The following is a 71,159-nucleotide window of genomic DNA, read 5'->3' on the forward strand; positions in this document are numbered from 1 at the left end:
TCCACAAATGAGAAAGTTGCTAATAGTTCTCAGCAAGACCTCTAAGCATGTAAAACCTCTAAACTCTGTTACCTGTTACTGTCAGTACTTTTTTCAAGTGGGGGGAAAAAAGGTAGCAAGACTTTCTAGAGATAAAGCAAAAAGCTGACAAGTCTAGATCAGAACCAGCTATGTCGGTAATGGGATTCTTCTTGGGTTTTGCTGCCTTTTTAAAAAATTTATTCTATTGAATATATACAGTTGATTTCCAGTGTTGTGTTCATTTCTGCTGTACCGCAAAGGGATTCAGTTTGATATATAGATATACATATATACACACATTCTTTTTCATATTCTTTTCCATTATGGTTTATCATAAGAGATTGAATATAGTCCCCTGTGTTATACAGTAGGTCCTGTTGTTTATCCGTTCAATATGTAATAGTTTGCAGTTGCTAATCCCAAACTCCCCATCTACCCCTTTTAGGGGGCTGCGTTTTCACTCAATTTTTAGCATCTAGTCAGAATCACTATATTGCCTGCATCATGAGGACAAACCCAGCTTCACCTTCCCCACCCCTCCCCCATCCCCCTTTTTCTTTCTTTTTCACTCCAGATACAAGAGAACATGATCGGTAGTTTGAGACTTGATCCATCTGATTCTCAAATAGTTAATTATTTTTCTCTGGCTTTCTTTCTGCTCATTCTTATTCTGGAGAAACTCTGCCTCTAGTAAAAATGCTGCAGTGTGACTGAGGTGCGAGTGTTTGGACTATAAATTACGCATTAGGAAAGCTTTTGCTGCACTCCAGCCTGGAAGCAGAGGTTGATTTCTATTGAGTCCACACCTTTGCTTGCCAATGAGAAATACATGGATGCCTCTGGCTGTCTGCTTTGTAAACACTCCAAGTCAATTCATATGATTCTAGTCACTCAGAAAATGTGTCAGAATTTAACACATAGCAAGTATTAATACTACAAATAAATATGAAACAGAGTGTCTTCCTTTAAGGACCTTTGAACTTACACTTTATATATATAAAGTTGTTGATTATATGTCAAGAAGTACAGATAGATGAAGACTTACCTTAGAAAATGGAAATCATTATGGGCAGAAATGTTTGGAGACGACTTCTCAGAACAGATAGACCTCAAGCTGAGTATGACAGTCAGAGGTAGAGTTTTTAAAGCCAGAAAGAAGAGCTTGTCCTTGATGTGATATCCAGTAAGGAGCAACTGAATGTTCTTCAACAGAAAAAGCAATTTTTTTGAGACGATGTGTTTGACAGCAGTAACCAAGGCACAAATAGGGAGAGACCATAGATGAAGCTCATCTATAAATGCACAGAACATTTAAAGAAACTGGAACAGAGTTTGTTAGGAGCCTTCATTTTCCCCGGGTGGTAGAGATGTCTAATCAGTTTTGAGAGTGGGGTCTTGCATTTGGGTGGCACCATGATGCTAGGGCAAGATGTGTTTGGCAGGGGGCAGAACCCCTGGTCCTTGGTGATCTCTCTTTTGAATCTTCTCGAACCTACTGGGTTCTTTCTGCACTATCCCATTCCTTCAGCGTGTAGCCTGGGAGGAAACGAAGATGAACGCCCCCTTCACAAACACTCCAACTGCCCTCTGGCTTTCTTTCCAGTTCTCCCTCTTACTTCCTGGGCAGAGGCCTTGCTCCTACATTACCAGGGATTTGCTATGACTCAGGAGCACGCCCTGAGTTTCCTGAGATCCTAGGTTCCTGGAGCCCAAAAGTTTTCTCAGTCCTGCTCTGCAATATCATTTCTTCTCTGAGCCAGCATCATCAACTGAATGGTGATGGAAGGGGTTCAGAAGGAAATGCAGTGCAGAGCTGTGTATGATCTTTGGCTGCCTACTGCTATTGTAATAATCCAGCAATAAAGCCATCAGCAAGGAGTGGCATAAGAATAGAAATGAAGTGAGATTAAATAAGAAATAGTGGAAAGGAAGAAATAACAAGATCTTGTTTGTGGCATACTCACAGAATGTAAATGAACTTGAGGGACTGAACGCAACTGATGTCAGCTGTCATCAGACAGATTTTTCCATGGCTCAAATTCCCCTTTCACCTTTCCCTTCATGCACTATTATCACCAGGTCCTGTTAATTAAAGGTTCTCCAAACCCATATCCCTTCTTTCCGTTACTGCCCTTGCTCATGCCAGCGACATCTTCCTCTGGGCTATCGACTGCATTACACTTCTTATTTCTCGCTCTGTCCTTGCCCTCTGTAATGTATCCTTGATTCAGCTGTGAAAATGACCTTAAGCAACAATTGAATCATGCTTGCCAAACTTCTTTGGCTCCGTAGTACCATACAGGGCATCTAGCTCTTAGGCACACAGCTTTATAGAACCTTTATAGAACCTTTCATCATTGGGCCACTCCTGCTGGTCCCACTTTACCTAGGGTCTCCTTCCTAAGGCTGCAGCTTGGGCCAAGCAGGAAGGCAGCGAGGTGCAGTGGTCCAGGGCACGGACTCATTACACACAGCCTGCTTTGAGTCCTCACCCTGCTGTTCACTTGAACAAGTTATTTATAGTGATCCTTCATCTATAAAAGGTTGTTAGGAGGATTAGATGAGACTTTATTTTAAAAGTGCACTTAGTACATAGTCAGAACTAAGCAAGTGTCTGCTAAGTAAGACAAAAATACCTCCCCAGATTGTCAAGGTCTCTCTTACCCCAGTGAATTTACACCTTCAGTTTCTTAATCCCATTTGTGGGGCCCCCTCTTTCCCTTGGTCAGTTTTTAGTCTTCCTTCTGAAAGTCAAAGTGTTAGCTGATCAGTCGTGTCTGACTCTGCAACCTCATGAACTACAGCCCACCAGGTTCCTCTGTCCATGAGATTCTCCAAGGAAGAATACTTGAATGGGTTGCCATTCCCTTCTCCAGGGGTTCTTCCCAACCCAGGGCTCAAATCCAGGTCTCCTGCATTGCAGGCAGATTCTTTACCATCTGAGCTACCAGGGAAGCCCAGTCTTCTAGGAGGAGTTAAAATGTCAGGTCCTCTGTGACGTTTTCCCACTTCACTTTGTTCATCCCCCTGTGAACACTTTCATTGTATTAAAATTTGTTTTAGTTTTCTATGGCTGCTGTGACAAATTATTGCAGTCTGGGTGGCTTGAAACAACAGAAATGTATTCTCACGGTTCTGAAGCCTAGAAGCCTGAAATTGGTGTCCCGGGGCTGAAGTCAAGGTCTTAGCAAGACCACAGTCCTTCTGGAGTCTCCAAGGGGAAAATCTGCTCCTTGCCTCTTCCAGCTTCTGGTGGAGGTCCCAAATGCCCGGGTTTATGGCCACATCCCTCCCATCTCTGGGTCGGTCTGTGTCAAATCCCCTCTGGAGATGTGCGAAGAGTCTTGTGATGGCATTGAGGGCCCACCTGGACAATCCAGAATAATCGCACAGCTCAAGATCCTCAGTTTAACACATATGCAAGACCCTTTCAAACCGTATGAGGTGACATGTTCAGGCTCTGGGGATCAAGGCCTAATATCTTTGGATGCCATTATTCAGCTACTACCAATCTGCTTGCACGTGTGTTGGTCTTTTCACCACGGGACAACAAGGATTTAGCACCGGGTAAGTACATGTAATCAATAAGTGAAATACATGAAATACAGAGGTAGGGTGGTATGGGCTGGGGGCCACTGTCAGTGTTCATTGGTATTCCTTCTTTGCTAAAGCTTTATATCCCCAGGCCAGAGCTGTTGCTTTCATGTGCTAATCTGTGGCCGGAAGGATATTTTAGTCATAAATTATTCAGTAGAGCACCTTCTAGGTTAGAGAAGTTAAGTGAACTTACCACTTCTTATTGCTTCTCCTGAGCTATGGTGAGGCAAAGTTCCCAAAAATCTCCATTCAAGTTCCATTCTTTCCAAGCTGTGGGGTGGCAGGCAGTGAAAAAGGTGGATGGAGACTCTCCCGGAATGCGAGAATGCGTGGCGGCTGGCTGACAAGCATGAGCTGCATTAAGAGTGCTGTCATCCGTCTGCTGCACTGGTGAGCTGCCATTCCTTGGCAGTTTATTTTAAACAGTTTTCTTCATAAGCTAAGCTCCTAAATTAATGGCTATTACTTAACTGACCATCTTTCCATCTTGAGTCATTTGGGTTCAGCACAGGCATTTTTCTGAAATGAGGCTGTGTCTTTTCCAGTGTTCTTAAATTAGACCCATCCTCACCATAAGGCTGTTCCGGCCACCACTCACCTGGAACTCAGCAGTTAACATGATGGTTTTGCTCAGCTGTTGGAAATCCTTCTCAGTGAAAGAGGAAAAGATGACTCGCAATAAAAAGTTATCAAGCAGATTACTTTGCATAAGGAATCCTTAAAAGGCAAGTTGTTGACTGTATTGTAATTGTTTGTTCATTTCTATGTCAGTCTTTTCATCTTTGTGCTGGTTAGAGCTGCCAGAAATCAGAAAGTTAAAAAACTATGTAGAATCACCAAATTTATCCAAGATTTGCCTATGTAGGTGTTTATCTGAAAGCTTCTGAGGTTTAAGAAAATTCTTTCATTAACATACAACATCCATGTGTAGTAAAACACAGCAATAAGAATTGATTCAGGTGTATGTGTGTGCTCAGCTGTGTCCGATTGTTTGCAATGCTATAGATTACAGCCTGCTAGGCTCCTCTGTCCATGGAATTTTCCAGGCAAGAATTCTGGATTGGGCTGCAATTTCCTCCTCCAGGGGATCTTCCTGACCCAGGGATCGAACCTGCGTCTCCTGTGTCTCCTACACTGGCAGGCAGATTCTTAACCACTGCACTACTTGGGAATACGATTTAGGTATGGTAACTGGCATAAAGGTCATCTAACAGAATCTGGCATCTGTCAGAGGCTTTTTCAATAGGAGGAGACTCCTATGGGTTGTCCAACAAGACCTACTTAGCTCCTAAAATCGTCTAGAACAACACTCTTCCTCTAGCCTTGCTCTAGTCACCCCTTCATGGTACTCACACTTCTTCCAACCAATGACACTTTGCACGCGTGTTACCAAACCAAGCTGGGGTCTGCTCACCACGCGCAGTAAAGGCAATCTACTGATGCAAGGTTGTGGTGAGGAAAGTGCAGCGTTTATTGCAGGATGCCAAGCAAGAAGTCCACATAACTAGGGCCGGGAAGGTTTGAACTCCCCAACAGCTTTCAGGGAAGGGTTTTTCAAAGATGGTGATGGGGTTGTGGGGTGCATGACCAACTTGCAGACATTCTTCTGATCAGTTGGTAGGGAGGTAATCTGGAGTCTACATCATCAACCTTCTGTTTCCAACCTGTCTGGGGTCTGTGATATGTTGATGGTCACCACGCAGTTAACTTCTTCCACCTGACGGGGATTTCAGTATCTGTAAAGCAGCCCAGAGGATGGCTCAGAATATTACCTATAACCCTGAGAAGGAACTAAATGATTTTGGCTTGATTTAATGGATAAACTATTATTTTGTCTTGCTTGACTGTTTCCCCTTTTTTGTACATTCTCTCACTTCTCAGATTAAACTTACTCTTTGGAACCTGGGGAAGGCCTGGGAGGCTAAAGTTTTTCTACAGACAAGAGGCAGCTAGGGGACATGGTAGGGACTGGGGTCTGTTCCCAGAAGGCCCCAAGGGGTCCTGCGGGGTTACACATGCTGTTCCCCCTGTTTACAATGCTTGTCCCTCTTCTTCTCTTGATTAAGTTCTGTTCATCCTTCAGATATTAGTTCAGTCATTACTCTCTCTGAAAAACGTTCCTAGACTAGGTCATGTCCTCTAAGCACTGCGCCAGCACTTGAGACTGTTGACAGTTTATATTTGTTTATGTGATTATCTGATTAATGTCTGCTTCCTCTGCCAGACAGACTGTACAAAGCTCTGTGAGGACAGTGAATAAGTCAGTTTTTTTGGAGTTTTTGCCATTACCATTGTATCACAGCCTTTATCACTGTTGCTGGAACACAGTAAGCACATCATAAATATTTAAATATTGAATGAATATGTCATGGAATCTCTTGCTAGCTCTGCCTCATTTTCCTCCTTAGTAAGAAAATGCCTCTTCCATTCTCCAAATTCTAAGATATTTATGGTTCCTGTTTGTTTGTTTTTTCATTAAAAAAAAACCCAATATCTCTTTATTTGGCTGTGCTGGGTCTTAGTTGCAGCATATGGGATCTTTAGTTTCAACACACGAGATTTAATTCCCCCCCAAAAGGGATCCAACCTGGGCCCCCTGCATTGGGAGCTTGAAGTCTTAGCCACTGGACCACCAGGGAAGTCTCTGATTCCTGTCTTGAGCCTACAAGATTGACTGTTATCTGCCTGCCATATCCAGTGCTCTCTTTAACAGGTGGTACTGGTCAATCTTCTCCCTTCCAGTCTATCGGCAAAGCTGCAACAGAACTGCTTATAACACTAGACTGATCACAGCACCCCTCTGCTTAACCATTTTCAGTGACTCCCACACCTCCCCTGGGAGGAAACTCATCTCCTGAGAAGATGCCCTCCCAATGCTCCTGCCTCACCTCCTGCCCTCTCCCTGAGATCTCAGGCTCCACTCAACACCTCAGCGGGTTGCAACTACACACCATTCTTCCTTTCAAGTCCCTGTTTTCACATGCAATTCTTTCAGCCCAGCAAACTGTCCTCTTCTTTTGTACTTAAGTCTCATCCATCATTCAGGCCCAGCTCAAAGGTTGCTTGAATGTGGCACTTGCCTTGACCAAACCTTCATTCTCCAAGCTGTGTGTCCTCCCCTGCCTGTTTTCTCACAGACCACTTTGTAGAAGCCACCATAACCACACTTGTCTGAGAGAGCTGCCTTCGTTTGCAGACGGCCATTTCACCTAAGAGCACGGGCCTCATATTCAGACTGACTGGAGGTTGAAACCAAATTCTGCAACCTAGTTGTGTAGCCTTGGAAAGTATTCTGAGTTTTAGTGTCCTAGTTTTGGAAATGGGAAACATATAACACCTAACTCACTGGGCAGTCAGAATTACATATTTATGGCTGTAATGTGTGTAAGCCACTTGGCCCAGTGTTTGACCCCATAACATCCAATGAGGATTGTGAATGTATGGAATGCAAAGGCCCAGGCCTACATTTTGCCCCTCTTTCTACCCCACTGACTGGCCACAGTGGGTGCTCAGTGAATGCTTCTTAAACTGTCTAAATGGGAGAGTATCCATGATGTATTCTTCTCTTCAGGAAGGCCAGAGGCTTATTCATTTTAGGAGTTTTATTGAAGGGTCAAAAATTCTGATTACATACTCAGATCACATTGATCTTACCCTTTGCTGAACTACTCCTAAACTTACACAGGCAGCCTAGTTTGAGATCACACTTTAAGTATTAGTGCTTTTACTAAATCCTCTCTTCACACACGGAGTCCTTACAGCCGCACATCAACTGCAGCCTTTCAGCACTCCTATGCGGAACAGATTAAACCCTTCTTTCTCATACAGAAAATCCTCTCTGTGACTCATAACCTAATTGACTTTTTTAAGATGACAGTGAGTGGTCAGGCCGGTTCGATCCCTAGCCCTGTGCTCTGGCCACAGCCCGGCACTGCCCCCGGGCAAGTCTTAAGTTCTTGACTGCAAGGTTATCTCCTGCCTCCTCCGCATCGTTGCCTGTACGCAGAGAGTCTGAGTGAGCAAGCCTGACCCAGTGCACTTCCTTTTTCCGTCCACGTAATTAACTTCCACCGGAGGGGCAGAGGAAAAAAAGAGTAGGTTCACAATCAATACTTGAGATTCCCTGGGAGTCACACAGGGCTCTAAAAACCTTTGACCTTGGGGAAGCACCTTTTAACCTTCGGCTCCCCTCGGCACATCAGTTTCCTACTGCGGTTTCCTTTCGTTGTTCCCCGAGGACTCCTTTTAGGGTTCTCGACAAGGACAGAGGAACCGAACTGAAGGTTGAGAAGCATCTTGCCCCCCCAACCCCGCCAACTTCTATTAACCCAGCGCGGGCCATCCTACTGGCTGGTCCAGGGGAGGCGCTGGGTACCTGCCCCACCGCAACCCCATCCCGCCCACCGGAACGCGGCCGCGGCCCGCGCCCTCCGCCGGGACGCACACGCCTCCGCCCTCCTGCCCGGAGCCGCCCCGGGGGGACCCAGCTCCGAGCTGCGGCCACGGCGGCCGACGGTCGGCCGAGTGCGGGGCCGCGGGCGAGGGTCCCGCGCGCGGGGCGGGGCCGCGGGGCTGGGTCCCCCGCCTCCCGGGGGCGCGCGAGCGCCGGGCGGGGCCGCCGTCCCTTCCGGGGAAGCGGTGGCCGCCGCGTCCGCGGGCGGCTTCCCGCCCCCGCGACTCCGGGTGACGCTGCTCCAATAACAGCGCGCGGGGAGCCGCAGCCGCGGGGGGCCCCCCTCCGCGCCAGCCCGGCCGCCGAGATGAGGGCCGAGGGCGACGGCGGGCTGGAGCGCTTCTGCAGCCCGGGCAAGGGCCGGGGGCTGCGGGCCCTGCAGCCCTTCCAGGTGGGGGACCTGCTCTTCTCCTGCCCGGCCTACGCCTACGTGCTCACGGTCAGCGAGCGCGGCAACCACTGCGAGTTCTGCTTCGCCAGGTAGGGCGGCGCCGGCGGGCGCGCGGGGACTCCGGGGGCGCCGCGCGCGCGGGCGGGCGGGAGTGCGCGCGCCTCGCGGGGTCCTAGCGCCCGCGGCTCCGGGGGCTGGGGGCGGGGGGGCAGCCCTGGAACCCGGGACTGGCCGGGCCACGTGCGCTCGGCAAGACCCGCCAAGTTCCCGCCGCACGCCCTGCACCACGCCACGTTTCCCTGCTGGCCCCGGCGGGCGGTGCGAACCCGCCAGGGCAGGGTCGTGCCTGCAACACGTGGGCTCGGAGCCAGGCTTGCTCCCCAGCCCTGGCCACTCGGCGCTTGGCCGCCGGGGCCCCAGGTTTTGCGCAGCGGCCACATCCACAAGTCACCTTTCACTTGTGCTTCCTGTGAGGTGATCTGCGCCCCGCCCCAGCCCCGCGCTGCCGCAGACTTGCCGTGTTTCCGCCGAGGAACTTAAAATTAATGACACTTCGTATTTCATGTGAAGTACGTGGCCCCTCGTCTTTCCTGTCACCCTCTGCACTTGTCTTTGGGGAGAAGCCAGGGGGACACCGACCCGGGGCTCAGAGGGACTGCAATGGTGGGACGAGATCTAGCCCTGGTTTGGGGTTGGGAAAACCTGGTTGCTTGGCGGATTAGGCAAAACGTCCCGTTGGAATTGGTATTTAAATGGAGCCGATCATGTATGTGTGTACATGTGTATATATTCACATACACCAACGCATAATTATATCTTCAAGCCTTATGACAGTTTCAGACCTGAAAGGCACCGTTAGAAATCATGAATGTAATCCTTTCCATTTGAAGGGGGAGAGAACTACTGCCCAGAGAGGAAGTATATATATTCACCTTTATAGTTAAGAAAATGAAATCTGATGTCCTCAGTTCTGCCCATTGCCTACCCAGCTAAGTCTTCAATAAAAGGACTGAGGCAGGAAGCATGACATTGGAGTTTATGCCATGGGACCTTCCCGGACCCTGCTTTACTTTCTTTGAACCTCAGTTTCTTCATCTTCGAAGTGGAGATTCCTGGGCTAGATTAAGCCCACCTGAGGTTTGCAGGTAGCTTTTGAATACAGGTCTCCAGTCCAGCACATGCCGAAGAACTCAGTGCCTGAGATATGTTCATCTTATTCCATGGTTAAGACAGAGCAAAAGAAGGGACAAAAGCTAAATACTATAGTCATCTTGCCCAGACTCCCTGCCAGAGCTGTCTTCCGCTTTGGGGGGACCTGGAAAGGAACTAGACACAGAATCATGCCGTGGGCAGCTTAAGGGCTGTATGTGATGTGTCTCTTTGAATTGGTGAGCCAAGAGCTAAAGGGTCATGGCACCACTTTGCGACGTTTGAGTGAAGTGAGCATTGGGTTTTCCCAAAGTTAAAAAGGCTGCTGAGTCTGGTCCCTTGATCTTCTGAGCCTTGCTGTGGCTCAGAGTCTGAAGCAGCCTGGGTGTCTGGAGTGGCAGGAGCAAAGCGGGTCACCCTGCACGGAGGGGCCTCCCTCCTCCGTCAGGGATCCTGGTGATTCCTGGGATCCGTCGTGGCGGACAAGACTGCGGGACCAGGCTCCTAGTAGGTGCTCAGATGTCTGTTACCAGACCACTCCTCCGGTGAATTATAGATCAAATCCAGCTGGGTTCGCAGTGGAGCCGCAGAGCGGAGAGGTGGTTCTCTTTCGCCTCGGAACTGTACCTACTACACACGCCCTCACCTCCAGACAGGAAGGTGCAGTCAGGTGCGGAGTGGCCAATCACCCCGCCCTATGGGACAGCATTTGCCTTAGTTTCCCTTTTTCTGAATGACATTCATTAGTGTCACTGTTGCCTTAGACCCCTCTCCGGCACTGCCCCCTACACTGGGGAGGGACCACTGCATCTTCCCCCGCTTTTCTCTGGCTTAGGTGAACTTCTGTCAACACCCACAGTTCCTTTCCTCTCTCTCTCCCTGAGTATTCATTTGAAATCAGCTAAAATAAAACACAAGATATGATGACATCATGATACCTGTGAAATCAGAAATATCTTTGTACTCACTCTGTGGTTTCTATTAAATCCAGTTCACTTAGAATTAGTGGCGAGATCAAATCTCAAAGATTTAGCACTGTTTCTTCTGTCAGCTGTTTGTATAGACCGAGGACAGATTGTTCTGTCCAACTATACTAGAGGTACACGTATATGTTCCCATGTTTCCCCCAGGGGTAAGAGCAGAATTCTCAAATACTGATCCGTGACTTCCCCTCCCCTGCCATAAAAAGAAAACTGCACGTATTGTTTCTTGTGCCAGAAGTAGAAGGTAAATAATATTGCTTAAGACAAATGAGCCTGCAGAGATCCTCCCTATCATATTAATTGTATCAGGGTTTGACTTATTTTGAAGGAAAAGAAGTAATGTTTTTCAGAAATAAGTATGTTCTGTACATGGATGGAAAAATAATAGGAAATCTCTTAAGTCACAACGAAGTGGAATTCTTACTGTCAGGGAAACACAAGCAAAGGTTTGCATCTGTATCACATTTTCTCAGGGTGACACTTGGGAAGATGTGTATCTTGCCTCAGCTGCTAAGAGGCAGCTCCTAAAAATATAAATGTCTTCAAGTTGGGAGCTGTCCTCATCAGACCTCTCAGATTTTTTTTTTTTTTTTTTTGGTATACACACACACATACACACGTGTACACACATGCACATACATTGGCCTGGTCAATATTTAGTGGCACACTTTTCCACTTGATATTTAATGTATTTTAACACTTGCTAGTATTTGTCTCAGAAAGGGAAAAATCTGTAACTCTGCGTTCCATCTGAGAGGGCTTCCTGGGTAGCTCAGTGATAAAGAATCTGCCTGCCAGTACAGAAAACCCAGGTTTGATTTCTGGGTCAGGAAAATCCCTGAAGAAGGGAATGGCAACCCACTCCAGTATTCTTGCCTGGAGAATTCCATGGACAGAGGAGCCTGGCGGGCTACAGTCCATGGGGTCACAAAGAGTTGAACATGATTGAGTGACTTTCACTTTCTATGGGCACATGCTCCAATAATCAATTCCCTGCATCTTTTTACATGTGTCTTAAAGAGATGGGTGGGAAGATTAAAATAGCCAACAAGGACTTTCCTCGTGGTCCAGTGGTTAAGAATCCACACTTCTGTTGCAGGGATCATAGGTTTCCATCCCTGGTCCAGGAACTAAGACCCCTTATGCTGCATGGTGTTCCCCCAAAAAAGGTATATGTATGTACACACACCCACACACACACACACAACAGATTTCCTCTAAAAAGTGACACTAAAGAATATTAAGTTCAGCCATTTGTATAGTAGATAATGAAATATTGGGTTGCCATTTTCAACATTTCAGTATTTCAAGTTTTTCTTTTACTTAGAGACTGCAGAGGAGGGACTTTGGGGCCAGATTGACCGGGTTGGAATTCTGGTTTCATCCCTTCCTGATGGATTGTCTTGAGCCAAATTATTTAGCCCCTCTGGGCTTTCTAGGTGGTCCTAGTGGTAAAGAGCCCACCTGTCAGTTCAGGAGACATAAGAGATGCGGGTTTGATCCCTGGGTGGGGAAGATCCCCTGGAGGAGGGCATGGCAACCCACTCTAGTATTCTTGCCTGGAAATCCCATGGACAGAGAAGCCTGGCAGTCTGCAACCCATAGGGTCACACCGAGTCAGACATGGCTGAAGCAGCTTAGCATGCACACACGGACTCCCAGCTTCCTTTATCTGTAAGCAGTGCGCGTTAACACCTACCTACTGAGCTGGTCCCGAGTCAGGGAAGTCAAGTGCCCAATACAACCCAGACCACTCGGGAGGTGTCACAATTGGCTCGGTGTCTCGCTTCTATGGACTTGTTTGATGAGCTCTGTTGGCTAAATGTTAAGTAGTTTGAGAACATATTCTCATTTCAGGGACATTTTCATGGCGGTCAGGTTGAGCTGGGGAATACTGGAAAGAAAATATTGTACCTTGTTGGCCAGTGGAATCATCATTCAGATGGCAAGTTGACCCAGAGTTGAAAGCAGCAGTTCTCAACCTTCCATTCAACAGCATAAATAATGGGTGTCTGAGACCAGTTTTCAGTATTTCCCAAAACCTGATGAAAATGATATGATGCGCCTACACAGGTAAAGCTTTATTTAGTTATTTTTTTAAAGAGCCTTGTGTAGCTCCAAAATGATTAATGACTTTAATACTCTCTTTACCCTGGAATTAAACAAATGTTTGAAGTAAGAGACGAGGCAAAACAGAATGTTCCACCTAGCAAGGATACCATGGCTCTTCTCTGCTGTCTGCCTTCAGCATGATTCAGCTGTGGCAAAGAGCAGTCCTGCAAGACTTCAGGTGTGTGCAGTGCCAGGACACGCACATTTTTCACATGCAGGGAGCATCATTTCTGTCCTAGCGTATCAGGGCCCAATGACCAAGCTGCACGATTAGGAGCGATTTGAGATGAAAGAGACAGACTGGCAGCAGGATAGATATCCTAAGTGAAATTCAAACACTGGTGAGTTAAAACCACCATCTAACCCCTTTCCTCCAAAAAGCAATTGCACAATATCCTCTCAATCACAAAAATTTTAAGATCCCATATAAAATGATATTCCTTTAAATCGTGTTGCTCTTCGCAGCTCATAAAGTGTTTCCAGGTACATTTGTATTTTGATCCTCCCAAGGATGGCTTGTGTAGAGAAGACCTTGTCCCGTGTTATGTAGGAAGTAACTGAGTGTTGGAAAAGTTGTTTCCTTGAATTTCACATTTTTGGGGGCAGATATTGAGTGCCTCCCAAGGGCCAGCCTCTTCATGGAGGGGAACTGTGTCTTTCTGAGTGTGGTTTTCCTTCACTGTCCTTTTTTTTTTTTTTTAAATTTAAAATTTTTTATTGGATGATAATTGCTTTACAATATTGTGCTGGTCTCTGCCATATATCAACATGAATCAACCACGTGTATCTCTGTCCCTTTTGACCTGAAACTACCGTGTGGTTCACACCTGGACATGAGGACTTAAGTCACTTCTGCTTTCTCAAATGAATGCAATTTTTATCACCTCTTCTCTTTTGCTTCCCCCTGCCCCTGTGGATAATTCAACAGATTAATGCATTGTTTCTAAAAGTTCAGAAAAATCAATTGATTCATCTATCTTGGATTTATATCTTACGCTGCTGTGGTTTCAGAGAATTTTTTTTTATTCTAATGCTTTGGAATTTGCCTAACAACTGCATATGTTCTTCTGTATCATCCACTATTAACCTGATAAAATGTAAAAAGAAATATGAGGCTTTGGTCCTTTTGTGAGTTTGCAATATTTTTATTTTTTAATTTCATTTTTGTTTGTTTATTTTGGCTGCGCTGGGTCTTCGTTGCTGCGTGCGGGCTTTCTCTAGTTGCGGTGGTGGGGGGCCTGCTCTTTGCCGAGGTGCACAGGCTTCTCATTGCGGTGCCTTTTCTCGTTGCAGAGCGCAGTCTCTAGGCACGTGGGCTTCAGTAGTTGCAGTCGTCACACTCAGTCACTGTGGCACATGGGCTTAGTTGCCCCGTGGCATGTGGGATCTTCCCAGGCCAGGGATCGAACCCAGGTCCCTTGCATTGGCAGATGGACACTTTACTACTGGACCACCAGGGAAGCCTGGGATATTTTTAAATATGCTCATATTATTTAAAAGGAGTTTGTCGTCTTCATCTTTATAGGTACACACAGAGAGATTGTTTCTGTGTGCTCTGGTAGGGCAGCATGAGGATATTAACCACACCCGCCTAATTTTTTTTTTTTCTTCTTAAACAGGCCCATTCTTCAGAACTTTGCTCTGTGCAAAGTTAAACAGGCATGGTTTGGGAATAGAATTCATGATGCAGCTGTGCTGAAAGGCCCCTTATGGTGTTCCTGTAGGACAAGCATATGGCACGCTGTCTGTCTGAAGATTCTTTAAAAGATGCTCAGAAATGTCTTAAATTTCTTTGGGAAGATTCAGGGCTCAGGGCTGCAGTTTGCCAGCACCTGGTTTTCAACAGAACTCAGAATTGGTAGGAACCTGGGACAGCAGAGTTATCTTACAGAACTTGAAATAGAAAACTGCAAAGAAAGTTTCTACTTGATTTTGGTGTTTGAGACTTAACTCTTTTGCTTGAGGGTCATATCCTCTTTCTTTTTCTCGTCAATATCAAGAAAACATGAAATCACTGTCATTTTAAGCCGCTGTATTTCTGCATCCTGAGGAGGCAGTCAGTAATTACAAATATCCCTTCTGTAACTGGAGTCATCAATAACTAAGGTCATTCCCACCATACGCACATCTTGCTTTTTGTACTTCAGACGTGAAGGGAAGTGATCACATTTCTCGGTTTGAGGAATGCTTTCATTTGACCTGTGCCAGGACAATTGGATTGAAATTTCTCCTCTCTTACTGATTCTGCATTCCCATGTCCTGTTCCTCTCAAAGGCAGCCCGGCTCTGCTTTGCCTGCTTGCCTTTGAGTCCGTGAGTATATAGTCCTGATCACCACCAGGGAACTAGGCAGACCTGGAGCAGGTCTGATTGTATTTGACCAGATGCAGGCTTTGAGCCCTCTTCTGGAGGGGCTTCCCTGGTAGCTCAGCTTGTAAAGAATCTGCCTGCAATGCAGGAGACCCCGGTTCGATTCCTGGGTCAGGAAGATCCCTTGGAGAAGGGATAGGCTACCTACTCCAGTATTCTTGGGCTTCCCTAGTGGCTCAGATGGTAAAGAATCTGCCTGGAATGTGGGAGACCTGGGTTCAATCCCTGGGTTGGGAAGATCCCCTGGAGGAGGGCATGGCAACCCCCTCCAGTACTCTTGCCTGGAGAATCCCATGGACAGAGGAGCCTGGCGGGCTACAGTCCATAGGATCACAAAGAGTCGGACACGACTGAGTGAGCACAACAGAGCGCTGGTCAGCCTGGAGGTTAGTCGCTTCTGGAGCTGTCCCCTTGCCCCTGGAGAGGGGCCCACTCTGGGACTAGAGGGCTCTGTCCTCTCTCAAGGGATTTGTATTAATGTGATCAGTCTCTGTACACCACCATCAGTCTCCCATTCTCATCCCAACCCTCGCATCTCTGGATTTCTAGTGAATCTGTGGGAGTTTAGGGGTGCAGTCCTCCAGCAGGGAATTGACTGAAGTAACTGCCTTTTCAGGGGCTGAACCCACGACCTTGGCCTCATTAGCACGGGCGCTCTAACCAGTCACAAAGCCACACACCTCACTTTGTGCAACTTCTGCTGACTCTGTTCCTACCACCCTCGGAGGCCTCCTTTTCAATTGCAAAGGCGTTCACGCCGGCACAATAGAACAGAAGGAAATCCGATCTCTTCTAGACTTCTCTGAAGGCCAGAGATATGCAATTTAGCAGGAAAATAAGACCAAAGTGTCTTGAGGGTTCAGGAAACAACTTATCTTTCTAGTCCATGCATTTGTTGAGAATCCAGCTGCGTGTCTCAGATTTGCCTTCCATCAAAAATTTAAAAATACTGTGGGACTCCTTGTGCCAATGTATTAACATAAAACCTAGGGGCTAAGTGGAAGGTTTCTGATGACTGAGTGGAAATATGGCATGTGCATTATTCAAGTGGATTGGGTTCGCTTCTTAAAGAAGGAGTGCATCCAAGAATCCATAAGTGCTTCTGTTTCACAAGTTTATAGTCCCTAGAAACCAAAATAAATGCTTGCTGTGAGAGCCGAGACACCACTGTGTATCCTCAAGTGCACTGTGATGAACAGGACATCTCATCGCCCAGGGAATCTGCAGTCACCATTGGGGGAGAGGAAGAATAAGGCTGACTCCCTCAGGAGAAGCGAATTTCACACCAAGGCCTGAAGACATAGGCATATCCTGGGGGAGGGAGGTGCAAAGGAAGTCTGGCTGACAACAGGATGCACTTTTTCATCTGAGCCAAATAAAAATCTCAAGATTTTATATCCTGGCACTTAAAAGGAGTTATGTTGCCATCTGTGACAAAATGAAAAGATGTTGGACCGGAGGAGCTTTTTGTCTTGAGTCTGTGAGGACCAGGAAAGGCTCTTCAAGGGATGTGGGCCCTGGGCTCAGATCCTGTTGATTTTCCTCACTTGTGCCACCTGAAAAAAGAGACATTTAATGATGGGCAGATGGTAAGCTGTCTGAGAGCAGGGATTCTGTTTTTAATATATTCAGCAAATACTTATATTTATGGGGCATTCACTGTGGTTCTGGGCTTCCCAAGTGGTGCAGTGATAAAAGAATCTGCCTGCCACTGCAGGAGATGCAGGTTCGATCCCTGAATCGGGAAGATCCTTTGGAGCAGGAGATGACAACCCACTCCAGTATTCCTGCTGGAGACTCCCATGGACAGAGGAGCCTGGTGGGCTACAGTCCGTGGGGTCGCACAGAGTCGGACACGACCGAGCGACTGAGCACACACTAGGTTCTGAATCCCATGGAAAAAAGGAACAGAAGTCCCTCCCACCATGAAGCTTATGTTCCAGTCGGTTTTATTCATCTTTATTTTACGCACTGCAGACTGAAGAGAAAAGGCAGAACATGAGAGTCGTGAATTAAGTTTTATTTGGGGCAGAATGAGGACTTACTGCCCAAGAGACAGCTTCTCAGATAGCTCTGAGGCCCTGCTCGGAAGAGGTGGGTAGGGGAGGTCAGCATAAGTTTGATTTTGGTGAAACGCACAGCGGAAGGTTACTGCCAGTCCCAAGATGGGGCTTCCCTGGTGGCTCAGTCGGTAAAGCATCCGCCTGTAATGCAAGAGACCCAGATTCCTTCCCTGGGTCGGGAAGATCCCCTGGAGGAGAGAATAGCAACCCTCTCCAGTATTCTTGCCTGGAGAATCCCATGGACAGAGGAACCCGGTGTGCTACCGTCCGTGGGGTTGCAGAGTTTCAAGAAGGTTGCGACTAGTCACGAGGAGCAAATGCCTCCGCTAATGATTTTAGTGCTTTTCTACATACGAGGAGATGTCAGAAGTTGGGCTCATAAAATTGTCTGAAAATTTCTAGCTATCTGAAGGCCTGTTCTGCTGGTTCTTCCCAGAGCACAGAGTGCCTCACTCCTTGTCTCTGCCCGGGACTCCTTTCAGACAATGGTTGAAGGCCAGTGACTGCAGTGGCTAGTGATGTCATCCTTGTAGAAGCAGATAGCAAGTGGCAATTTTTAGTTGATGCTGTTGGACACGACTGAAGTGACTTAGCAGCAGCAGCAGTAGTACCTTGAACTTTGTCATTTTAGCAGAGTTTTTGTTAAAGGCAGTAAGGTTTTGAGTTCAGTGCTTTCTTTCATCAAACACTGATAATCCACATATGTCATAAAGGAAACTGTTAACTGAGAAATTTCAGTACACACTATAGTTCGTGACTTATGCAAACTAAGGGAGAACTCTGATCAGATAATACGGGGTCAAATGAAACTGTAGCATCCCTGCGTTGTGTTAAAATAGCAGCACTTTGCGTAGACATTTTTTTGAAATTTGATGAAATTTGGTCTACTCATACACTTGAATCAGTTCGGTTCTGTCGCTCAGTTGTGTCTGACTTTGTGACCTCACGGACTGCAGCACGCCAGGCTTGCTTGTCCATCACCAACTCCCGGAGCCTACTCAAACTCATGTCCATAAAGCTTTTTAAGTTGTATTTAGACATGTTTCTAAATACAACTTAAAAAGCTTTAGGGTTTTTTTTCACCTTAAAAACTTACAGGGTCACAAAGTAGCAGAGATTGAGAAACTTAACAGTTGACTTATTTCAATCAATAGTAAATTGATTTCAGCATGTGTTCAGGCCTTCCGGGGCACCTACCTGCTAAATATTTTCTAGGCACAGAGTGGGCAAAGCAGCCCACCGCCAACTCCTGTTTCAGTGCATCTTCAGAGAGTGGCCCAGTGGAAGGCCACTGGAGGGTCCAGGCTACCTGCTGGCATGCCCTCAAGGCTGGGCGTAGCGCTGTTCGGGTCCAGTTTGCTCAGCAGCGTCCATTTCACTCCGCATCTCCGAAGTGCTCATGGTGGTACATGCATACATGCGTGTGTTTGCACCAGCACCTTCTGCATACTTCCTTCATCACACTTGCTCCCTGACTACAGGAACTAGGTCTTCTTCAACCTTGTAGCTCCAGCACTTAGCCTGAGGCCTGATACTCTGTGACCTCAGCAAATATTTATCAAATGAATAGTCTCATTTCTGCAGTCTTATTTTACTAACAGCTCTGTGGGCAGGCCTCATTACCTTCTCTGTTCGTTCTTGGAAATGGATCCTTATAGATACTTACAGAACACTTCATCGATCCCTGGCTTCAGGGCAGAATCTTGACTGCTCAAGTCCTCCATATTCAGTGCTCTTTCCACTCTGCCTGTCATTATCCCTTTCTGCTTTTTTAACTTAAAACCTAAACAAAATATAAGTGGTGTTTCCAGTTCCCCCATAATGGTGCTGCGTCATTCCCCATTCTTCTAATGGTGGCTCTTACTTATGGTCAGTTCTTTTAGGAGAGAACTAAGTTAAAAACGAGTGTGTTGTTTCTTTCACTTTGACTTCCTCATTGGTAAGCATCAGAGAAGTCAAAGACAAATTGCAAGGAAGCGTCATTGTGATCTCCCACAAAAGTTCATATACAGAATTTCGGAGGAGAATGTTCAATTTAAAAGCGTACACATCTGTTCTTCGCACAGGCTTCAGCTGTTGGGGATTTTGCAGGGCCTGCAAGATGAGGTTTGGTCGTAGGTGCTGTCCAGTGGCTGAAAAGAGTCATCGCTGCTGTTCTATAGGCTGAGTAGTTCTCTGCTCTATCCATGAGCCTCATGAATTTTTTTCCTTCTAAGGCAGAGGAAGATTTCATCTCAACTAGAGCCTTTGCTGTTGCTCAGTTGTGTCTGACTCTTTGCGACCCCATGGACTGCAGCATGCCAGGCTTCCCTGGAGCCTTCATTGAAACAAATCTTAAATCAGCATCCTCTCTGTTTTTTTATTGCTGAGTTTGATTTTCATGAGTCAGTGATGTGGAGAGTCATGTCTACAGTATTTTTTTTAGCTTTATTGAGGGAGAATTGACAGGTATGATTGTCTCTATTTAAAGTGTGCAGCATGATGATCTGGTGTACATAGAGGCTGTGGAATGATTACTAAGATCAAGATAATCTGCACATCCATCCCCTCATGTAGGTAACTTCCTTTTGTGTGACAAGAATGCTTAAGCTCAAGTCTCAGCAACTTTCAAGCATCCTCTACTGTATTATTATCTGTAGTCACCATGCCATCCAGTAGATTCGCAGACCTTTTTCTTCTTTCAACCAAAACTTTCTACCCTTTGACCCGTGTCACTCCGTTTCCCCCAGGGTCATCATTTTTATGACAAGGTCAACTCTTCAGTGCTGACCACCAAGCCCCCTCTTTCTCCTTGTAAATCACAGCTTCTGTTCCAATATTTGGGAAAACCTATTAGTTGCTACCTTACTGCCCTAAATATTTCCCGCTTCCCTGGAGGCCCTGGGCTCTAACTTTTAACAAGCCTCAGAACAAAGCCGGATGCCTGGGGGGAAGGTTCAGCCCTGCTCTGGGAAGAAGCTCCCGCAGCACGTCCTGTTTCACTGTTACATTGTGGATTAAAGTGCTACATGGAGCATCCTTCAGGGTTACACAAAAACCCGTACCCTGAGTATTATCCTTGTCCCCTGACCAGGGTTATAATAGGGTTCTGCCACAATTCCTCCAATTTTTATTTCTCTCCAGTAAAAATTTGCTAGTGGAACCACTCACTCTGGGTGGGAGGCTAACTTTGTTTCTGACTGTCTTATTTCAACCCCTGGTGAAGTTATATTGTGCCGCTGGGGCTTTTTTCCTTTTCTCTTTTTTCATTTGGCCGGGGCTGCCTCTCTTCAGCAGAGCCTCCTTGTCACTTCTTCTATCACTGTTAGTTAAAAGTAATTGTTATTGCAAACCCACTCCATGCCAGTATCCTTCTCTTTCATGGGGAAAACCCACAAAGCATTCATTTCAGTAGCAGAAAGGAGGGAGCTTACAGGATCAAATCCTTTTTATCTGGACCCACAGCACCTGCGGCAATGCATTAACTAGCAGGAGTTGTTAATTACAATCCTAACTTGTTGATCTTCCCGGCTTCCGAATTTTAAAAGCAAGAAAATTAATCACTGCGCGTGTCTCCTCCTGTCGAAAATGACAGGAGCCTGTCTTCTGAGTTCTGTTTCAGCCACTGATAATCACACACTTGCATTTTCCTGTCACATTTCTTTCCTCCTTTTGTGGATGGAACCATTTCTTAAGTTCAAAGAGCCCTTCCATTCACAGCAGAGTAGATATTTGCCTGTAAAACAAAGGCTTTAGAAGCATAAATCCTCTAAATATGAGTCTGAGCAAGATGGTACTGAAGATATTTCAGGAGTTGACATCACTTAAGAAAAAAACCACAAAAGAATGAAGACTAATTAAAAGTGTAGTGGTGGGCTTCGCTTATATTTTTTCATGTAATTTACATAACAGACCTTTGAGATAGAAACTGTGTCTTTATAGTGGAGGAAACAGGTTCAGAAAGGATGAATAACTTGCCCAAGATCGCATAGCACCTCAAGCATGAGAAGGAAAAAGGATTTGAGACAGGGAAGTAGGAAAAGGAGCCCAGCACCGTCATCTTGCATTGTGAAGCAGGAATCAGGAAGAGGTAGAAAGCAAGCTGAGCCTGGCTTCCAGAACACTTGCTTGTCATAGTAAGAAAATACAGTGTCTGCCACTTTATTCTGACCTATCCATCCATCATCAAGGTGGCTAAACCACCTAATCCATCCTGTGTGTGAGTCATTCTTAAGAAGAGTTACATTGTAAGCAGTCTGGACTGCAAGAGTTGAAGAATGCTTCAACACTCTTGGTCAAATTCTGACCTCAAAAACACTCAACCCAAATGGATGACCATAGGCCTAGACCAGCGGTTGTATATTATGGAGGCACATTCAATCTGGGTAGCTTTCTAAAACTCCCAGCACAGACCAGTCTGATAAGACCAGCTGTACCCAACCCCAGACAGACACAGGCAGCCAAGGCTGAGAACCACTCTGAGAGGCTGTGAGTGATTTCACCATTAGTGTTCCTTTAGTTCCCTTCCTTTTCAGTTATTTTGCCTCATTCCTCCAAATGACCTTTATTCCTCGGTCATGGAGGGCAGTTTTCTGTTCCTTGTTTTGCAGTCTTTCTCCAAACCTCCTGGACAATTCAGATCGGGTTACATCGCAAATGAAAGCTTTATAGCCGGGTCTTCTGCAGGCACAGAGTTTATTCTAAAAGCCTTGTGTATTCCGACAGTGAAAATGGATATCCCATATGAAGTTTCTCTCTGGCTGAACTTTGCAGTCAGCAGTCTCAGGAGCTCTACTTTTTGCTCTCTGAAGCACGCACGCACGCACACACACACACACACACACACACACGAGCCAGCTCAGCACTTTGTAATCGGGGTTTCCACCGTTAGACCTACAGACCGTGTGTGTCTCACCCGGTGGTAAGCTATGGGAAGAACTGAAGCACGTATCTGGGTAGTTTAAACAGAGTTCCCATCCCTACCCCATTTCCCCGAGAACTGCTGTTACCAAATAGACCAAAGGAGATTCTTAAACTGTTTGCTGTCAGTAACTGGCTTAGCTTTTCTCCCCCTCTCCGCTGAGGGCAGTCTGGCTGGGAGAATCTTTGCGAAGGATGTTCACACAGGTAAGCCGGGTAGATGACTCCATAAGCACATATACAGTGACATCTGCATCGGAGCCAGGCAAGGCTTTTCTGTCCTTTGTGAGAGCTGCGGTGTTTTATCACCCAGTTCCCAGAGGACGCAGTGCCATGTGGATTGGCCCAGTGTCTGTGAACACACCTGGATTTACTGCCTGAATTTACTGCCTGAATGAGACAGAGGGACCTTCTTTACACAGGCTGAATACAAAATCAGTCCTTATTCTAGTTCCAGTCCACTTCAAGTGACATTGATTCCTCTGGCATAGTTGGTCAAGAGACCTTCTGTGGGGATGTTCCCCTTCCTAGATATCATTTTCAGAAATGACTGGATTCTTCCCATTGTATCTTTGAAGCCAAGTAACATTAACAGGAGGAGGGATAGGCTACCCACTCTGTTATCCTTGGGCTTGCCTGGTGACTCAGACGGTAAAGATTCTGCCTGCAATGTGGGATACCTGGGTTCAATCCCTGGGTTGGGAAGACCCCCTGGAGGAGGGCATGGCAACCCACTGCAGTGTTTTTGCCTGGAGAATCCCATGGACAGGGGAGCCTTGCGGACTACAGTCATGAGGTCACAAAGAGTCGGACACGATCGAGCGACCAAGTACAGCACGGTGCAGCATTAACAGGATTCCACTGGAGCGGGACATTATGCAGACCAGAGTAAAGAATGCCTTTATTTACTCATTAGTGCTAGTCCAGGTTCAGTCCCTTGGTCGGGAAGACCCCCTTGGAGAAGGGAGGGCTTCCCACTCCAATATTCTTGCCTGGAGAATTCCATGCATGGAGGAGCCTGGCAGGCTACAGTCCATGGGGTCACAAAGAGTCTGATACGACTGAGCAACTAACACTTATTTACTTACCGCTATTACCTTATCTAGGCACATAGATTATTTTTGTTTGCTGTAGTATATGCTCCTTGATCATGTCACCATACTCAAGGAAGGATATTTTTGCATGATGGAGACAAAATATGTCCCTTGATGTGTGAATTCTGACTCTGCTACCAACTTGCTGAATGGCCATGTTGGGTTAGATATTTCACCTCTAGGATCTTCAGTATCTTCATTCGAAAAGCAGGAATAATAACTTCTTCATGGAGCTGATGGAATTATTATAAGAGATCAGCAGTTTTCAAACTTTTTGTTCTTAAGATCCCTCTCTCTCTACCCATAAAAATTGAGAACTCCAAAGAGCTTTTTTCTGTTCACCTAAGTATTTATCAATATTTACCATATTTATAATTAAAAATAGAAAATATTATAAAGCACTTGTTTTTTAAAACGAGGACTCTTCTTCAAAACAAAAGAATTAATGAGAATAGTGGTGTTTTACAGTTTTGCAAATCTCTTTAATGAGAGACTAAAGAATACAAGTGGATTCTCAGATATGCTTTTGAATTCAGTCTGGCTTATGTACTTTTGGTTGACGTATGCGAAGGAAATCTGGCCTCAAATAGGTGTGTAATTGGAAGGGAAGGAGTATTTTAATAGCCTTTTCAGTTCATTGTGGGTATTCTTTGATTCACCACTAGAACTCAGTGAAGTGGCTTTTGTCTTAAAGATTAGTTGTAACGTGCACTCTGAAGCCATGTGTGTGCATTTTATGTACTCTGTTACCCTTAGTCTGTCTTGTACTTTGAATGACTTTTTTAGCCATGTGTAATTTTTAAAACATCATATTCTAGTCATTTGGAAAACATTGGTTCACTCAGTTATATAGACCTCCTAAAACTTTATTTCATCAAACCATGAAATCAAACAAACAAACAAAAAACCCCACAATTATTAAAACCATCACCAATCTTTCAGATGAGAGACTGTCAAACTCTGGGCAGCAGATACATGTGTTCCAAAATTCTAATTTTTGCTTAAGAGCCCACATTTTATCATTGGCAACAAATATTGCCAATTATCTTCCTTGATGTGATGGACTCACTTCATTTATGTCCATAATATATCTGCCAAATACGCAAGTCTGAACAGCCAATTTGTCTAAAGTTGTTCTTCCTAGTAAAACTGACATTTGAAGAAAATAGTGGCACGTTCAGTTTATAGCTCCAGGGATGGCCAAGAGTTCATCCTTGAGATAACCCTCATTCTTCAGTAGGAACAGAAACACCTCTTGCCTTCTTCCCCCTTCATCTCAGGGTGCCAAGAAGATACATGCCAAAGACTTAAGATTCAAGGACATTAATATTTGTGACTGCTTTATTGGGCTTCCCGAGTGGCTCAGTGGTAGAAAGTCTACGTGTAATGCAGGAACTGCAGGAGACTTAGGTTTGATCCCTAGGTCGGGAAGATCCCCTGGAGGAGGGCATGCAGCCCACTCCAGTGTTCTTGCCTGGAGAGTTCCATGGACAGAGGTGGGCTACAGTCTGTGGGATCGCAAAGAGCTGGATGCAACTGAAGTGACTGAGCATGCACATACTGCTTTATTAGGGACATTCTTTTTTTAAATTTATCTAATTCTAGTTGATTTACAATGTTGTGTTAATCTCTGCTATATAGCAGAGTGATTTAGTTATATATGTATATATTTAGTTATATATATACACACACATACACATTCTTTTTCTTATTGTTTTCCATTATGGTTTATCACAGGATATTGACTGTAGTTCACTGTGCTATACAGTAGGACCTTGTTATTTATCCAGATGGCAACCCACTCCAGTGTTCTTGCCTGGAGAATCCTGTGAACAGAGGAGTCTGGTGGGCTACAGTCCATGGGGTCGCAAGAGTTGGACATGACTTAGTGACTAAACCACCACCATGTAATAGCTTGCATTCTCTAATCCCAAACTCTTGGTCCATCCCTTACCTCTTGGCAACTACACGTCTATTCTCTAAGTCTGTGAGTCTGTTTCATAGGTAAGTTCTTTTGTATCATAGTTTAGATTTCTTTAGGGGTATTCTTAAGTGAAACTGGCTTTTCCCCCCTGGCTGTGAGCATGTAGAAGTGAGGAATACAGTGACTACTCACTGCTTTGATTTGTACTAAAGCCCTTGTGTCTCAGCTGGTAAAGAATCTGCCTGCAATGCGAGATACCTGGGTTCGATCCCTGGCTTGGGAACATCCCCTGGTGAAGGGAAAGGCTACCCACTCCAGTATTCTGGCCTGGAGAACTCCATGGACTCGTCCATGCGATCGCAAAGAGTTGGACATGACTGAGCGACTTTCACTTCACTTCACTTCAAAGCCTTGCAGGTTTCACCCTCCAGGCACCCTCCACTTTCTAGAGCACAAATGTCAAGACACTAAAGGCAGTAGTACATTCTGGAAATAGTTTGGATCTCACGGGCTCCCTGAAAGGGTCTCTGGGCCTCTGGTAGTCTACAGACCACACCTCAAGGACCGCTGACATTATGTAACCTCTTGCCAATCCTGACAAGTAGGCTCTTTCTTCCTGGTCTTCATTGTCTGTGGCCGTGGACTTGATGACTAGCCAGGCTGAATGGAGCCTGGCCTTTGGGAGATCTGTTATTCTGATGAAATCCCACTAGAGTTCTTCCTGCGTTCACCAGAGCCCAGTTGTTTTTTTTCCTTCCTGGGATATTACCTTGGTAATATCCAAAACAAGCCAAAAACAAATAAGCTGAAAGCAAACCTTGGTTTCGTATTAGCTTTACTGCTCACATCTTATGTGCGGAAGATCTCTGTTTATAATCCTTGTTTTCTTCTTGTATGGTATAGAGCTAATAAAGACCTTTTTTGTGATAGTTTCCTGGTCCGTTATATCGAGGGTCTTAATTCTGGTTTCAGAGACACTTCACTAGTCTGTGAGTAGATTCTAGGTGGCTGGTGAGCCCTCAAAATTTCACAGAACTTTCTGTTGTTCTTTGACGGTTGGGGAGAAGGTAGGTTGTTGGGGAGAGTTAATAGCTTCAAATTCTCAGAGAGGTTTTGTGACCTTGCCCCCTGCAAAACCAGCCGTCACCAAATGGCTGTTTCAGATGGACATTGTTATGGGTGGCATCTACCCATCCATTGTCCATGTCCAAACACACGTCTTTTGGAAGAGAATTTTCAGAGTTCCCTCCGCGGCTTTGCCCGTCTGCACTTTCCATCCCTTTGGCATTCCTTCACGGTCCCCGTCAATTAGCACTTGCTCACTAGTCACTTCACAGTTGTCTTTGAGCACATCATCTGTCCTTTTCCCCTTGGCATAGAATGCAGGAGACGCCAGGGCCGGCCATTGCATCCACATGTGTCCTCGGAGGGTATTTCAGGCCAGAGGATGCACTCAGCCAAATTAGTGGGCTCCTCTTTGAACCACTGAGATGTGCAAACTCAGAATATTTATTTATACCTCAACTGCGAATTGCGTTTTTTTCCTCCCACACAATTCTTCAGCCTGCTGCTTGGAATCCAAGCACTGTCATGAAAACTGCAAGGCAGCCAGTTTCATTCCAACAGTAGCATTTTTGGAACCCTTTCCCGATTCCGTGGGAGTAGTGTGGTGACTACCACTCTCTGAGAAGACGCGGAGGAGGACTCTGCAGCGTGATGATATGTATGTCTTTGCAATGTCAGCCCTCCAGGCACACTGCAGGCGGGGTGGGGGTGAGGGAGCTCGTGGCCGGGCAGGGGGCGACCCCGGCAGTAAACCAGAGTGCCCTTTGCAGCACCAGCATTTCTGTACGTCGGAAAGCTGGCTTCAGGGTGGTCAGTGAGAAGCAGACAGCAGGCTTTACAGATCGCACTCTCATTTAACGAAGTGGTTGTTCCCCATCTCAGAAAAATTTGAAAGGTTCTATCATATGTGGTTTAACTCGGTGGCTTCACAGTTTTTGAAAAATCCTATGGCTTGTCTAACACAGCAAACACACCAGCACCTAACAGTTGGGGAACAGCAACGTCCCTGTCCCCTGTGAGAAGCGCGAAGATGAATTCTATGGCAATGAACGGGGAAGACTGACCTAATTATGACAAAGCGGAAGAATCATTCAGTGGGATACAGGCAAGGTAGATGTGTGTACCAGTCAGATCCAGGGGTATTTTATTTAAGAATATGTCTCCAGTTGCTGGATAGCGTTGTTTTGAAACTTGGCTTCCTGGACAGCATTTGTGACTGACACGCTCCATCCTGTCTTCTGCATCCCTAAACACTAAAGATTGTCACCCACTTTGTGTTCTCAGCAGTGTAGGTCGACCCCAGTCCTCTGTCTTTACAGGCTTCCAAGATGGCTTTGTTTATTTCTGTCCCTTTCTAGCAGGTGAGAAAATCAGGCCATAAGAGCCTCTGACTTGCCCCAAACCACTGAAGCATAGCGCAGGTCGATGTTAACAGCTCTGGTGTCCCAGGCCAGGCTCACAAGTCAGAAAGCGTGCCGTTCGCCTCTTTGGAAAGTGCCCTTCACGCGGTCAGGGTTGGTCAGTGTCGGCGCGTGTCCCCTCTGACTGACTCCCTCCCACTCAAGGGCTGAGTCTGGTCAAACTCTCCTTTGGGAAAATGCCACGTACCAGTGGGAGAGCAAGGTAAGGTGACTCTTGGCTCTGCTTTCGGACCAGATGGCTGTTTTATTGCATGATGAAATGTGTGGCTTCACGTTTCTCTGCCTCTCGCCACTACAGTGCCCTTTCTGTTTTTTAAGGAAAGAAGGATTGTCCAAATGCGGAAGATGCAAGCAGGCATTTTACTGCAATGTGGAGTGTCAGGTAGGTGTCTCTGGGCCAGCTGGCAGGGGGGGCCTGGTTTCCTCGGAAGATCGGGACCCCAGCGTCCTTCTCATCCTTGTCACTGCACCCCAGGGCCCTTCCGCAGCCAAAGCTGGAAAGCCACCTTGTGGCGTAGGGTGTGGCTGGATGCCCCTGTGTGCTGGCACCCAGGACTGATGGTGATGGGCAGTAACATTTTGGGGCCCCACACAGGATCAAAAGTAGAGGTTGGTAAAGTGGGAGAGACACAGGGGCCACATTGGATACAGTCTGCCCCCAACGGCTCCCAGCAACAGATGGAATGTGCAGAGACAACCAGTGAAAAATGTTAAAATGCTGTCTTTGAAATTGTTTAGTCTTTACCATCACCAAGTCTGAATTTGTATCTATTCCCCTAGCAGGCCACATGTCACCCTTGGGCTGGTCTAATCTAGCCTGATTCCAGCTGGACTTAGGTGGGCCCCTGACACAGCTTTTGTGCCGCCAGAGGTGGCCTGGTCTGAACTTGGACCTGGAGACCTGGGGGTGGTGTCTAGGCGGCAGGTTGCATGTAGGCCACAGGCCATCTGGCTGGCTGGATGCATCTTGAGAGAGTCTTGTAACCCAGGACTGAGGGTTTCAAGAGGGTATTTAGAGGAACTCTTGGTAGACTCTCTAAGGGATAAGTGTTTCTGTTTTTTTTTTCCCCCAAATTTTTCTACTAATTCTGTATAGTTACACAAAATGTTCACAGGTATTACAGAAAATGCACTCCATGTTATAGCGGTTTGAATTTGGGGAGGATATGATCTTCAACCTCTGTGTATCCTCCCCAATCTATTTTTTAAATGGGAACCTACTAATGTGGCTTGGGAAATGATGCTACTAAATAGTGGTTCTAAAGGACAGGGAGGCTGTTCTTCATACCTGCACCTCGTTTTTGTTCTTCTTCCCATACTTAACTGTCACCTTCCTCTGCCCCCCACCCCTGCTCTGGTCGACCACATTACCCATGGTTTCATTTTTTTTTTTTCCTTCTGTCTTCTCCCTGCACAGCTCGTCTCTGAATGTCTCCAAAGGGTGTTGTGCAGCAGTGGGAGAGGTTGCTAAGCCCCAAAGTCTAGTCTGACAGAGCTCCCCTCCACAGGGGCCCTGAGCCATTGGCTTGGGAAGGTCTGCCTTGGTTCTGATGGCCACGTGCATGGTCCACCTCCCTGTGTCTCCACGCAGGCTTCCGGCCTGCGGGGCAGTGAGAACATAGATGCGCTTGTCATTGGTTTGTCAGGGAGCGTGGCTTCTTCTGAAGAGGAGAAGTGCCTGCCCCTCCAGATTGTGGACAGAGAGTTCTGTGGCATGCGAAGAGGTCAGCGAGCCCTGGAATGACATGGTTAGGTTCCAGGCCTGATAAGTTAGCTGTTTCTATATTTAAGTAAAATGCTTCTAGAAGAAGTAGCTCATGATATTCTGGTTCTTTAAAGAAGCCAGCTAGTAACTCACACACAGGTCAGACTATTGTAACACAGAAGACTTGGAGGATACAGTTCCAGCCCTGTACCTGCGTACATCTGTGAACTTAACAATTCAAAGGACGTCTCAGACTCTCTTGTTCTTTAAGTGTAAATGAGGACAGTGGCCCCTATCTTGATGAATTACAAGGATCAAATGATATGTGAGATATGAAGGTTCTATGTAAACTGTGATGCTGCATGCAGGCATGAAGGCTTATAAATAATAATATTATAGTAATTCAGGTTGGACTGAAGCTTAGCTTTACGCAGAGACTAAAGTAGGCAGCCCACTTTAGATTTAAGGGGCTGGGTTTTTTTCACCAAAGTGGATGGACGGATTCTAAGAACTTGAGATCCCTAATGGTGTACATTATATGAATAGTGCTTGTTACAAAATGAACTTTAACTTCTCTGATGAACTGTAAATTCTGCATGGATATGAAACATGAGGATCTGTGAGATGCTGAGCTACCTCTCTGTCTCTTGAGCTGTCTTCCATTAGGCCCCCCAGGTGGCATTACACTGATGCGTAACCGTAGTCCAGGTTGGGGTGCTGTGGTGGCCACTGTGGTTCCCTTGCCTTTAGGACCTTGTCTTCCAGATTTGCTGACTCACAGTGATAGGTGCCTGGCCTTGGGAGGTTCCCGACAACCAAGTATATCAACCTGTGTGAACCAGGTTGCCTCTTTATTACTGTTCAGTCGCTAAGTAGTGTCCACCTCTTTGCAACCCCATGGACTGCAGCACGCCAGGCTCCCCTGTCCCTCACCATCTCCCAGAGTTTGCTCAAACTCGTGTCCATTGAGTCAGTGATGCCATCCAACCATCTCATCCTCTGTCGCCCCCTTCCGCTCCCGCCCTCAGTCTTTCCCAGCATCAGATCTTTTCCAGTGAGTTGGCTCTTTGCATCAGGTAGCCAAAGTATTGGAGCTGCAGCCTCCGCATCAGTCACCTTACAGAATGAAAAGGCAAAAAGATATGACACTGAAATATGAGCCTTTTTATTACTTTACACCAAGCAGCTTGACAGGCTGCATTGTCCTCCTCCTGTAGACAGATTTTACAGGTCACTTCATAATGTGATTGCTGCAACAAGGAACCCCAGGGTGGGGAACACAGTCCTGTGATTCTAAGTCATGGCAAAGGTCCAGGCCGTGACAGCGTGCTGTGTCCAGCCCCACCACGTACAGACTTCCTTGCATCTCGCCAGCTCCTGGGCCAGGACACCCTCGGTCCTGGAGAGTACTTTTGCCGTTCAGTTTCCCCATGCTCTGTGAAGTATCTTGTGACCAAAGTATTCTCATAGATGACAAGTAGTAACACACTTCCCAAAAGCCACCAGTTTCTAGAAGTGAGGCTGGATTTGACCTGTTTCATTTCTGTTTCGTGTCTCTCCTGTTGTGGCAGGGAGAGACAGATAATCATTAAGGTTTTCCGTCCTGTTGTCTGAAGGATTGAGTAGGAGCAGGACATCGTATTACAATGAGGTAGGATGGTCATCAAGTTAAGTGCCTAGAAGCAAATGGCCATAGAAGGGCTTCGTCCATAAAATCATTAGGGAGGAATCTGGGGCATTTGCTCCAGATGAAAATGGATTCGGAGTTCTGCCCAAGGGAACACTTGGATGGGATCAAGGTGGAGACTCTGCTGCAGGGTCAAACGAGGGGTGCAAACCAAGGGCAGCAGTGAGGAAGGTGATTGGGTGATTCTCCACCTAAGAAAGCATGGCCCTCTCCCCTGTTGTTCACTCAGCCGTGTTTGACTCTCTGCAACCCCTTGGACTGCTGCACGCCAGGCTTCCCTGTCCTTCAGTGTCTTCCAGGACTCACTCAAACTCATACCCATCGCGTCAGTGATGCCATCCAACCATCTTACCCTCTGTCCTCCCCTTCTCCTCCCGCCTTCAGTCTTTCCCAGCATCAGGGTCTTTTCCTCTTCACTGGGCCTTCTTCAAAGGCAGACCCCACCCACCTGGAGTCAGCAGGGGGTCCATACCTCAGAGCAGATGACAGGGTTGTAAAGGAGCTCATCAGTAGATAAGAAAGCTGCGTCCACAGTGGCTGAGTGACTTGCCCAAGGTCACACAGCAACAAAACTGAGGCCAGAGTGTGCGGAAACCCTGGGGAGGGCTTTCACTGCCTCCAGCACTGCGCCTGGGGGTCCTGAGGACCCTCCAGGAGAAGGGGCACTGTGGGAATGGGTCAGAGACGGAGAAGTGGCCTTTCATGGAGGTGAAAGGGAAGATCCCTTCCAGTCGTATGGTCTGTCCAGAAACCTCTCCAAGAGTGTAAGGGCCACATCTCTCCCTGAGGATGTCCTTCCAGGAATGCAGCGTGTTAGGAGCCTCTCAGCACTGTTTCCTGCCCCCAGCCCTCCTCTCTGATTGCAGGACTTTAGGATCATGCTTTATTTTATACAGTTTGGCTCACGTCTTGTCCCATTTATTCTCCTTTTCATTCATTTGACTCAGTGTGATCCTGCCAGAGGAAAGATTTTAACTGACAATGCATGAAAGGGTAATGGGAGAAAATATAAAAGAAATAGAAATTCCTTTTTAGTTGGACTCGGTTTGTAAGCTGTGTGTTTTAATGAACTATATTTATTTTTATAAATATGCCTGGAAAACTAAGTGTGTTGTTCGCTCAGACTTTTTTGTTAAATTGTACCATGACACGTTGAAGAGAAGAGTTTTAGAGTTATTACATAGAGGAATCATTGTGGAGTAGAACTTCCTAAAGTGTTATTTCTTAACATTGACAAACAGAAGAAAATGGTTTGTGTGTTGTAAGTGGAGGTGTTAGGATTACGAGTGTGCTTTTGAAAGGAGGAACGGGCATGTTCTGATGAAGACTGAAGAAAGCATGTGTGAGGAGTGCGTGACCAAAGATGTGAGAACATTCTCGACTTTTATCACCAATCAGAAAGTAACTGAAGTGTAGAAAATATCTAAGAAATGCTCCCATGACCCTGTCATTTTTTGGGTGATTAGTGAGTGGGCTAGGGTCAGAGGTTTAGTCCTGGTTAAATTTACTTCGCTCTCTTAATTCAGACACAGGAAGCATTCTCAAAGGAGCCACCGTGTTTTTCCTATGAGTAAATGTTTAACATCACGAATAAGAATCAATGAGTGTGTCCCATCACTGTTTTATGGAAACAGAAAACAAAGCAGTGTCCTTGTGATGGGGGCCAGCAGTGGTTGTCACCCTGGTGTCATCCCAGTGACAGAGGTGGTCACTACACCCCTAATTCCTTTTGCATTCTTCTCGCCAAGAATAGTGGTGGAGAACAGTAGTCGGATGACATTTTCTTACTATTCCACATTTTAAGAAGTCACTTATGCATGCTATTCCACATTTCAGAAAATCACATAGGCATGTATATAAGTAGACATGGTCTAAATTGAAAGCCCCATTAGAACAAGAGAAACACCAAATGCAGGAGTTAGAAAAGGGGACTTCACAATAAAAATTCAGTCTCCTTATGCAGGGAGACAATGTATCATTTGCTCAGCAGAAAACTGGATGACACAACAATCACTCTTTTCTTCCAGTGTTGGGAGTGCTGGTGTACCATGAGACAATTCTGCAACTCTTTATGCATCTTTAAGTATTTTGGTCCATGCACAAAAAGGAAAGTCATGCAGAGCTGTTGTTACAGTGGCTGAAAGTGAACTAGAAGTTTAAAAGGGTTCCAAAAAAATTCCCTCTCTTACTTTTTACATAGATTTAATTGTTGTAAATTTATTGCATGAATCATCTGTGCTCATTATAGAAAAATCAGAAGTTTCAGACTGAAAGAGGAACAGAAAGAGTATGCATACTTCATAATTTTATCCTTCCAGAGAAAACCGCTAGTAACACTTGGGCATGTGTCTTTCTGAATCCTTCCTGTGCCTTTGTTTGTAATATATTACTTTCCTAGAAAATGGGAGCTGTCTGAATTTACATTAAGTTTTATAAAAATTGCAATCAGGAAAGCAGTAACAGCTTAAATTTTGAAGAAAACTAGAAGCTAAGTAGTGCTACTGTGGTATGTTTCTGACATTTCCACTTTCTGACAGAAAGGGAAAGCTTCTTACCATCTGGTAGATTTCCCTTGCTGAAACTTCACGTGATTCTGCCGGTCCTTGCCTTTACCCAGCTCTCTGATTTCGCTGCTCTGTGTGGGTCTCTGATACATTCTAGGTGCTCTTGCTATCCTTGGTGGTCTGATATAGTCATAAACTACTTGAAGTCAAAGACTCCATCTCCCATCCCTGCCTCTGGGGTCCTCAAGGGCCTATTGAATGAATGAGGGAAGCAGTATGTGAACAGTTACCAGCGTTTGTTGGGAGCAGGTTGTGTGCCAGGCACTGGGCTGAGTGCTTCTGGTGGGCTGGCTTATTTGTTGGCGCCTCACAACGACCCTTTGTGGCTGCATGAATGCCTGATCATGGTAGCCTTCAAGCTTTGTGTCTGATTATCACTGTTGGAAGGCGTACAGTCGTAGACTCGGAATTCCGGACCTGCTAAGTAACTTAGGGATCATGTTATTTACAGCCGAGGATACACGGGCAGAGGGATTAAGAGGACCGTCTGGTGTGACACAGCTGTTTCCCTGGAGGGCGGGGTGAGAATGCTGGTCTCCCCGAGCCCCAGGCCAGTCTCCTCTTGCTGGATAGAACTCTGCTCTCCCCCACAGCGTGCCCTGTAGTTAGGCTCTCTTCCCTGGAGGACATTAACATCAAGAGATGTCAGCATTGTGTATTAATTATATTCGTATTAATTCGATATTAAGTTGTCTTAAAAACACGGAAGTCATATTAAGAAATGTTCATCTTAAACTTCTTTCTCACTGGAGCTCATTGTCAGACACCAAAGACAGCGCCTGTACTTCAGGAAACTAGCGTGTTTAAAGCCGTGCAAACGCCTTTTCTTGGCATTGCTCGGGTCACAGTGAACTTCCTGTGTGTGTTCGTAGGTGTCAGTTACCCGTCTGTCCCCAGCTGCTGGTCATCACGTCCCTCGGATGCCCCAAGGCCAGACGCCCTTGTCTTTCCCTTTTTGCTTTGCATTTGTGTGGGGAGCCAGCTTTGCTGGGAGCTGGACCTACCTGTCCCTACCTTGTGGCTGCATCACCGAGCTCTCGTTTTAGGCTCTGGCTAAAAACAGATCCTCTTCTTCCTGGTGTTTATCTTGTCGTTTCTGCCTCTCCTTGCTCTTGGTTATATTCGGCATGCTGTTATTTAACTCTGCAGAACACGCCTTGGCCCAGAGCTTGAGCCAAGGGTCTGTGCCACGGGGGCTGCGTCCAGTCGTTAGGTGACAGTGTGTCTTTCTTTTTGGCAGTGGGGAGGGAGACATCTTCATTCATTCAACAACTTCATTGAGTGCCTAGTGAATGTCAGGCACAGTTCTAGGTTCTGGGATAATAGATTTACCTGAAACAGATGAATGGCAGGGGCAGGGGGGAAAACGTAGTAAACCAAACAACTAATCGGTGTGTTATACATACGTCAGGTGGTGGGAAGTGCTAAGAAGCAGCGTAAAGCAAGGAGAAGGGAGAGTGATGGGGAGAGTGTTGGTTTGGGGAGGGCACCTTGAAAGGGGGCATCAGAGCAGAGACGTGGAGGAGGGAGGGAGCCAACGGGATGCCTGGGGAAGAGGCATCTAGCCAGGAAATGCAGCAGGTGCCAAAGATCTCAAGGCAGGAGCAAGTGTGGTCAGTCCAGGGAGCAGCGAGGAGACCTGGTGGCCGGGTGGAGTGAGGTGAGGGAGCGTGGTGGGGGTGATGAGCTCAGAGCAGCGGAGAGTCAGCTCCTCCCACGGGTGGCCTCGTGAGTCATCGTTACAACTTGGCCTTTTGCTCTGAGGGGAGAAGCCATTAGAGCGTGCTGAGCCGTGAACTGCAGGATCTCATCTGTGTGTTTCAGAATCGATTATTCTGGTTGCTCTCTGGAGTGGAGTTGGGGGTGGGGTGGGGGGTGAGGGGGGCAGAAGCAGGTGTCCAGGTAGGAGGCAGAGGAAGCCATCACGGGGTAGGTGTAGGGTCTGCCGCCCACTAGGGAAGGTGGCGGGTGGGAAATGATCAGAGGTTGGGCATATTCCGCAGGCAGACAGGATGGATTCGCCAGAGAGGTGAATGTGGAGTGTGGGGGAGAGAGAGGCGGCCGGGAAGTCTCCAGGGTTCTGGCCTGAGCATCGGAAAGGTCAGACCTGCCCCTTTCTGAGGCAGGAGAGGCGGAGGGAAGACCACGATGGTACCCAGTCCTGTTGCAGCAAGGAGCATCTGCAGACTCCCACTGAGTCCACTCCCGCAGCTGCTCAGCCCACCCTGCCTCCGCAGCTGGTTTTTATCAGAGCCCGTGCGGTTCAGCCAGTTCCCAGTCAGCCCCCACTGACCCAGCACCAGCACCAGCATCGTCCCTTCCTCCCCAGCACCCCACCCTCCTCCTTCCCCAGCCTTCCCTTCACGAAAGGCACATCTCCACCCTTCCCGGAGTGAGCGCACGCCCTTCACCCCGCAGCCTGGGGCAGAAAGCATCAAGACAGGTGTTAGAGAGGAGTCCGGTTTTCCTCTTTTATCCAGTGACTCCTCAGGGAGTCCGTGTTCCTAAATGTGCCCGAGAGTTGCCCTGGCCAGACTCTTCGCGGGTCCTTGACCGAGCCCTCATCTCTGGTAGAATTTTATCACCTATAGAAGGGGACGAGGTGCTGTGGACATCACGTCTCGGTTGTTTGCCCTGATGTGGGAACAGAGCCAGATCAGAACCATAGGGAGCAGAGCCAAACCTGAGGCTGATGCCCAAGTCACTCACCCCAGGAGCGACACGACAGCGTCCACAGATAATGCAAAGGTGTGCTTTTCGTTCGGAATAGTGAGGGGCGTGAGATGCTTGATGAAACCACACAGAGCCGATTTTCCCTTGCCAGTGAGCTCAGCCAGGCCCGAGTCAAGGTCATACAGCCACATCTGTCTTAAAGGATGTTTTCATCTCTAACTTTTGTGAGCACCGTCGTGTTTTCCAAAAGGAAACATATTTCACTTGACCTTAACTAGGAGAACTTACTGCATCCTCTTGTCTCGAACTTTATTGCAATGTGTGTGTGTAATATATATTTTTTTAACTTTCCCAGAGAGAAGATTGGCCCATGCACAAGCTGGAATGTTCTCCCATGGTTGTTTTTGGGGAAAACTGGAATCCCTCCGAGACCGTAAGGCTGACAGCAAGGATTCTGGCCAAACAGGTGAGGAATTTGGATCAGGTTCAAGTGTGTTTTGTTTTATTTTTTTTCCTTCGAGGTCAGAAAGATGAGTGAGTGACCCGTGGTGATCATCTCTCGCTCAGCATTCTGGGACCACATTTCCCATCACGTCCCTGTGGATAGAGATGAGAGCAAGGCTCCAGGAGTGAGCTGGCTTGTCTGCCTTGTGCAGCTAGGATGTCACTCATCCCAGGCTAGGAATGTAGCCGCTGCTGTTAAGTTCTGAGCTTTTATATGAGACAGGTTTGCATAGAAAAATACGGCCTCTCAGGGCATGAAAACCTGAGTGATGGTAATGAGAGCGTCCTGGGGAACCAGACTGGCCTTCAAAGCTTTGGGAGGTCCCCTCTTTCCTTCTGTTACAGCGTGCACCCCCCTGCCACCTCCCCTCACCCTCTGTCCTGGGCTGGCTCCTGCTCCTCCGCATCTCCATACTTGCCCCGCCTTGGCGGGCAGGGAGTGGGGTGAGAGAACCAGCATGGCGCTGGCAGGGAGAGGAAGAAGAGGAGTGGAAAAGTAAAAATCAAGGCCGGGGAGGTGGGGTGGGAACAATGTGGCCATCAACAGTTTCCTCCAAAGATGAAGCCAGGGCTCACTGTCCTGACCCCTTTTTGGCTCAGTCCGTACTGATTGCATGGTAATAAGATGCCTGATCTCTACAGGACCAGCCCAAACGGAGGGGAGGAAAATGCCATAGGAAGTGTCCTTGTGACACAGTGAAATAGGCTGCATGGAGCTTCGAAGGCGAATGTCCACAGAGCTGCTTGCCAGTGATAAGCTGTGGGCAGGGCCTCTGTACTGTAAATCGTAAAGCTAAAATTTCATCTGCCTCTTCTTTCTATCTTCCCCTACCTCACCTCCCTCCATTTAAAACTTTCTGGTTCTTTTTTTTTTTTTTTTTTGATCGAAACCAAACGTGATCATAATGATCAGCTCATATCTTTCCCCAGACCAAGTTAGGCTCCTCGACCTCATAAACAGAAGTAGAACATTTCCAACCTCTGAGGTCATAGTTCTGTTATGTTCAGCCTGGGTCAGGTGCTTGCTGAAATGCCACTTCGCCTGCTCAGGGTAACCAGAGGCATTCAAGGCTGGCCTGTAGAGTGGGACCGAAAAGTCAGAATTGTTTTCGCTGGAAGAGGTTAACTTTTGGTTCCTTACCCACGGTGTGTTTAAATACAGGCCGAGTACTTGGTCGGAAGGAAAGGGGAGGAGAAAATGGTGTGACTGGGTGAGTGTGTGTGTGTGTGTGTGTGTGTGTATGTGTGTGTGTGTGTTAGTTGTCAGTCATGTCTGACTCTTTGTGACCCCATGGACTGTAACCCCACCAGGCTCCTCTGTCCCTGGGATTCTCCAGGCAAGGATACTGAAGTGGGTTGCCATTTCCTTCTTCAAGGGATCTTCCTGACCCAGGAATCGAACCTGGGTCTCACACATTGTGGGCAGATTCTTTAGACTAAGCCACCAAGGTGCCAGGGTAAATAAGCCATCAGATTCGATCCGTAAGCATCTTGCGAGGATTGAGTGACCAGTCTCCTAGTTCTCCCCCAGCCCCATCTCCTGAGATTGTTGAAAGAGTAGTGGTTAAGAATTCAGAAGGAGCTGGTGCCCTTTTCTGAATGAAAAGTTTTCCCAGGCAAAATGACTTACTAATCTTATAGAAATGGATCCTGTGAATGGGAAGATTTCCACTCCAAAAAAGAACTATTGAAATGTTTTGGCACCAGGAGGGTAGTCTGAAAGCTATGATGAGTTTATACCAGTTTCATTCAACTGTTATTATAATTACTGCTACCACTAATAGTCTATTAAATGAAAAGTTACCTGGCCATCTTTTCATCTCTGTAGGGCTTGATGATTAAAAAAACAGACCATTTGTATTCTAGTCGCTTGCAAAGGATTCGGGGGGACAGGCTACCCAACTACCAAGGGGAAGCGTAACATGTTAACTAGGGAGGTGAGCACGCCTGGGTGGACCACCTGTATCCTCAAGTTGAATAGCCCGATTACAAAGACACGGCCTTGGGCCAGCTCTTGAGCTCTGCGTTTGAACTCTTGTCAACACCAAGTTTATTCATGTTCTCAAAGCCTGGCGGGTTTACTATTGTCAGCTCCTCTTGGGGTGTCTAGAACAAAGCCGGCAACACGTTTCAAGTGAATCTGGGCTCACGGATACAACCGAAAGTGTTCTTTTTGAAACGCGGAATTTGAGATCATTTTAGCCTATGCTTAAAGAAAGTGTAAAATGGATGGGGGGTTTGATTTTGTTCCTTTTTAGAAGGAGAGATAATAAATGGGATGGTTCATCTGTAGACTCGGTCCTTTTAAGTCGGGGCCCTAAAAAGTTGTTTTCTAGCCACTGTTCTTTCCCATAACAAGCATTTTTGAGCCTACTGTGTGCATAGCATTATCAGGGTGTTAGTAACGCAGCCGATGCTTTTAAAAGCTTTTCAAAAGAGTCCTTTGGGTTTGGATTTTGGGCAAATGCTCTCAGAGCCCAAATGGCAGGCTCCTTGGCTAGCTCTTTACTTCATTTAGAACTGTTGCTTTTTTCTTCATGTCGACATAAGCGTGAAAGCACTGTTTTTTGCACAAGTCGTTGAAATCTGTAACTGTGTGATTTCTTCCCCAATTACTAGAAAATCCACCCAGAGAGAACACCTTCAGAGAAATTGTTAGCTGTAAAGGAGTTTGAGTCACGTAAGTCTGTCTGTGACTGGCTGAGAAATTATTTCAGCCACACATTTTCTGTGGATTAGACAGGATTGAAAGAAGGAAGGGATAGCTGGGTTCTTCATGGTGATGGGGATTTTATAGTTATCAGTTTTTATTTTGACTTGTATGCTGTTTTGAAAAATGGACAATAACTCTCCCTCCCCCCCACCCCAGTTGACAGGATTGCTAGGAAATAATTAAGGGGAAGTGGGAACTTGCAGGATGAATTATTACATCCTGAGCTATCTCCTGCTGGCTCTCTTGGCATGTTGAATATTTTTTGGATCTTCGCTGAATTGCAGTCCTGTACACAGCTGGTGTCCTTACTCAGAGGCATTAAATCAGGGGCTGTCCACTTTCTCCATCATGACACAGACTCCTGGGCCAACTGGGGGACCCTTGACTAGACCGAGGCTGGTTATCAGTCACTGCCACTCATTCCTGACCTCATCGTTAACAGCCAGTTGAAATTCCCTGTCCTGAGTGACTTCCATTTGTCAGAGGAAGAGAAGGCAGAAATGGCATATGCTCTTTTTGCCCTAGGGTTTATCAGTTAGACCAAGGGAGGAGGGATAATATTTCCTGGGGGCTCCACGTGTTTGTTTGCTTTCTCTTTATGCCATTGATAGCACTGAAAGAATGTATAGCTAGAGATCCAGAGTTTCCTCCCTGCTGAATAATGGTTGGTTTATCCACAGATCTGGATAAATTAGACAATGAGAAGAGGGATTTGATTCAGAGTGACATCGCTGCTCTCCATCACTTTTACTCCAAGCACCTTGAGTTCCCCGACAACGACAGCCTAGTAGTGCTCTTTGCCCAGGTAAGCGTGTGAGTGTCCGGTGACACTTAGTTTAGCCTTCCCCTGCCAGCGTCCCTCTCCTTGCACATAGTTGGTAAAGATGAATGAAAGCAGAATGATGGCGTCTCCCTGATACAGTTCTTGATCTCTTGGTCCATGTTTTGCCTAAGCTTGCTAGGTGACCTTGAGCAGATCAGGGTCCTGTCTGTGCTGGCCCTCATTGATGGTGGAGCATAGGAAATCCACCCTCACTGTGCCTCCTGCTGCAGAAAGAGTTTATGAAAACAGAGTTGCCAGTGCCCCAGTGCCAGGACTGGGGCAGGCTGGAACGTCTTTGGATAGAAGAGATCATTTGAGATTCCTACATTCAATTTTACTCTTCTCTTAAACCTTTCCTTCCGACAGTAGTGGGTTGTGTTTTTGTTTTTTTTCTTTACTCTTTTTTTTTTTCCACTCTTACCAACACTGTGTTGATAAAGCAGAGGCAAATACAGATGGCCAGGAAGAACAGACATCACAGAGAGGAGTCTGAGTGGGTCTAGGTACAGTAGGTCTTTCCCGATGATTGCTAAGTAATCCTGTTTAGACTGGAAGCCTAGGTTTACCAAAATCAGTTAGGATTAAAAAAAAAAATTAGACTTCTAGACAAGAGCAACTTAAAGGCGCTAAGGAACTGATGACCAGCCTTTTGGAAAGGCTGAGGCCTGGCTGGACATGGCTAGGACAGGAGAAGACAGTCCGGTCAGCACCCTTTGGCTGGACACCGTCTGACTGCATCCTTCTTCCTGTTACTGTGAGGGTGGCTCTTCCTGGCATGACTTACCAGATTGGATTTCTCTCCCTAACATACCCTTGTGTTTTCCCCTACAAGCCGAATGTGTAGTTGAAGGTGACCTTTGCAGAGGGAGAAATACTGGAATACTGTTCTGTGGGCACAAGTCACTACATTCCCCTGCCTTCAGTGTCTAGACGGGAAAAAAAGCTCGGGTGGATACTTAAACACTGTTGGCTTAGAATAGAGTATGCATCATCTAGGTACTCTTTGCGTCACTAATGCCATTTTTAGGAATCTATCCTAAGGAAGTAGTCAGAGATTATGGACAGAAATTGACATGCAAATTGTTTACTGTGTGGTTCTTTTTAAAACCATGAAAACAAAAAGAATCGGGGAAAAAAAGGAAAGGAAATACATGTTATAAATGGTCAGCAGTAGTCATTTGGTAAATTATGGCTTAGATTTTTGATTAAAGTTTATGTAGCCTTTATAAATTATATTTCAAAGAGGGAAGATGTGTAAAACGCTGATGACATAACATCAAGAGTAAAAGCAGGGGCAGAATGTGTAATATGAAAATTTACTTTGTGGAAGTTCACCATTAGTTATCTCATGAGTCGTGGAAAATTTTTACTTTTTTGGGGGTGATTTTTCTGGATTATCTACAGTGAGTATGTGTAATTTTAAGAACATACTAAACAGAAGAAAAGATGAAAAGCACCCATAGTTCTCCCACTTTAAAATTGCTCCTGTAAAGAAAGAGGTGAGTCTTCACCACTTCACTGACCTACTTCATCCCTCCGTGAGAACCACTGTGAACAGTTTGATGAGTTCCTTGATAGACTTTATGTGGATATATTTCTGTTATGTGACTGTCATAATCAGAAAAAAACTGCTGTTCTCAGTGAAAGAAAAATGGGTTCAAGTCATGAGTGTTAAATTAGACATAATGAAAAACCTTCCTGATTTCATTATATTATCCTGGGATTACAGCATATTTCCTTACCCATTCTAAGGCAATGGATTTGGGTAACAGTACACAGTGGAGGAATTGACTTCTCTTACTACATTTTTAGAAAAACTGGATACATGACTTTTCTGGATTAGATGAGGCATGGTTTTTTGAGAAAGCAAGAGAGATGAAGTAAACATAAGGTATCTTTTCACTGCTGGCAACAGAGTAGTGCATGCTGATGGGCCTTCTCAATGTTGACATAGTGGATATGGGACCATATTTACCAAAAATCAAGGCACATGATGTCACAAATCAGTTCAGTTCAGCTCACTCTCAGTCATGTCTGACTCTTCGAGATCCCATGGACTGCAGCACGCCAGGCTTCCCTGTCCATCACCAACTCCCAGAACTTGCTCAAACTCATATGAGTCTGTCGAGTCAGTAATGCCATCCAACCATCTCATCCTCTGTCATCCCCTTCTCCTCCTGCCTTTGATCTTTCCCAGCATCAGGGTCTTTTCCAAGGAGTCAGTTCTTTGCGTCAGGTGGCCAAAGTATTGAAGTTTCAGCTTCAGCATCAGTCCTTCCAATGAATATTCAGGACTAATTTCCTTTAGGATGGACTGGTTGGATCTCCTTGCAGTCCAATGGACTGTCAAGAATCTTCAACACCACAGTTCAAAAGCATCAATTGGTCGGCGTTCAGCCTCCTTTACGGTTCAACTCTCACATCCATACATGGCTACTGGAAAAACCATAGTTTTGACTAGACAGACCTTTGTTGTCACAAATAGAAGTGTTATATTTGTGCTGGAAGTGACTCAGAGTCCTTGAAATTTGGACTGACTCAGAGTATCCAGGAGACAGATACACACACACACATATGTAAATATATAGGTAGTTAGTTTTTTCAAAGACTTTATATTAATCAATATAATTAATGGAGATATAATTCCCTGGAGAAGGGAAAGACTACCCACTCTAGTATTCTGGCCTGGAGAATTCCACGGAGTGTATAGTTCATGAGGTCGCAAAGAGTCGGAGATGACTGAGCGACTTTGACTTTCATATTAATCAAATCATAATATCCACTCTGAGGCGGTGTGCGTACACACCGATGTACATACACACGCACATTCATGTCTCTTCTCACATATAAATTTGCAAGGGGACGTTCAGTATCCCCAAAGAAAACTCTGAAGCGCAAGTGGAAAGCGCCGTCCCAGCCCCGGCCCCCGGTCCTGCTGCTCAGCCCCCGGCCGCACGTCCGCCCCTCCAGCCTCCTGCAGAACCTGTCCTCTCTGGTTCGTGGGAGGCTGTTGTGGGTTAACTCGTGGCCGGCAGCAGCTGGCAGCAGAAGGTGACTGCACTCCGTCGGCAGCGCCGAGGTGCATTTTAATCACCGGGAGCATATGCGTGGCTGGGAAATGTATTTTTGGTGTGCAGCCTACATCTAGTCTAAATGCTAATTATGAGAATAACTTTAGCAAGGCACTTCCGCCCGATTTGACTCAGGAAAAAAAAAAAAGGACGATGGCCTATGCATCTTTCTTAACAGGCAAGTTCACTTTTCTTCCCTAGGGATATTTCAGAAGGGAGGGAAGGCTGGCAGGCAAATTGCTAGGCGATTAGGCTGAAACATCACCGCCAGCTCCCCGAGAGGAACAGTGATGACCCTTGCGCTCGCAGGGTCTTTCTCTGTGGTGGAGAAACGCACTCTCCCTCACAGCAAGGGGACAGGAGAGAGGGAATAAAGGGACCAGTGGGCGTGTAACATTCAAGCCTGAAGGAATTTGGAATTACAGACAGTCTTGTAGAGGAAGAGATTACAAAGCAAAGGAGAATGTCTCGTACCCTCACCCCTCAGAGCTAGTCAGGAGCTGCCGGTCCCGAGATCCGTCGTGAAAACTGCTAAATGGTCACACGCCTTCTCCCACTTGGCAGAATTTGTTGTTGTCCTGTGGGAACCAGACACTGCTGAGGCATGTTAGTATCCCAATCCGAGACTGGGTATAGATTCCTCAGTACCTAGTTGGATGCAGGACGCATAGTTCAGGCTTCAGTAAATTTTGTTGAATGAATGAAAATCCTAATTTACTCTTAACCCGATATTGGTTGACGGTCCCTGGTGAATGATAGTTGGTGAATGTCCCAATGACAGAAGAGGCCAGAGTATCTCAGGCTAGCACAAAAAATAGTATGCTGTGTCTTCTACATAAAAATGCCTGATACCTCAGGATTCCAAAGGCTGTATATTGTTTTACTCACTGCAGTCGTCTCTTTTTGTATTGAAAATTGTAAATACTGATTGTAAATGTATCGAATGGTAAAAGCTGTTAGTCAAACCCATCGGAGCCTTTACTTCTCTATGTACCAAAATTTCCAAGCCTTTGACACTGGCCCTTCGCTTTTAAGTAAAATTGCAACCAGAAGAGTCAGAGATCAGAACAATTTTAGAAGAAGCATGGTATAGTGAAAAGAAACACTTGTGTTTCTGACAGCTTTGCTATCAGAATGCCTAGCTTGAATTTTGACTCCTTCTCTGCCACTTGCTACTTATATGGCCTTGAATTACTTAATCATTGACCTCCCTGGGCCTCAATTTCCCCATCTGTAAAATGGGATCGTATTGAAGATTTAAGAGAGGATCAGCGTGTAGCACCCAGCCCAGTGCCTAGCCTGGACTAAGCGCTCAGCAGGTACTGTTTCAAAAAGCTCGTCCATTGGCCCAAAATGCAGCCATGCTGTGTATCTGGTGGGGAAGGGCCTGACTACAGCTCCCGGGGTGGAATCGTTCAGCACGCATACTTCACTGACAGCCTCAAAGCAGCACAGGAGGAGCCGGGCTCTCAGCCTTTGCTGCTGGCTTTGGTCGAGTCACTGCCCTTCTCTGACCTTAGTTTCATCATCTGAGAAGTAAAGGGACGGGGTGTCCTTCCAGCTGTGAAGTTGTAGGTCCAAATGAAAAACCCTCACCGAGTTGTCTCCCAGTCGCCTGGGTGTTCCTGGAGGGTGCAGATTTGGCCTGGTCTTCCTTCTCTGCAGAGCGCCCAGCATATAAGGTTTCCTCGGTGAATGTGCAAAGAGTGAATTTATGGAACAGCCTAAAACTGGAGATGTATAGTCTTCATCTTCAGCCCGCCAGCTCTAAGCTTGACTTCTAGGATGCTGAGAGCTGCCCTTGGTGATTTTCAGGGTAATACTTCTTGCCACAGGTGAGCCCGTGGGCCAGTGGTTGATGTGTCTGAGGCAGGAAGGGACCTTCGCAGCTCTATGGATTCAGGGTCTTGGTCCTCCTGCCTCTCAAGGGGATGGACAGCAGTTAGATTGGCTGTGTAAAGCCTTTCAGATTTACCACCTCACCTTATGAACGAGGTACCAGATTCAGTGGCTTCTTTTTTTTTAGCAGAAGAAAACCACATCGAAGGGACACAGTGATGGGTTCAAGATCCCACACCAGATCTGGGACATCACTGGGGTTAGAGTGCAGATGTCCTGACTCCCATGCAGGTCTGCAGGCTTGAGTCCTTAGAACCTGAGTGGCGCTTTGTGACCTTCAGCCACGGTGGGCAGGTGGGCTGGACTAGATGCTTCAGACTTGACAGTTCAGCTGGTATCTGTTTACACGTGAGACCGATCGGTAAGTAGGGTCTGAACGTAGGATACCTTGTTCAAAAGAAAGGTGTTCCAATCACTAAACCAAACATCTTCCCAGCTCATTTGTTAACGGTCAAAACTAAAGAGGTGATTTCTATCCGGAAAGAAGCTTTAACTCATTTTTCCCCTCTTTCTCTCTCCCCTTTCTCACCGCAGGTTAACTGCAATGGCTTCACAATCGAAGATGAAGAACTTTCTCATTTGGGATCAGCAATATTTCCTGAGTAGGCTGAGTGTGACTTCATCTTTCCTTTTTACTTATTTAACACTGAATTTTTTTTTTAATTTTCAATAACCTCCCTAACTGCATGTGGCAGACATGAAACTCTGAGTGAATTAAATCCCCTTTTTAATTCTGCCAGATTTCAAAATATTTCCCCTGCATTTAAGGATCTGAAGGTAGTAGTTAAGAGAACAGTTGCTTGTTAAGTCCTGCTAGGTAGAGAGCTGTTATTAAAGAATATTTCAGAGTGTGCATAGAAGGAACAACCCGGGCCCTGCTGAGAAACGTGCTTTTTTGCATAGCTGTGGTTCTGGAAATCTTTGGGTTTCTTTCACTCAAAGGAAAACATTAATTGCCAGGAATTGACTGTAGATGTACGTAGAGACTATATAAGCTTCTTCCCCATCTGTCTTTTTTGAAATAAACCAGTATAGAACCAGTACCTTTTGGAAGGACAGTATGCTAAAGCAGTGAACTAGGGATAAATTTCAAAGACCTATAGGATTTTTCTTAGCCTCAGGAATATACAAGTAATTCCGGAAAGGCCAGTCAGTTGACCAGTGGAGATCGTTATAGCTCTGACTTTAACGTTACAGCTCGGCCAGGCATGGCTTTGCCGTTATCTGTTTAATGGACAGGGTAGTCTCCCAATACCTCAGTGCCAAATATCAAGCCCTGGCTTCACAGATGCAGCAAAGGAGCCCTTCCAGCACCCCCTATCTGAGCCCATCCACGCTGGAGATTAGTGTGGTCTAGAGTGATGTCGCTTAATATAAACTACAGGCACCTCTGCCTGTAGGTTGGAGCAGTCGCCGGAAACCCTTAACACCTGTGCGTTGGCCATGGATGGCACTTGAAGCCTACACGTCTATTGCTGCCTGGCTCTGTGCATCATATGGGTCCAAAAGAGAAAGCTCTTCTCTCCTGAGAAGCTACACAGGGCTTTCTTGATCCAGAGAAACAGTGTATATTACTGTTTCCATGGCCAAAATTGTCTGCGTTTAGAAATTCCGACAGTGAGGGAAGAAATGGTTTCAGGATAGGTTCTTTAGGACTTTTGCCCTTGAGAAAAGGAAGGAGAACTAGAGAAAGGTGACTGGACCTCTTTAGACGGCTTGCATTGACCACTTCAGCCCTGAAATGAGCCCCAGAATGTCTCCTCTTGTATCTGAAAGAGCAAAGGCCAGGCTCAGCGTGGTGGTGTGTGAGGCTTCACCCCAGCGGCTGCCACGAGAACACAGCACCCAGAACATGAGTTAGGTAAGGTCTTCTGCCTTCAAGAGAAAGATAGCCAGCGGCCTATTTTGAGCTCGGTTACTTAATACTTCTTCCCTGGTGGCGCAGAGGTAAAGAATCCACCTGCCAATGCAGGAGTTTGATCCCCGGGTCAGAAAGATCCCCTGGAAAAGGAAATGACAATCCAGTGCATTATTCTTGCCTGGGAAATCCCATGGACAGAGGAGCCCGGTGGCTGCAGTCCATGGGGTCGCAAAGAGTCGGGACACGACTTACGCGACTGAAACAACAACAAGGGTGTTGAGAACAATGTCTGGTGCGTTTGTTTATCACGTTTCCTAGGGCCTGATTCCCTGTGCATGACTCTCCAGGAAGCCAGGTAGGCCAGGAAGTAGGGTGGAGACGACCCTTCCGGCAGACAAGACCGGAAACCCCTGCGTGTCTGGCCCCAGGCCCAGCCACACCCTTCACCATGACTCTTAGTGGCTTCCCCAGACACAGCAAGCTGGAGGACTCCTTCTGCCTCTTGTTTTGTTAATATTCACGGAGCAAACAGGAGAACGGGTTCTGGTCGTGGAAGGTTCAGGCAGGTGACCCTGGCCCCCAGAGCCACTATGCACGTGGATCTGAGTGCCCCTCTGAGTCCCAGTTTCCAGTTTTAATTGGGGGGGGGAAAATTCCTTTTGCTGAGAATCGTATCAACATTGTGATTTCAAAGGCAGCGTTTTCAGAGATCAAGCACTCTTCCCCTGTAGTTTAGAAATTTCTGTTCTCAGAACTTTGACCTTGATAGAACCAGAAAGCTCAAAGCCCTCGCGTAGGCGACTGTCCCCACCGTCCCTTGTAAAGTGGCCCATAAGCAGCAGGAGCGACCAGTGGCCCAATTTTCTGGATGAGGAAATGGAGGTTGCAGAGAGTCAGGCGGGCCCCTCCGGGTCTCTCGGGGGATCCCACACCCTCACTTGGGAAGCCAGCGTCTCCCACGGTGGCGATTTCTCAACATCTGAAGACAGCATGTTAGAAATCATCCTCTGATATAAAACCTGCTTGGCAACGACAGCCCATTTGTCTTGCACAGTGTCCGGTGGAGGAGCAGTTCACTGGGGGTGTTGAGCTTTGAGTCCTGCATCTAACAGGAAGGCATTTGTTATTGTCACTCTTTATTATGTGTTATTATTTTTTGCTTCGTTTTTGGCTTACCTATCACTCTTTTGCATTGCAGATTTCACTTTTCAGTATTGTTCAAATCTAAGATGTTAGATCTTGTTATCATCAATGCATGCAGAACAACCTCTTAAACTCTGATGGCCAGCCCTTAATTGTTTTTTGTGTGTTTTTTTTAATGTCTTGCAAAGATGCAGTTTCCATAACTTAGCAAGTAAGTGGCCAAGGAGTTACTGAACAGTCCATCTGCCTTCCTGAGAATGTTGGGTTTTCTCTTCTGATTGACAGTGTTGCACTGATGAATCATAGTTGTTGCCCCAATGTCATTGTGACCTACAAGGGGACCCTGGCAGAAGTCAGAGCTGTGCAGGAAATCCACCCGGGAGAGGAGGTGAGTGTGTGGCTGAGGGAGGCTGTGGCGGTGGGTACCGTCCTCGGGTCCTCCAGGGTTCAGGATCAGACCTGTGGCGTGGAGTCCACGCTTTCAGCTCCCATTTCATGCTCACCGTGTCCATGTCCACCAAACTGAGCAAGTGTTAGTTGCTCAGTCTGACTCTTGCAATCCCATGGACTGTAGCCTACCAGGCTCCTCTGTCCATGGGATTCTCTACCAAGAATACTGGAGTCGGTTGCCATGCCCTCCTCCAAGGGATCTTCCCCACCCAGGAACTGAACCCACGTCTGTTACATCTCCTGCAATGGCATGCGTGTTCTTTACCACTAGCTCCACCTGGGAAGCTGTGGCCAAGAAAAAAAAAAAACAAGGAAGATGAAATTCGAATAAAGTTCCTCACAAAGATTTACAGAGATTTATAGAGAAACGAGATTGCCGAAATGACCAAGATGAAACCTTCGAGGCTGTGAGTTTCCATTGCCAAATAATGGAGTTTACTTTTGATTCGTGAATTTCTGCCTGTTTTTCTTCCCCCCCAAAGAGGAAAGCAACCAGCAGCAGCTAACGCGTCACAGCTCCAGATGACACATGGCGCGTTCACATCGCACCCCGGGCTCACCTGCACTTGGGCCAGCTCCCTTCCTGGGGATGGAGTTCAGGCGGCCAGAGGTGCACACTGGTGCGTGGGGAGAGGCAGTCTGTGGCCCGGGCCACCACGCGCTTCCCTCCCTAGCCTCGGGGCAGGGGGCGAGCCTGCGCAGTGATTCCCTTCTCCCATCCTGTGCTGTGTGGTTCCACGGCCACCGCGTCAGGCGTCTCCCCTTGAGATTGCTGACCAGCCCTTGCCAGATGTGTGCTGTACGTTCTTAAAATAAATCCTGATGTCCACAGCAAGACACTTGAATTTTTAGGCAATGTAATCCCTTTAAATACATTTCATTTTAAGTAATCTGGGTTGGGAAGATCCCCTGGAGAAGGCAATGGCTACCCACTCCAGTATTCTTGCCTGGAGAATTCCATGGACCCAGGAGCCTGGCTGGGCTACAGTTCTTGGGGTCGCAAAGAGATGGACACGACTGAGCGACCAACACTACTGCTGTTTTTTAAAGTTATATGTCTGGATATTTAGAGTCTTTTCAATATGATGATTAGCGTGGCAAAATGATCAAAGCCTCCATTTCTCGGGATGGGGTTCAATAAGCCACAGCCAAACTGGGACCCCAGGCCCCGTGTACAGATCAGATTTGCCGTCCCGTGTGAAATACATCCTGCAGGGGGCACCCTGTTAGGGAGCAGGGTGTCTCGGTTTCTGAATGTCTCGTGGAGGCTGCCCCAGCGCCTCCTGTTAAAACAGCGGACGCCCGTCAGCCAGAACCCCAGGCCCCAGGCCCCGGCTCGTGGACTGCCCGGAGCACGTTGTCACCTGCCCTGGCTGTGTCTGGACCGCGCGGTGATGCTCAGCGGCCTCTGTCGCCCTCTGCTGGGCCCTCTGTCTGTTGCACCCCGTGCCCATCAGTCATTTGGAAGCGCCGAGGTGGGCTCTGGCCACCGGGCGGGACAGGGCTCCTTCCTGTGGTTTTGCCCTCCTGCTGTCACACGTCAGAAATTCAGCCTCCGCCTTTGGGGGGAAGCTGCTGCTTTGGGGGTGACCTGCCCTTCGAAGTGGAGGAAGCCATTTCCCGGGGTGTCAGATGAGCCACAGGGCCTCTGTTTCTGCGCTCCGGGCTGGGGGGAGCTCGGGGCACCTGTGCGCACCTAGCCTGCACGGGTCCCCCGCCCCAGCCTGCCTGCCTGCCAGCGCCCGAGGTGACTGGCACAGTGACGCTCTGGGACACCCATCTGTTCCGTCAGACGTCTGCCTGATGGTGTGGGACGAGCCGCCAGTGCCATCCCGGGGAGTAGATAATGGGCAGTTAAATGCCAGCCTCCTCCGTATGCTCCAGGTCTCAGTTACAGAGACTGTTGGGAAAAAGCAAGGACAGGATGACTTGAAGAGCCCAAAGGTATGACTTTTCCAGGTTTTCTGACCCGGCTGGGTGAGGCAGCAGCGGGCTGGTGGCTTAGGAGCTGTGTCCTCCTGCACTGACCGGTCCCGGCCTGCTGAGCCGACTTCCTGCTCCATCGCCAGCTGATGGCAGGATACAGGGAAACGTGTGTGTGTGTGTGTGTGTGTGTGTGTCCACATATGTGTGTGCATGCTCCCCTGCTACCCACCCAACAGTGCATGTGAGCCATCCCAGGTTGTAAGATAAAAAAACGCCTAACAAAGGCCAAGAGGACACAGCGCAGGACCCATCCCAAGGCTGATCAGACTCTTCGCCGATGGTGGCCTTTGCTTCTGTACCCGAGACAAGGTCATCTGCTACTGGGCCAGAGCCCAGCTCACTCTCTGCGAGGAAGAAGGCAGGGCTGCTCTGAACCCTCCAACTCACCACTTCAGGGACCCTTTGATTCTGTAAGAGGAGGCGGACACTGGCGGTGGCACTTTGGGAGTTCAGTGTGTTGCAGGGTGAAGAGTATGCTGAGCTGTGGCCCTCCTCACAGTCACCATCAGGAGTGTTTGCAAAGCCAAACAGGGAGGACGCGGTGTGAGCTGGCCTGAAGCAAACAGGCCTTCAGATCCCCTTGGGTTTTTATCGGGCTTCTCTGGTGTCTCAGACAGTAAAGAATCTGCCTGCAATGCAGGAGACCGGTATTCGATCCCTGGGTCCTGGAGAAGGAAATGGCAACCCACTCAATTGTTCCTGCCTAAAGAATTCCATGGACAGGGGAGCCTGGTGGGCAGCAGTTCTTGGGGTTGCAAAGAGTCTGGACATGACTGAGCAAACTAATGCTTTCACTGTTTCACTTTAGGTTTTTACCAGCTACATTGACCTCCTGTACCCAACAGAAGATAGGAATGACCGGTTAAGAGATTCTTATTTCTTCACCTGTGAATGCCAGGAGTGTACCACCAAAGACAAGGTCAGCACCTCCTCCCAGCACAGATGCTGACTCGACTGTCTCTCAGGACCTTTCTGCCAAGCGAGTAACCCTGCCTGAGTTGGGCGTCTCCTCCTGTTGTGTTTTTGAGCCTTTAAACCTGCTTTACTAGCATAGCCCAAGGGGATCCAGTCAGACCAGGTCTCTGTTCCAACTTGATTCTCAGAGCTGATGAAAACATTTCCATCACATTGTACAAATATGAGGAGGATTTGCCAGAATGCAATTTCTTTAAAAGAAACGGCTGCTCCAAAGAGACGGAAGGGAGAAAGATGGGTAGAGTGGTCCACCCACGAGGAGATGGACAGCATTCTCCAGCTTTCCCACCTCTTCACCAGACTTCACAGAATTTTCTTGGACATCACCCAGATTATCTTGTCAGTGCCATCCCTCCATATTCTATTCTCTTCATAGATGTGTGAACAGACATATCTGCTGACAGTAAATATATCAAGGCAGGTGTCCTGCCTCAATAAGGAGCACCTCCAAACTGAATAGTTTTGTCTTTCTGTGAGCAGGTAATGAATACTGAACTTTGCTGAGACCAGCTGCCTGATTCCCTTTCATTCTTATGTAACCTTAGAAGGGACAAGCCTGTACCTCTGTGTGGGAAGATGTGCTATTTGAGAGATTTGCACATCAGGATGGTTTCCGTGGGAAGTAACCTGTGGACATTTCCCTCAGGATAAGGCCAAGGTGGAAATCCGGAAGCTCAACGACCCCCCGAAGCCAGAAACCATCCGCGACATGGTCAGATATGCGCGCAATGTCATTGAGGAGTTCCGGCGAGCCAAGCACTACAAATATATCCTTTGCAACCTTCCCCGTCTTACAGGGGGCATTGGCGAGCTAGGCACCAGAAGCAGGGGAAGGGTGGGTTTCTGAGTATTGAAGGCAGGAGGTTTCCTATCAAAGGATGGCCAGGGTGAAGACTTAACTGGCCGTCCATGACCTGTAGTCAACTACGTCAGTGTTTCGTAATGTTGCCCTCATCTTATTTCTTTTTGTTGGACTAGTTTGCTCAGGAGCTCATCCTGGTGGAAGGCTTTTATTTTCTAGAAGTGGAGAACAGTTCCTTGAAGACCCTCACCAATTGGGTATCTTCCTTTGGGCAAGGCACCTCACTGAGGGTTTTGCTCTGTAACAGGTGGAAACGGGCTTATAGGTAGCAGGCTGTTTGCCCAGGGCACACCGTTCAGCGGGGCATGTCTAGGGTTTTGCCCCAGGTTTGCCAGCACAATCCATATTCTTAACCACTATATTATAGCGTTTTCTTGGGTTACATTTGTACTGAAGAAAGAAAATCAGTGAAAGGAAATGAAAGAAAGGCACTTTTTTTTTTTTTTTTTTCCCCTGAGCGTAAGAAAGAACTTTCCCATGTTGGAGAAAGCTTCCTTAAGAGCTTTAGTGAAAGTTCCCAGCTTGGGTGAGGATTTAGATTTAACCAGAAGATTGAAGATTTTTTTTCATTCTAATCAACATTGTTCACAGCTGAAGGAAGGCTGTGTTCCCTGTGGCTAAAATTCTTTAGTTGTGTTTAACAGCTGAGGTCTTCCGTTTTTCCTAGTTTTTTTTTCCTTCCAGAAAAATATATGAGTCCTTTCACTTGCTTGGTTTTCTGAAATTTACTTTTTCAGAGGGTGTAGAATCGCAGGGACGGGGGACCCTGGTGGGCTGCTGTCTCTGGGGTCGCACAGAGTCGGACACGACTGAAGTGACTTAGCAGCAGCAGCAGCTGGGGGTGGAGTGGACAAAATAGTAACTCCTTGCCCCATTTCTGCGGCCCCACCCGCGCCGCCGCCCTTGGGAAGCCGCCTCACCGAACTGCCAGGCCTGTCGGTTCCTTGACTCCACAGCACCCCCTAGTGAGCTTCTGGAGATCTGCGAGCTCAGCCAGGAGAAGATGAGCTGCGTGTTCGAGGACAGTAACGTGTACATGCTGCACATGATGTACCAGGCCATGGGCGTCTGCTTGTACATGCAGGACTGGGAGGGAGCCCTGCGGTACGGACAGAAAATCATCCAGCCCTACAGGTGATTGCACTGGTTCTTCGCATCAGCGTAGCCCGGAGTAGAATTGGGTGGTTTGGAACGCGTCCGCTGGCCGTTCTCTCTTCACGCGCTCATGTTGGAGCGGGCCAGGAGCAGCTTTCTCTCCTGTCCATGACATCTGCAGGTGCAGGCTCTGGGTGCTTCCCCTGGGCCCAGCCTGAGCCTTGCACCACCTGGAAGAGACACCCAGGGAGGCAGGTTGAGGTGACACCGGGTGGGCGGGGGAGGGCTGGGGCAGGAGCCCTCCGAGGACCCGTCCTGGGTGCTCTGTTCATTGGAGTTAATTTAGACCAGTGTGAAAAAGCCACCAGTTGGTTTCTTTTCCTTGCTGTGCCTTTTGAGTTAAATGGCACTGAGGAATTGGTTAGCGGTGGTCTCGGAAACGCTTTTTTTCCATCTCCTTCTTTTGCTTTTTTTAAAGTGCAGCCTCAGTTTGCACCAGCTTCCCTGGTGGCTCAGATGGTAAAGAATCTGTCTGCAATGTGGGAGAACTGGGTTCATCCCCTGGATTGGGAAGATCCCCTGGAGGAGGGCATGGCAACCCACTCCAGCATTGTTGCCTAGAGAATCCCCAGGACAGAGGAGCCTGGTGGGCTATATATACAGTCCATGGGGTTGCAAAGAGTCGGACACAACTGAGCGACTTTCACTCACTCACTCAGTTTGCAAATGAGGAAACTCTGGGACTGCTGGTTGCAGTTATTTAATATTCTCCCGTAGATTTGATTAAAGTAAGTTGGATTTTAACCTGTAGTAATAATGAATGTTAATCATGGGGAGGTTTCCTGTCGAGAGGGTTAGTAAGCCTTAAAGTGGATGATAGGAGGCAGCTCTGACTAGCTGCCTCAGGGCAGGGCTGACCTAGATCAGATCACCGGGGTGCTTGTTAAACACATTTATGTTAAACTTCACAGAGTCTCTTCAAGACCAAGCGGCTTTGGGTCTCTTGGCATCGCACCTGAAATCTCTTGTGTGTCAGAGGCACCCTGGTGCTTTCGCTTAGCCCTCAGTACTCCTTCAAGTTCTAAGATCGGGGCTGTAACTCTGCGTCTGATCTGAATCTCCACCGCCCACTTGGCCCTCCACTTACCCCACAGTGCCCTGATGAGCCAGCAGGGGGAGCCAGCTCCTAAAATCTGCTCCTGGAAACAGAATTTGATCCTGTGGGGATAATCTCACAGCCTGTCCTTCCTGAGATGGGTGAGGAAGTCCACGCACACGTCCCCCCATGAGATCTGTAGGGGGAGAGAGAACTTGCATGAATCTTGGCCTTGTGCTTGCTCTCCCAGCAGGGCGTGACATGCTCCGCCCTCCCTTAGCTTAGGGGAGCCCTTCTGGGAGGCCCAGCCCTGCCTTCCCTGGGTCACTGTGCCACGCTTAGTGGCTCAGTCATGTCTGACTCTCAGCGACTCCACGGACTGCAGCCCACCAGGCTCCTCTGTCCATGGAATTCTCTAGGCAAGAATACTGGAGTGGGTAGCCTATTCCTTCTCCAGGAGATCTTCCTGACCCAGGAATCCAACCAGGGTCTCTTGCATTGCAGGGAGATTCTTTACCAGCTGAGCTACCAGGGAAGAATTTGATACTGTGGGGATCCCCAGGGATTCCCCAGGCCTGGGAATACAGCTTGAATGTGTCTATGGACTTTGAGGACACAGCAGATAGCACAGACCAGCCTGTAAATAAACACCTCCAGCTCATACCTCCCCATCCCCAAAAGCCTCCTGGGCTGTCTTCCTAGGGGGATGGCTCTTTCCTAGGCAGCCCATCAGTCAGCCTTCGGTTGAAACCAGAAAGAGAAGACCTCCTGTATACAAAGCCCTCTCTTGGGCAATGGAGAAAAGAAGTAGGAGAGCTTATAATGTTGCTAAACCAAATGACATCATAGAGTGTGACAGAAAGCTGAGGTCTTGATTCACTGGTGTGTGTGTATGTTTAAGGATACTGTCTTTTTAACGTGAGGGCATATTCATAAAGAGGGAATTTACCTTTTCTTTTTTTTTTTCTTTTGCTGTGCTGGGTCTTCATTGCAGTGAGCAAGCTTTCTCTGGTTGTGGCATGCGGGTTCTCTAGTTGAGGCACACAAGCTTAGCTGCCCCCAGACATGTGGGATGTTACTTCCCCGACCAGGGATCAAACCTGTGTCCTATGTGTTGGAAGGTAGATTCCTAACCACTGGATCATCAAGGAAGTCCCAGGAATTTATTTTAAAAGATGTTTTCCCCAATGCCCTCAGCAGGCGCACCTAAAACAAAAATCTGAGGCCAGGATTGAATGTTGTGTTTATTCATGTCTTTATGTAGGCTCTCCCCTGTAGGTTTTATGTGGTTTTTCAGAAGCACACAAACTGCGTTTTAAAAGGAAGTGCATCCACAATGAGTAGGCAGGGTTGAACCATCCACGTCCCCCACCCAGCACCTGCCAGGGCCTGGCGGAGCCTGGTGGCTGGGACAGTGGCCGTCAGCTGGGCAGCCGCGGGCTCCCCATGTCGGGCCTGTGGACTCCCCGCGGCCGTTACAAGGCGGCCTGTTGTCTTCTCTTCCAGTAAGCACTACCCTCTGTACTCCCTCAACGTGGCCTCCATGTGGCTGAAGCTAGGAAGGCTGTACATGGGCCTGGAGAAGAAAGCTGCTGGGGAGAGAGCCCTGAAGAAGGTGCGTGTGTGATGCAAGGCGGGGCTGCCCAGTGCCCTGCACGCCCCTTTCCTGCGGGACTGACAGAGTCACGGAGAGTGACCAGCCCTTAGCCACCCTCCGGCCGTAGGAGTGGGCAAAGGTGGGTTTGCAGGCGGCAGGGGACGAAGTCATTACGCCTTTGGCATCTTTGCGTCCTGACCCTCCTGTTGAAAAAGGTATGTCCACATTGTGCTACAGGCTCACGGCTGTGGAGAAGCGGGTACTGCCCCTGTCCCCTGGGAAGCCATGGCAGTGCTAAATATGACCATGCTAAGAGGCCAGCATTATTAAAATGTCTTTTCTGGTTCACTCTAACAGATAAAAAGAAAAGAAAAAAAAAAAAAGGAAGGCCAAGGATAGGTCAGAAGACTGTGGTGAAGGAATTCTCTGCATTTCTGCTCTTCAGGGTTTATAGATTCATGATGCTTAATTGTGGTGAAGTCAAGGCATTTGGGTCTGGAGAGGCCCTCAGTGTGGGAATTATGCTGTTGCAGTTTTTAAGATGAACTTAACAATCATTGACAGTGCTCATTGAGTACGGTTACATGCCAGGACCTTCACGTGGGTTTTTTCTTTTAATCCTCAAAAAAAATGAGATAGGCTTTCCCAGTGAACAAATTGAGATTCAAGCAGGTTAAGTAATTTGTTGAGGGTACCTGGTGAGGTTCTCATTCAAACTGGGGTCTTTCTGAGTTGAAAGCTTCAAGTCCACCCACTCAGGCTGGGACTAACACACGGGGAGACCCAAGACCTGGGCGTGGTGTCTGCCCGCTGCCCTGTGCCCAGTGGGTGAGGGTGCCGGGCCGTGCCCCTTACCTTACAGAAGCAGTCACCATCCGGAGCATTGCTTCTCATTGCTCTTTCTATGGCTGTCAATAGCTGATGAAATACAGTCTTTGGGAGAGTCGTTATTTATGGAGAAGGCAGAAGTTGATCAACTATAACCTTTGGGACAGTCTCTTTGTACCACTAAGAGAAACACCTTTGTAAAAGTTGCGGTCGTGGACCAGGCCTGGATGCCAAACCCTCCAGATTCCCCAAACCTCCCCGGTACACTATACGGGAAGAAGGAGTTTGGTCCCATATGGGGGAAGGAAGTGCCAGGGCCGACCCAGCCTGGGCGTGGGAGTTAAAGATCAAATATTCTGTTTTTGAACCACGGAATTGGTTTTTCTAAGATGATGTTTATTGCCTCATTGAGGTTGGAAGAATATTAACCAGTTAGGTCTCAGTTGCAGAGTAAGTACACTAATTGCAGATCCCTGAAGGATGGAGTGGATCTGAGGAACACGAGTCCTGACATGAATGCAGGGGGTGAGGAGAGACATTTAAATCAGGTGATTCCTGAAGGCTTGCACTCCTGTTGGTTTGAGATCTAGGAAGAGAATAGTAGAACAGAAAGGAAGGCCGGTCAACAGCCACAAGCCATCAAAAATTCCCTGTTTGAGGGAATGGGAATGATTTAAGTTTTTCTATCTGTGAGTAATACTTTTGAACACAGAAGAGCAGGATAAATTATTATGGATTACATGAGATATATAATTCCTATATGCCAGGCACTGTTCTAAACACTTGATGTGTATCAACAACTCTGAGAGGGATGTATTGCTCCTGTTTTGTTATTACAAATAGATGAGGAAACTGAGGCACAGAGTAGTTAAGTAAATTGCCCAAGGTCACACAGCTAGGAAGGATGGAGCCACTACAAACTCTCTCATTTGAAAGAAACCTTATTAAATATATTCTCTCTGAATTCCTCATATGAAACTTGTGCCTATTTTTAAGTTTTTAAAGAATATATAAAAAGACGTAAGCATACACTTTTCGAAAGGGAAAAATGATTTAGTCATGTCTTACACATTAGTAATGTAAACTAAAATCAGAAAGGTTTGTCCCTAAATCATTTCTCTATCATTTCTTCAGATACTGAAGAATGTTTTCCTCGACAGTAGAGACTGGGTGACTAGTTAGATATGAAACAATCTTATCTTTTTCCTTTCTTAAAAGGAAAAAAAAAAAAGCTAGACTGGAGGAGAACACAGGCTCTGAAAGCCACTTTGTATCCTGCACCTTCAAACAGAGAAGTCAGGCCTGAATTAAAGTCAGCCTAGGGGAGGGAGGGGGGCTGGCTTCAAACTCTCAACCCCTGTTCCTCTCTCTCCTAGGCCATCGCCATCATGGAAGTAGCTCATGGCAAAGACCATCCGTACATTTCTGAGATCAAACAGGAAATTGAGAGCCACTGAAACTATGCTGACATTTTAGTTTTTATTTAAATCCTAGTGCAGAAACCTTCAAGGATTTGACTATTTCAAATCATTCACGTCACGCCAGCATTTCTGTAAACTCGCTGAATGAAATCATGACTTGCACTTAAACCTTACACGTGGCTTACTTGGACATGGGTCTTACTCTTTGACCTAAAATATCAAATTCATTTTTGAATGCTTTTTGTTTCCCCTAAGACATCATGGCATGGTTTCATATATTGTACTTTGGACAGATTGTGTTTAAAACTGTATTTTTCCCTTCATGACTACTGTAATGTTCTAGACAAACATGAATGATGAAAGAGAATAAAAAAGATAATAGTAGTTGAAGTTTGTGTTTTCCTCTGTTGGGTGAAAGTCACTCAGTCATGTTTGATTCTTTGCCACCCCATGGACTGTAGCCCACCAGGCTCCTCTGTGGGATTCTCCAGGCAAGAATACTGGAATGGGTTGCCATTCCTTCCACCAGGCGATCTTCCCAACCAAGAGATCGAGCCCAGGTCTCCCACATTTCAGGCAGATTCTCTACCATCTGAGTAACGAAGGAAGCTGCCTCTGTTGGTTGGGGGAACATGAGAGACATCACTAGATGGACAAAGGTGCATCTAGTCAAAGCTATGGTTTTTTCCAGTAGTCATGTACAGATGTTAGAGTTGGACCATAAAGAAGGCTGAGCACTGAAAAATTGATGCTTTTGAACTGTGATGCTGGAGAAGACTCTTGAACGTCCCTTGGACAGCAAGGAGATCAAACCAGTCAATCCCAAAGGAAATCAACCCTGAATGTTCATTGGGAAGACTAATGCTGAAGCTGAAGCTCCAATACTTTGGCCACCTGCTGCAAAGAGCTGACTCATTGGAAAAGACCCTGATGCTGGGAAAGATTCAGGGCAGGAAGAGAGGAGGACAACAGTAGATGAGATGGTTGGATGGCATCATTGCAACTGGCATCATTGATGCAACGGACATCATGAGTTTGAGCAAACTCCGGGAGATTGTGAAGGACAGGGAAGCCTGGCGTGCTGCAGTCCGTGGGGTCACAAAGAGTCAGACAAGATTTAGTGACTGAACAACTAGTGTATTTTTCATTTCAGTTATTGTATTCTTCATCTCTGGTTTTCTTTGTTCTCTAATTTTTTGTTAAAAACTTGTAACTTCTTGCTCTGTGCATCCATTCTTCTCCTGAGTTCTTTACAGTCATTACTCTGAACACTTTCTCTGGTAGATTGCCTTTCTCCACTTCACTTAGTTCTTCTGCCATCTTCGTCTGGTTCCTTTGTCTGGAACATTTTCCTGTACCACCTCATCTTGTCTGAATTGCTGTTTGTATTTTATGTGTATGGTAGCTTAGTTAGGTTTCTCGACCTTGGAGAAGTGGCCCTCTGTAGGAGACGTCCTGTTTCCCAGCAGAACATTCCCCCTCTCGTTGCCCAAGCTGTATGCTCTAGGAGTTCCCCCTAAGAGGGCTGTGTGTATCCTTCTTTTGGGGGGCTATGTGGGTGGTCTGGTAAGTTTGGCCCCTAGTCTGGTTGTTGTCATCCCTGCCTTGTATGGATGCTGCTGGCTGCTGCTTAGTGGGGCCTGGTCTTGAGGCAGCTGAATGCAGAACCCTTAGGGGCCTTAGGTTGGTGCTGGCTCACTGGTGGGCAGGGTCAGGGCCCAGAAGATGCCAGGGCCGTTGCCTGCCCACTGGTGGCTGAAGCCAAGTGCTGGATTTAGTGCGGCCTACTGGTAGGCAGAGCTGGGTCCTGGAGTTTGGTTACGGGGCTCGGAGAGCCCAGAGCTGTTGTTGGATTGCTCGCAGGGCTGGGGGAGACCCAGTTCCTCGGTCTGGTTGCTGGAGACGGGTTACTGACACAGTTGAGTGTGGGGTCTGGGGTGTCTCAAAGCTTGTGTTGCCCTGCTAGTGGGCAGTGATAGGGAGCAGCTGACTCCAGGGTAGGGTCTGGCCTCTCTTTTGGGTGGACTCATTCCATTGCAAGATTGTGGTTTTCTTTGGTGTGGTGTCTGCCCGCTGGTGAGTAAGGCTGGTCTAGAGGCTGGAGCAGGGCTGGGGCCTGTCCACTGGCAGATGGAGGTGGGTGCTGGACTCCTGGTGGGCAGGGCCCGGTCTAAAGGTGTGTCGAGAGGTGGCTGTGGGCTCAGGAAGCTTGTAGGCAGCCTGTGTGCTAATGAATAAGGCTGTCACTCCCCAGTTAGCTGGTTGGCCTGAGGCAGCCCAGCGCTGGCCCCTACAGGCTGTTGCGTGGGGCCGAGTTTTGGCACTAATGAGCTGGAGGCAGGATCCCACGATGGCACCTGCTCCAGTGTCCACCTGGTAGACCGCCCCTCAGTACGGCTGCCGCCAGTGTCCACATCCGCAGGATAAGCCACGGCCATCCCTGCCTCTCAAGACCTGCAGGTAGGTTTCGCCCAGGCTCCTATCAAACTGCTGCTTTTTGCTGGGTCCCAAAGTGCGAGAGGTTTTGTGTGCACCCTTTAAGAGTGAAGCCTCTGTTGCCCCCAGTCCTGTGTGGGGCTGCTGAAATTAAGCCCCATGGGCCTTCAAAGCCAAGTGCTCGGGGGGCTTATCTTCCTGGTGCAGGGCCCCCAGGCGGGAGAGACCGATGGGGGCGCTCAGACCCCTCACTCCTGTGGGAGAACCACTGCAGTGGAGTTATTTTCCCGTTTGTGGGTCACCCCGGGACCCAGGGAGTGTGGGACTTGATTGTGTCCCGAGTCTGCCTCTTCTACCCCTTCTCACTGTGGCTCCTTCTCGTGTCTTGCGTTGGAGATCTTTGCTGCTGGGTGCCAGCTTGTTCATGAGTGGTGGTGCTGCAGACAGCTGTGATTTTTGGGGTGTTCATGAGAGGAGGGGAGCTGAGGCTCTGTCCCACCGTCTTGCAGGGATCTCCTATCAGCTTTTCTTTTCAAACACGACGTTTTTCCGTTAAAGACGTATCATTGTCTTGTTACCACGGTCAGCTTGTACGCAGCACGACCCGTGTGTTTAGTGACGTTTGCTTGCACCCCGTCACCCCGTGTGGCGTACGGTGCCTTCCATCTTCATGATGTGAAACAGGCCGGGACGCCTCTGTGGGTGAATGACTCCTTGTACAAGTGATAGGGCTGAAAAGTGGGTTAGTTGCTGAAGTGCTTATAGCGCCCGGTTACTCATCGAAGAGACATGAAAACAGGGTCCACCCTCACCCCCAGGGGCTCCCCGTGAGAGTCTATGGCAGTTGATCGGTTGGCTGAAAATATGGGCCGGGGCTGTGCTCTGCCCTCGCTCAGTCGTGTCCGACTCTTTGCGACCCCTGGAATGCAGCTCGCCAGGCTCCTCTGTCCATGGGATTCTCCAGGCAAGAATACTGGAGGGGGTTGCCATGCCCTCCTCCAGGAGATCTTCCTGACCCAGGGATCGAATCCACGTTTCTTGCGTCTCCTGCATCTGCAGGCAGATTATTTACCACTGTGCCACCTGGGAAGCCATTTTTAAAGAGATGAGTCATGCTGTTGATAAACTTGAAAGACAAAAACAAGAGTTAGGGTTTTCTACAGCAGCCTCTGCCTATCTTTTCTCCGTCTTGACAGACGGATCTGAATAAATGACAGTGGGGTGGGGACAGCACATTCTTGGCATTTAATAAGGGTTATCACTAGCTGTGAGAAAGCTCCATTTCTAGGTTCTTCACACTCTATTTACCTAGCAATTACCCCTTTCATGTTTTGTTCTAACAATGATGACTTTGGGAAATTTCAAACTAATTCTTCAGCATGTTATACAGGAATGAAAAGTGGGTAGAAATAAATGGGCTTTAAAGAAGTTAAAAAGCAGGTTCTTCCCAGGCACATTTGCCTATGAAAATAATCCTAAAAGTAAGCAGATGGTTTCAACTAAGGCAAAACATACAGAGTACAGAAAAGATTCAACTGTTTTCTCTGAAAAAAAAAAAAAAAAAAAGTTTATTGCATTTGGAAGTCAATAGATATCTTTTACAAAAAAGGTTAGAATAAAGATCTCACATTTGTAAAGGCACATATGAAACATTTTACAGCAATGACAAGGGCAGTGAGAACATAAAACAATACACAACTAGGACCAATAATCTAAAGACTTTATAAAAACAGATAAGAAACAGTGCAAAAATACTGTCAAAAGTCAGTTTCATACACTTCATAACTGTGTATAAAACTGGCAAGCATAAGCTTATTTACTGATATAAAAAAAGCACATAGAATAGCATGCATAGATTTATTTAAGGCTTTTAATATTATCAAGAGAGAGTCTATAGCAAAGTAAAGTTGACATGTGAATATTAATCACTCCCCAACTCAGGGAATGTCCTATAAATGTCTCGCCCTCCCTCTCCTTACAACTAGCTTGTCGTAATGAGACTGGACTTCCATCTTGTAAGGAAGCCAGTGGACACCTCAGGGAGAAGAACGGGTTCTCAGGATCCCAAGTCCCTACTCTGGAATGCATTTCTCACAGCAGTAATGCGATAGGTGGTTAAATGTCCAGGTCGGCCCATGCCAGCCAGCCAGCCACGTACGGCTGACTGCCCTGCAGTTCAGTTGTGTTGGATGTCAGAAGGCTTCCCTGGACTGACTCAAGAGCCTTAAGAACAAACCAGTTTCTACATTAGGGACTTGTCTGTACATCTGAAATGAGACCTATTAAATGTCAACTGGCTTGAATGATATAACAATTGACAACATATTAAAGACAAAGACCAAGGAAAACTTCAAAATACTGAATTAAGTAGCACAATTATAGTCCAGTGAAACAAAATAGATTGGCATGTTACTTGATGTAACACAGGTTATATAAGGTTACACATTTAATAGTCATCTGCATATGTAAACCCTTTTTTATCCCATTTACATATATATCCTCAAGCAAGTCAGTTGACTATTGAAGGAACAAAGGACACACACAGGAAATCATCTCTGATGAAGAGTAACCTTACTTTTGAAAGGATAAGGTTGACAGATTTTTAAAGATTCCAAACTGGCAAGAAAGTTCAGTCAAAGGAAGTTGCAGTAACATTTTACACCGTTCACGTTGGGGGCAGAAAATGGCTCTGAATTACAGCTCTCAGTTCCAAGCTGAAGGTATTTATTAGCTAACACTGCAATTCAGGGAGGTGGGCGGCCCTGAGAAATGCTGAGAACGCCAGGCACCCCTGCCCTGAGAGCCAGCCGAGCTCAACTTGAGCAGGATTCCTGAGCTGTTAGCAAAACAGTTCCACCCCAAGGCACAAAAAGACCCCAATCCAATGTTTTCAGGTTTGTCCCCAAGACCTTTGTCAGGTAAGGTGGCCTCTGAGTTTCCCTTGAGGAGGAGGTTGGGAAGAAAGGTCCCATCACAGACTGGATGAATAGCAATCCTGCCCCTCCCTAGACAGCTTTGCAGCTTGTAAAAAGTCCGCAAAGAGCCCAGAGCTTCACCCGTTTCACCTGACCGGCCAGGCTGCGTAGAAGCCACGATGAAAGGAACATGGTCTGCAGGAAGGGGCTGGAGACGATCTGACCACACGTGTCATTATGCCAAAGGCAGCCACTGGGGATCCATAGAAGGTCACCTCAAAATAAGCCTGAGAGACTGCTGCAATCTTTGTTCAAACAGGACTGATCATCGAATCCAGCTTTTCTTTCATCCCTTCTAGTCCTGAACGATAGTGTCGATCACCAAGGGGAAAGAGAGGGTGGAAGGTCGACTTCCTGGTTGCTGACAGCACCTGACTATTTTCATTCTGGTTGCTTCCATTTCCCAGATTCTATTCCTTGAAACCACACAAATGCCAGATTTTACTTTTTGAAACTATAGAAGCATGTTAAGAATTAGATTCTCTAATTTTATAATTTGGAGCGATTTTTAAAGAGTGAGTCCCTGTGACTAGATTCAACTGTTTTGTAAGGGTTGCACTAGGAGGGTAAGGAAGGAAAAGGTGTTGCTATCGAGAGCTGCTCCATAAAAGCAAATGAGAAAAGGAAAGGTCGGCACTGTCCCAAGCGCACGCGGGGTGCTCTTAGAAAGGAGGGCGACATCAGAAAAGTATTCCCACCTGTGCTCTCAAGTGAGACACGGAACTGCCATCATGTATGGACATCTTCCTGGTTCTCATGCCCTGATTACAAACACGACATGCTGGAAAGGGGGTGCGCTCCACTCTGCAGCCACCTGGGGCCCCCAGAAGAGACTCAGTCAAGATGCCCAGGAGCTGTGATGGCTCACTCCGGAGCCGTGTGGATAAGCAAAATGTTGTGCTGAAAAGGCTGCCAGCAAAGGCAGGGCCCCTAGCAAGCAAGGGGAAGGGTCTTCCTGAGCAGTGGGTCCAGGCAAGCATCAGCACCCAGAACATTCGTCAAGCTCTCCCACAAGAGCGAGGACACAGTTTAAAACAACCAGCAAGGGTGAAACCGATCTTCCCACTGCAGCGAGGTCTTGCCTAGGAGTGCCACCTCATTTCCATCCCTCTGACCTCACAGAGAAGGATAGAGTAGGAGAGACACCCCTGAATTCAAAAAATTCTTTGTGAGTCAAGAACGTTTTGACAGCAACTCCAAAGCTGATCTAAAAAGCCTTCCTCTTCCTCCCCCCATTTACAGCCCTTCTCTGGGCAAGCTCCTGGTGTTTTGGGCCAAGAATGGTCTTGATGGCCCAAAGCATGGCAGAGGGAACACAGACTTTCTAGACAGATGCTCATCATAGTCAGGCTTGCCCATCAGCTCATGCCATCCTGTCTTAAAACGTCCCTGAATTTATTTTTTAAATGGGAAGGCTGACCGAAGCTGAATAGGAACTGATGCACATCCTCCCTTTTACAGCAGCAAACAACAATAAATTATGCAGTCTCGTGACATCGATTGGATGCCAGATATTCAATGCCAGCCTCATGGACGTTTTAATAGAGAACTTTTTAGTTTGGCCTTGAGAAAGAAGATGCAACTAAAATAAGCTGGAAAAAATAAGGAAGGTAGTGAGAAGGTAAAAACACCCACCATCTGAGTTTCTAATGGAAATGCAAAAGCTCAGAGCAGGCAGGATAAAGGTTGAGTATTGGGCAAGCAGGTCATCGAGTTTCTCAGGACCCTATGAAGAATAGCGATTTTCAGGGTAATATGTATGAGTTGGCAGAATTTGACTGAATACACCTGCCCATCTCTCCCAGGAATGTTGCTGTTCCTTTCAACAGTAAGGTCTTCTGTCCCCAAATGTCTTAGAAGCTGAGGCAAAGAGAAGGACCACTCTGCTCCCTTGCTCAGAGCTCAGAAGTGTCAAACAGAATCTTAATGTCCTAGAGATTTCCACCCTGTAGGGCCAACTAGGACTATTTCAACCCTATAGGGCCAACTAGTTTGTCACCCATGAAGTTCTAGACCAATGGAAATTTTGTGCAGTCTCCATGAAAACTCCAAATTTCTCCATTAGAAAGTAGTGTTAGATGAACTGTTACTTTGCTCACAAAAAGAAATAACTAAATAAGAGCATGATAAACATCTGATAAAATCCATAGGCCATAAAACAAAACACAGCTGCAGAATAATCTTTGGTAAAACATGAGGAAGCTGAATTCCCACAAACAGCCACCTTAATAGCCCAACAGGAATCACTTGGTGCTTCTGGAAGTTTCTTAGTCTAGATGCTGCCAGTTATTCCCAACACGAAAGAGGAATGAAGGGTAGATTAACACTGATATGCCTGTGACTCAATCCCCATTCCTTGAGTCTAAGCTCCTTGGCAAACATATTAGAAGGTCCCTGTGCTTGCCCACCCCTTGACCTCAACTGATTGACAGATTCCTGCCTCCCCAAAAAAGCAGTAACTCTACCCACTTTCTCCGTTATACACACGACTGGAAATGGGGAAGAGACTTGAAAGCACATTTTGCTTTGTCACTCTGGACACCTTTGGGCCCACAGATTATGTTCCATAACCACTGGGCTGAGGCCAGCTAATACGGACTATACATCAAGAAAGAACAACAGCTGAAAACCCCCAGTCATGTGCCTGATGGCCAGCCCTGCTTATGAGAATCCAAAGTGCACTGACATCTCTGCCAAGTGTGACTCCAAGCCCCAGGAAGACAGCCCACTCACCAAGTGAGGTAAAGGCCATTGCAGCAAGGCCATAGGTTCACAGAAAGAACCCAAGGTACACACTTTCATGTTCATTAGCTCTTGAGAAAAGACATATGGCGCATTGGGATCCACACTAATCAAGGGGCAGAAACAAACTGTACATATTAGGTTGATCCAAGTGAATTTGCTGTCATTGTAAATAAAGAAAATGATCCAAATACTGGAAATTTCATATGCGTCAGCCTGGAAAAGGATAAGGAAGGTCGGTAGCTGGATCAGAGTACTGACTTACTGTAGCCACCAGTGTTTACAGAAGGAGCTGAGTGTAGGCAGGACAAAGGTTAAATGTGTCCTGGGCAGCCAATGGATAAGTCCCATGGGACCTCACCCAGCAGAGCCCACGAGGACCTTCTATCCAGGCTGACGGAGGAAGGTGCCAGAGGACCAAGGGACTTGGAGGCCAGTGACTGACTAACCACAGTCAACAGATAGTCGTGCTTCTCAATCTAGGACCACAAACGTTGTAGAAGTCAAGTTCTCTCTACTGAGGGTTCTCCAAAGTTTATTACTCAAAATAGTCCACATGGAGATGTTTTCACCTGCCCTGACCTTACTGTTCTCGCCAACTGAGGGGAGGAACTCTATTCCTTGCCTATAAAGGGACCAGCGATTGGCATCCCTGCCTAAAGCCACCAAATCCTCATCTGCTTCCCATCCAGGGAAAGAGATGTGTCTAAAGATAAATACAGCCAAAAGGCGGTGTCCCCTTAGAGCCTAAGGATTCCAGTAAAGCAGAGCAGGGTATGATCTGGCTTCGCTGGCAACCTCAGCTCAGCTCAAGGATGAAGACATCAAACTCAGCTCCCCCTGGTCCAGGGACCACAGTAAACAAGGATGAACCCTGGGTCAATACATCCAAATGAGATGGATGAAAGAAACAAGACATTTCAACCAGAAAAACTGCAAACCCAGAGGCATGAAAAGTGTTGGATGGCCTTGTGGTGATATAGTATCTTTTTTTTCCCCCTTCATTTTTTATTTTCTCCCCACTGCAGCAACAGACCCCGGCAGCTCCAGCTTCAGACTTGATATGTCGTCAGGAACTCATTCCAAAAGCTCTAACTAGATAACTAATTTAATACACTTTGCTTCAAGGTTTATTCCTTGGCTTGCTTCCCAGATATAAAGCATCTCTGGGCAATTATGATGCAGATGCCACTGAAAGGACTTTAAATGGCTGCTGCTAATTTAACAGGAGATAGGTTGGCACTTACTGGAGATGCGCAAAGGAATGCAAAATGGGCTCAAGGACCAAAAGCATTTGTTTTTAAAAACAAAATACGGGGAATCACTTTTAAATGTTTTCCTTTGGGTTTCAATATAAACTCTGGCTAGGAAGTTGGATACCGAGCCTACTTCTCTACATTTTGTGCGTTCATGAATATTCCCTCAGCTCGAAGCGGCAACAGTGAGTGAGCTGAAATGAGGGCCAAGAGTGAAGGGCTCAAAGAGACTGCACATCTACTCGCTGCCCACATGAGACATCAACAGTGGCCACGCAGGGCGCTGAGATAGGAAAGAGGAATGCCGATGTGGTTCATCAAACAATAAGCCAGTAACTGCAGACCAACCGTTAAAACATCCCTAACGGCAGAGTATCCCAAGGATAGAAAGTCTCTAAGGAAAAGGAAACAAGTACCTCTCTGCCTGCTGATGATCCATGTTCTAAGCATCTCCTTGCGAGAGTTATGAGCTCTGATCCACTGAAAATACATGTCATCCTAGTGGTTTTCCTTTTTCAGATCATTCAGCAAAATTCCAGACCCTAGGGGGCTCAGTAGAAGCTCTACTCCTGACTGATTCTTCAGTCCTTGGAGGAGAAGGGAAGAGACCGGCCCTTGCCAGATACTCTGGGTCCAAATACAGACTCAGGTGTGAAACTGAGTCTGGCCAGGTGTGAAACCGAGTTGATTCACACTCCAAAGAAGCCCATCGGGAATCAGCTTCCACACCCGTCTACTGTGTGGTGACTGGAAATCACAAAGGCGCACTCCTTCTGGTGGGTTGGATGCCATTCTTTCCTTCTATTTACAGCTCAGGAGGTGCGGGGGAAAAAAGGTAGCAGAGGAAGAACACATCATGGAATACCCACAAAGGTCAATCTTAAGAACAAAGCCACAAATGAAAAGTTGTACCAAGAAAAGGCAGATGACAGAGAGAAGAATTCCCCAAAATCAGCAAGAGGGAAAGCATCCGAACACGCTCTATTGTGTACTAACCTATGAAGTTCAGGACGGTGACCAGTGAACCAAGGTTGTTGTAGTTTGGTCACTCAGCCATGTCTGACTCTTTGTGACCCCATGGACTGTAGCCCACCAGGCTCCTCTGCCCATGAGATTCTCCAGGCAAGAATACTAGAGTGGGCTGTCATTCCCTCCTCCAGGGGATCTTCCCCACCCAGGGATCAAACCCGTGTGTCTCTCATGTCTCCGGCATTGGCAGGCAGGTTCTTTACCAGTAGGGCCACCTGGGAAGCCCCCATCAAGCTGCAGGAACCCCCAATATAAGAGAAGAGTGTTGTTTTCCCCCTTCAGAAATAGGATCTTAGTGCTTTATATTTTAGGATGCACTCATTTTCTTGCCATCTTTGATTTGGATATGAGCAATTAGGCTGATGAATTTCAGAGTTGGTCACAAATCTGGCTGCAACTTCACTAGAGATGTGTTCCCTTCTGCCTCTGACCCCCCAAGGATGCACCAGGCAACCCTCCCTCCCTACGGCCCTATTTACACTGCAGATCAGTCAAAATGTGGTTCAAATGAAAAGGACTATATTATTGTGAAAACTGCCTTAGGATGATTCACAAAAGTTATCCCAAAGGAGGAAAAAATAAATTATCTCATATAAAATAGTACACGATGTTTGTGAGTGATCTTGGCTCCCGCCTTCAGGGAGTCCGTGGCCTGCCTGCTCTGGCCATCTGCGCCCTGCTGGGAAACAGATGTTGTCTGGAGGTGTTTCCCCATCCGCGAGATGGAGCTGGGTCCCTCTTCTGGGAACTGACGTCGGGGATGCGGGGGTTAAATGAGTCTGGAGTTTTGGAGAAACTGGATGAGGACCTGGTAGACAAACTTGTACTGAGCGATGGTCTGGATCATAAACATTCTTTGCTCCCTGAGGAGCCTCAGCATCATCGGTACTTCCACCTTCTGCAAGAAAAGAAAAGATGCTGAGATGGTGGGGGGCTTCCCTTGGGTCATTTCTCATTCCCTTACCTGGAATGAGGAATGTATTTACTCGCAGCCCCTGGACAGGTACGGGAGGAAACCAAAGACAGCCCCCTCTCGGTTACCCCCATCAAAGACCATGCCTACAGCTGGAGAAGCTGGTTGTCCCGCACCACTGGTGTGATTTTAAATACAGATCAGTCTGTTAGAGAAGACAACGAAGCTGGAGTTAATCCCAAATGGTTCCTCTCAGGGCTACCATGGCCCAATGGGAGGATTTAAGCCACTTATGGGTCTTCATTTCTTCCTCTGTGATGTCAGGATACCGATGCTTTCCTTTAATGCCATGTAGCCTTGGCCCCAGTGATGGTTCCTCGGCAATAACATGGGGTGATAAACCATACCCACCTCACAGGATCAAATGAAGAAATGCATGTAAAGCATTTAGCACAGTGTCTGGCACACAAAAGCTCTCGATAAAGACTATATTCAGTGTCTCAGTATTAGTGAAATAAGAACACCCGTGCCCATCCTGCTATCTCGCAGGACCTCGGGTATAACCATGTGAGATAATTTATGTGTAAACCTTTAAAATGTCAAAGCACAGTCTCTGGACACCAGTCATGTTTGGAGTGATAGCCTTTAACTGACAACATCTTGAGCGTTCAATGAGATTGCCTACATGTAAATTCTTTGAGTATCTCCAATGGGAATGGATGAAGATGAGGGGTCACCGGTGCCCTGGTGTGCTTCCCACCTGCCACTTCCCTCCTCCTGGACCAGCTGGGGCAGAAGCACCACGGAGTCCATGTGCCATCACACCCTTGGCACACGTCCCCCCTGTTCTGGGAGCCCTTAGTCCAGGGAAGCGACCACACCCAGGAAATTACCAAGGACTGAGCAAGCATCGAAAACAGAATAATAAAAACTCAGTCATATATGTCTTCTCTTCCTTTACTGTCAAAAGTCATTTCAGCTATTTCCAAATTTTGTGTAGCTACAATACCACACATGCCGTCCTATTTTGTTGAGCTTCTCCACAATGAGTTAAGTAACACGCACCACAGATTTAAAAGGGACAAGTGCCTGGTAGGAAGGAAAGAGAAAAAGGCACGTGAATCCTCAAACTATTAGTCAAAATACAGAGCCTAGACCATAAGCTTCTGATGGTAACTAGTGGGTCTGTGTCTAAACTATATTCCAAGGTGACTGACATGATATCCAACACAGAGCACCTATCACAGACAATTAACATAATGCATGATGAGCCTTGCTCTGTGGCGGGCCCTGAATATAAGGATAGAATAAGAC

General features: G+C 47.1%; 2 protein-coding genes across 3 annotated transcripts in view; one reads left to right on the forward strand and one right to left on the reverse strand.

Moving 5' to 3' along the window:
• Window positions 1-7,716: 7,716 nt before the first annotated feature.
• SMYD2 (SET and MYND domain containing 2) lies at window positions 7,717-58,878 on the forward strand. The gene is made up of 12 exons (XM_043485145.1): window positions 7,717-8,551; window positions 27,860-27,923; window positions 36,526-36,636; window positions 39,294-39,354; window positions 40,068-40,192; window positions 45,715-45,782; window positions 48,470-48,572; window positions 51,429-51,539; window positions 52,242-52,362; window positions 53,417-53,591; window positions 56,155-56,263; window positions 58,450-58,878. Exons 1-12 carry the CDS (start codon window positions 8,379-8,381, stop codon window positions 58,528-58,530), a joined length of 1,302 nt encoding a protein of 433 aa, XP_043341080.1. The 5' UTR covers window positions 7,717-8,378; the 3' UTR covers window positions 58,531-58,878.
• Window positions 58,879-62,468: 3,590 nt separating this feature from the next.
• The window catches only part of PTPN14 (protein tyrosine phosphatase non-receptor type 14), a 184,505-nt gene continuing 175,814 nt past the window's right edge, over window positions 62,469-71,159 (reverse strand). For both annotated transcript variants that reach the window (XM_043485110.1, XM_043485111.1), the window contains exon 19: window positions 62,469-69,830. In XM_043485110.1, coding sequence (XP_043341045.1) covers window positions 69,702-69,830 — 129 coding nt within the window. In that variant the 3' untranslated portion in view covers window positions 62,469-69,701. The remainder of the gene's footprint in view (window positions 69,831-71,159) is intronic.

This window comes from Cervus canadensis, chromosome 13 (genome assembly GCF_019320065.1).
Source record: "Cervus canadensis isolate Bull #8, Minnesota chromosome 13, ASM1932006v1, whole genome shotgun sequence".
Lineage (NCBI taxonomy): Eukaryota > Metazoa > Chordata > Mammalia > Artiodactyla > Cervidae > Cervus > Cervus canadensis.

Excerpts from the sequence above, each read along its gene's own strand:
- SMYD2 (XM_043485145.1), top strand. The coding sequence starts at position 8,379 with ATGAGGGCCGAGGGCGACGGCGGGCTGGAGCGCTTCTGCAGCCCGGGC. Across the intron at positions 45,783-48,469 it reads GGATCAGCAATATTTCCTGA|TGTTGCACTGATGAATCATA; the intron begins GTAGGCTGAGTG and ends TCTGATTGACAG. Across the intron at positions 52,363-53,416 it reads GCGAGCCAAGCACTACAAAT|CCCCTAGTGAGCTTCTGGAG; the intron begins ATATCCTTTGCA and ends ACTCCACAGCAC.